Here is a 72,089-nt window from a genome sequence, read left to right on the forward strand (position 1 = left end):
TGGATCAAAAGACCTACCTATTGGGCCTATTGGGCTATGATTGGGTTGGAAACCCTAATTAGGGTTTAGAAAACCCTAATTTTGGATATATGGGCCTTGGACATATTGGGACCCACATTTGGGCCATTGGAATGGAATTGTGAATTACACCTAATCACACCATATGACTTATCTACTAGAGTGAATGGCTTAATGGATTAATTACTTAATGGGTTAAGTGAGAAACACTTAACCCTAATCGTCATTTTATGTGAAAACCCTAATTTCACTTGGGCTTTGTGTTGGGCCTTTCTATTTAGCTTTGGTGTTTGGGCCACTAATGGGCCATCTAAGAACAATCATATGGACTAGAATAATTGGATGGGTTTAGGGTAAGGCCCATATGAGGTTTTGAGCCCAATTTGGAAAATTGGGCCATTGATGGGCCATAATTTGGCCTTGATGATTATGAGATATTGGGCCATTCTAATGCCAAATGTTTGGAATGGACTAAATAGTTAAGCCTTAGAATAAGACCATGTAAGGGTTTGGGCCTAATTTAGAAAATTAGGCCACATGTTGGGCGTTGACTCATAGTTGAGTTTTGGGCATTTGGATTGGGCCTTGGTTTTGAATAAAGCTAACTTAGGGTAAAGTAGTTTTTACCCCAAGTATGTACTTATGGTTATGTGTTGGAACCCAATTATTAATTGGGTTTTGTTTTGATATTGATAGTTCGGGAAGCTGTCATCCTGCTTCCAGGGTTTCGTCTGCGGGACTTCAAAAGTGTGAGGGGAGTTTCCTTCCATTAGAAGTCGGTCTAAGGCCACAATGTCGGCCCACTAGTAGGAGTTGTTTGTTAGATAATTGTCTTTGTGATAATTGTCTAGTTAGCCACTATCTGATATGTTTTATGTGCTGGCATGATATGATGTTATGTGATAGTGGTAGTAGGGAGAATAGTCCCCGGTTACCGGTCGATAAGGCTGAAGGGGTAGTTTAGTACCCAGCTATGCTAGACAGATTATGATATATGTGATATGATATTGTGTGGTAGCAGTAAGGGGTGAAATAGTCCCCGATTACCGGTCGACAAGACTGAAGGGGTAGGTTGTGCACCCAAATATGCCTGACAGGGGTAGGTTGGGCACCCCGATATGCCTAACAGGGGTAGGTTGAGCACCTCGGTATGCTCAGTGGGGTAGGTCGGGCTCCCAGATATGCTTGACATGGGGTAGGTCGGGCACCCCGGTATGCCTGACAGTATGTGATTTGTATGGTATGTTGTAGGATGGGGGAGCTCACTAAACTTCGTGCTTACGATTTATAGTTTTGGTTTCAGGTACTTCGTTTTCAAAGGAAAGGAGCAGGCTCGATCGCAACACATCATACTATGATTTTTTGCTCATGAGATCTTTGGGATTTCACTCTGATATTATTTTGTGATAACTTGTTTTGATTATTGACACTTTGGACCTGACATGAGATAGTATTATGAATGTTTTTATACTGTTGGTTTATGAATTGTTAAACTAAAAACAAAATTGTTGGTATTGAATTTTGGGATGTTACAAGTTGGTATCAAAGCCTTGGTTTGAGGGATTCGGACATACTTTCGGGTGTTTCTGGACTCAAACTAAGGACATGGTATGAAAAATTTTCAAAAGTAAAATCATTATATAAAAAGAAGTTTGAACTTTGAAAAGAACAAGGTGTATGATGCGTGCAATCAACCGAGCTCGATCGCAACACATCACAATATGATTTTCTACACATGAGATCTTTGGGATTTCACTCTGATATTATTTTATGATAACTTGTTTTGATTATTGACACTTTGGACCTGACATGAGATCGTATTATGAATGTTTTTATACTGTTGGTTTATGAATTGTTAAACTAAAAACAAAATTTTTGGTATTGAATTTTGGGATGTTACAAGTTGGTATCAGAGCCTTGGTTTGAGGGATTCGGACATACTTCCGGGTGTGTCTGGACTCAAACTAAGGACATGGTATGAAAAATTTTCAAAAGTAAAATCATCTTATAAAAAGAAGTTTGAACTTTGAAAAGAACAAGGTGTGTGATGCGTGCAATCAACCGAGCTTAAGTTAGTTTTCCCCAAGATACCCATACATGTTATTGATGGGTTTTATGCATAAGAACTTTCCTATGTGCTCATACAAAACCTGATGCTTGGATCTAGGTTTCTCTTTTGTACATGCAATTCATCCAAGTCTCTCAAACCCTAGATCTATCATAATATGAACTGAATTAGGGTTTAGAAATTACCTTCGATTGTTATGTAGCAATAACAATCAATTCCTTCCTTTGATTGACTTCAGAAAGCTTAGTGCCTCAAATGTTGCACTTCTAATGGAGTCACAAACACCATGAGAAACAAAGATGAAGAGGGAGGAGAGAGGAGGCAGCCAAAACGTCTAGAAACCCTAAAGGAAGTCTTAGCCACGTTTTTGGGGCCATAGGGGTCATTTATATATGTAGGCTATTAGGTTTTGCAACTAGGAAACCCTAATCTGACTGCTTAAGCCCTAAGCAGCCCATGGACTCCTTTAGAATAACTCTTGGACGAATTCCCTCTAGGCTTCCCATAGAATTCGTCCAACCTATATTCCAAGGTGATCCATAGCCCAATTGTAGTTATCTTATAATTACAAATCTAGTTCCCTAGGTTTAATTAATCTCTTTTAGCCACAAAATTAATTCTTAATTAATGCTTGACTAATATTAATTAAACAATATGATTTCTCCTTTAATATATTATTCTTATAATATATTAATAAATCATAATTAAACCTTTCTCTTTCCATAATTCATCCTACAAGTTGCTATGGTGAAGGCAACCCAAAAGGACCATGATCATAATCGGGTCAAGTATATACCAAAATAGTTATGGACTTAGACACTAATCCAACAGTCTCCCACTTGGATAAGTCTAATAATTATTTTGCATAACTTCAGAACCTGATCAGAAATCATAGCTTTCAAAAGCCACTATCAACTCTGATCTTATCAGATACACGTGTCCTTTAGATAAGGGATCATATATTCCCCCATTCTACAAGATATTGTACATAGACACGAGACATGGATTTAAATCATTCTCTCTGTCCATGTATTGTTTCCCGACTTCTGATTTATGACAACTGACAACAGACTACAATTGAACACATCAACTTAGTCCCGGCTTGGCCAAGCGCTTAGGGTGTCATCACTAAATCATCGAGGGGCCCACAGATATTACTTTTATCCCACTTTGGGTAAAAGGAATGGATAAACTTCGACTCCAATGCTCGCTTGCTCTTACTCATCAAATCACACACAACAATAAGTTTTATAACACCAAGTTACTGGTGCGTTTACTTATTATCAATGTGCAACCAAATCATAATTAACACTTACACGTCTCGGTTTCAAGAATATACAATATTATCGTCTCACAATCACTCGTGATAAAAGCCATGAAGTGATTCAAGTGAGCGTATGTTTAATCCAATACTCTAATCTTATTAAAGCACTCATGAACTCTGCAACAAACTTGTGCTATGTCTAAACACTTTAGACAATCTACAGACAGATTCATGACAGTCTTCCTTCATACCTACTTCCAACGTATGACTGACTGTGGAGGTTCGAATAACCCAGTTATTCTGGAAGTCAAAACATGCAAATCGAAACATAATAATAATACTTAATCCTATATGGCCTCAAAACTTTTGAGTATAAATAAAAGACCTCTTATTTAGTCACCATATTGATTACTCATTATTGATTGCATAATGTTTTAGATAATCAACTTAACACTTCAATTATAACAATAGTTGTCCCATGCACCAAGCATGCAAACTATATTTCCTATGGTCCTTACTTTGTGAAATAGATCAATTGAAAACTTTTCCAATGATGCTCATTTCAGAATTCCTGATCCGTATCATAAGTGTAAGAATATCAAATTTCGACCACTATCAAAATATGCTAGATTCTAACATTTTACGCAATGATCCTTTCGTAAAGTCAATACATAAAGTCACCAAGACTCGGCCAATGAAATCACAAGGTTCTCTATTAGAAATTGTTACAAGACAATTCCATAGTTGTGAAGTCTCTCATTCAAAGTACATTCCTGTGAACATCCTTCTTGCATAAAAGTTTCTAATCTAGAAATAGATTCTTAATATCCAACTCCCATTATGGAAACATTTCCATATTTATCATATGACAGCTCATTCTAAATAGAATCTTATCTATTCATAATAATGTCGATATGGTCCATCCAGTACTATAATTCCAACTACGCACAAGCAACCAATCCTCAGCAAACTTTGAATCATCCTTTGATAGTTGTTAAATTATTTTAGTAAAAACTGATTCTAGTCCCTTTTCCCTCTTAATGCAATAGGCATTTGCAAAATTTTAGAATGGTCAAATATTATAGCATATGCAATCGATCCTATACCCGAAGCGTATGGGACACAATGCATAATGTCTTATATAAAGATATGATACTTTATCAATCTTCTGCCATAACATTTTATGTGCCACGTTCTCACAATTCGAACTATGAAGAGGGATGCCGTAATCATAATCGAATTTTGAGAATGCACTGTGTATCTTTTACTAAATTTATTAACATTTCTCGATCTAAGCTTTAGATTTTGAAACAAAGTATAATATTCTCTCCCTTAATTATAGCAAAACAACTTTTCATCTCCTACAACTTTGCAAAGTGAATCTTTGTTTTCTATAATTAATATTAATAACTTGCAATACTTACCATAATAATCATTCTCCCACTAACATGATGATTATTTTCTTACCAGCATAACACTTATGCTCCCACTAGCTTTGACATGTATTCAGAAAACAGTTGAACTTCCAGAAAACAATACTTATTGAATTCCACAGAATTCATATTTCTAATACTAGATGCTTCGATAATCCTTTAGCTAAGCTTCTTAAACTCATACACCTTTCCCTAGATAGCTTATATGTGCATCTAAACAATTTTAGAACAAGGTCCCAAAATGTTCAGACTAATTGCTAAATCTCACAATTTGAACCATGAAAAGGGATGCCGTAATCATAATCGAATTTGAGAATACAATTTTCACAATTTCTATCTTCTTAAAATCTCTCTTAGTGAAAGTATTTCCTCATAATCATTTTCATGAAGGAGGGAAAACTTATGACACTTAGAGTTTATGGTGTATGTGCTCCTATCCATGTGAATTCGTCAAAACCAAGGTTTGCGATAAATCCAAACTCATATGGACTCAACTTGTTCAATCTTGATTTCTCGCCTCATGGTAGCACGAATGCCCACCATTGCTTCCAAGTTGTCAAGAAGCTCACCCTTACCTATCAATGTACTTTCATTGATCAGGATGCCTTGCCTCTATGCAATCCAATTGAGAACTCATAGATCTCATATGAAAAGATGAATTAAAGTGGAATGGTACAGAGAACAAACTTGTCAACACGATAGGTTGTAAACCTCAAGTCGCGTGCTAGTGATGATTGATAAGGTTTATTCTCGATTTATTCTCGAAACTTTTTCAAGATCATGAAAACTCCCACTGACCTCTTGAAATATATGATTCTTTTGTCAAGAAACATTCATTGATAAAACAAATATTCAAGAGTTAGTGTACTTCTTATCAAGACAAAACACTTCAGATAATTGGTCTTAGTTGGTCTTTGTCTTATCCAAGACATCACAACTTACCAAATCCAAATGTGCAAGAATAAGAAAACTTTTCCCCAAACTCCACATTTGATGAGTGTTATAAACCTACTTAAGACGTGTCACTCAAGTCACAATCTTGGAGTATGACTCTAAGACTTGATTTTAGAATGCAATATGATTGACTTATTGATTTAACTATTTCCACAATTCTCGATTCCTCTTCTTAGACATACAAATGCATTAAGACTCAATTAGAGGATTAATTGAGAAATCGTTCTTAATAATTAAGACTTATCATAAAACACAATAAAAGGTACTCTCCCTTCTTCTTTGAATGGAGAAACTTTTATCTTTCTGCCAAATTGATTCTTCTTATTCATTCTGTCATTCATTGAAACCTTTTCAATCAACTCAGAATTACACTTAGTTTTATAAGTAAAACCATATTTACTAAATATTAGTAAATCATGATGAATTATTTTTATCTTTCTTTGTGGTGGACTTGACCAATGCACAACCAAGGGTACCTGATCTCCTACTCCTTCACTTGACTCTTAGTCAAGGAATTAGTCTCAATTTTCCAAATGTGAAAGTTTTTCATTCATCATACAATACAGGTTGCATGATTCCAAGTTTCTGTCCAATTGAAACTTGGGCAATGAGAAACTCTCCCTATTTGGTAAACGTTTGACTTTACCACAAATAGCAAAAAACCTAGAATCATATCCAATTCAACATTGCTAAAATTAGAAATACACAAACATCCATTTTCACACATGCCATTGCAAGGATAAATAAATAAGATAAAACTCAAGATTTATTTTATTGCAGAAAAACTTGTCCTTATAATGCAATTCAAATGAAATTATGCTATTACATATTTCTAAGCAATTTATTCTAACTCCAAGTAGTAGCTCAAGAATTCAATCTTCAAGCAATGCGATCGAAATCCATTTCTTCATGATCAGATTCAGCTCGCTCCTTCCCTTAAGCTCCCTCTCTTTTCTTCGATCCTACAAAACATCAAAATGTAATCTTATCAGATCATTTATTAAGAATCAAAAATAGGAACTTAAAAGAGTTAGATAGTGGGTTTTACCTAAAATAGAGCCATGCATCTTGACTCTCCCATCTCTTAGATCTCTCAGGTAGATTGGGCAGCTTCGTCTCTAATGCCCCTTCTCTTGGCAATAGAAGCAAATGGACTCCCTTGGCACAACACATCGTACAATCACAGACTTAGTCCTTTCTGGACTTCCAATGTTGCCAATTTCCATTGAAGTTTGGGAGTTTGATTCACCAGACAAATTTGCTTGACCAGCACGCCAAATCATTTCTGATTCAACAGCTATAAGCAAATAGGTGAGATCAATGAGGGTCACGTCGTGTTCCATCATATAGTAATCTCTTACAAACTCACTATATGATTCAGGAAGCGACTGAAGAACCCAGTCAACAGTCAACTCACCTAAAATCTCGACACCCAACATCCTTAACCTGTCAATGTGTGACTTCATCTCTAAGACGTGTGCACACACAAATTTCCCATCTTCGTGTTTACTTGCCAAAAGGGCTTGAGTGAGCTTGAACTTTTCAAGCCTTTGAACTTGTGGGTCAGGGAGAACAATTGGAGGAGGTGGAGGAAGTTAAGCATGATCTCTTGTTCCTCGATCATATCATGGAATATCATCTTCAAAAGATTCAGGAAGACCGTGATTATCAGAACCAGACATCTACAAAACGGGAGAAAATTCAAGTCATGTTGATTGAGTCCTTAATAAAACACCCAAATGAGTTATTAAGGCTAGGATACAATACCATACTCTACAACCTAGAAGAGGGATGTCGTAATCTAGTTGTAGAATATTTGAAGGTAGGTAAATGACGATTTACCAATTTCCACCATGAAAAACGAAAATGAATTTTAGGTTTTAAATGAATTAAACTCCTAGATCTTTTGAGATTCGTTGAACCTTTCAATGGTATATTTAATCTCGATTATGCCTTTCAAGTTTGCGACTGGGATGCCGAGGATCACAAACAAGGTGTGAATAACCATGCGAATCAACATGGTGTACTCAATGCTACTATCACCTAATCAATGTGCCGGTTAGCCACACACGCTCCATTTATCTATGATAAACATCAAGCCACCCTTCACTACCAATGTCAACCCCAAATTAGTGTGCTGGTTAACCAGGCACGCTCCACTAACGTTCAACGTTCGACAATGGTATGAAGTGTAATTCCATGGATTAGCATACAATTTCACATTTTGCCTAAAATAACTATGATTTGGGAATTTGTAAAAGTATTTAGTTAGTTTGTACTTCATTATACTTATAATGGAAGGTTTCGTCCTATCCTACCCATTTGGCTAACGACCCTCCACTAGTCAAGTGTGTGGTGGGTAAGAGTAGATACCCATTCAATCGCCATTTTATAGGCAATTTCCTTAAACACCCCTTATAGACCAATTTCGTGAATGAGGCCTACTAAGGGTAATACTGACTCTTTACTCATACACACACACACACACACACACACATATATATATATATATATAATATTAGACTTTTAATGTTACATATAGTATAAGGGTGTATTTTACACTTTTAAAATACTAGGTGGTGTAATTTAATAAATTATACTTTTAATTTACTTAAATGTAAACCAAAACTTTATGGAATTATTAACTCTCTTTTAATTATACATATAATTAACTTAATAAGACCATACGGGTGTAATTTGAACTTTTCAAATATACTAGGGTTTTAGAATTTGATATTTCAAAAATAAACTTTTAATCAAATTTTAAATTCCAAAACTTGAGGGCAAGTTTTGAACTTTTCAAAACATTATGGTTCAACTATTTAAATTTCAAAAACTAAACTAATAAGTTCAAATTTAAACTATGAAATCTAAAGGGTGTAATTTGAAACTTTTCAAATTTTATCAAGAACATTCTAGATCAATAATTCAAATAAGACAATTATCTAATTTTGAACTAGTCCAATTTCTTGCAAAATAATTTACCCAATAATTCAAATAATCAAATTTTATCATATAAGGAATTTATTATCTAATCAATTGGTAATTATATTTTGTTTTTGGCAAGGATAATGTCATAATAACAGTAAAAATCGAATTTTATCAGTTAAAACCAGATTAGGCAACTATCCTTCAGCAAAATAGCAAGAAATCCCGATATTCCCTCTGCCAGACTCTCCGACTCGCCGAGTTGGGCTGACTCGCCGAGTCAGGTCGAGAAGAGGCCAGAAAATCATTTTTTAGAAAATGAATATACTAGGCCTCACATACAATAGAAACCAATCAAGGCTCTGATACCACTGATGGGTTTTATACATAAGAACTTCCTATGTGCCCATACAAACCCTGATGCTTGGATCTAGGTTTCTCTATTGTACATGTAATTCATCCAAGTCTCTCAAACCCTATATCTATCCTAATATGAACTGAATTAGAGTTTAGAAATTACCTTCGATTGTTATGTAGCAATAACAATCAATTCCTTCCTTTGATTGACTTCAGAAAGCTTAGTGCCTCAAATGTTGCCCCTCTAATGGAGTCACAAACACCATGAGCAACAAAGATGAAGAGGGAGGAGAGAGCAGGCAACCAAAAACGCCTAGAAACCCTAAAGGGAGTCTTAGCCATATTTTTGGGGCCATAGGGGTCCTTTATATATGTAGGCTATTAGGGTTTGCAACTAGGAAACCCTAATCTGACTGCTTAAGCCCTAAGCAGCCCATGGACTCCTTTAGAATAACTCTTGGACGAATTCCCTCTGGGCTTCCCATAGAATTTTTCCAACCTATATTCCAAGGTGATCCATAGCCCAATTGTAGTTATCTTATAATTACAAATCCAGTTCCCTAGGTTTAATTAATCCCTTTTAGCCACAAAATTAATTCTTAATTAATTCTTGACTAATATTAATTAAACAATATGATTTCTCCTTTAATATATTATTCTTATAATATATTAATAAATCATAATTAAACCTTTCTCTTTCCATAATTCATCCTACAAGTTGCTATGGTGAAGGCAACCCAAAAGGACCATGCTCATAATCAGGTCAAGTATATACCAAAATAGTTATGGACTTAGACACTAATCCAACAGTTATGATATGTTATGTTATGATATGATTATGAGAACTGCATGCTAGATTAGGTCTAAGGATCTATGAAGGATGTCTTATATGCCTATTGTATTTGCATATAGACTTTCTTGCTAGTATTGATCAATCAGTGATTGGATAGCCTGTTTAGGTTATACCTGATTGTATGAGCCTTTGAATTGCATATACAGATTCCTGATTAGAGGATAGAATGGTTCGATTGGAATATGATGGTTAGATTTTCCATTGTCTGAATGATGCTTGCTCTGTACTTTGTGGGACTCTTAATAATGTGAGCTAGCTATTAAGTGAATATGCTAAGTCACTTGTGGCACAGACTGGATAATATTAGAGTGATAGATTTGAACCTATTGTGCAACTCTTGTTTGAGTTCAACCGCTCTAGGGATGGGTCTTTTACTCGAAGGATTAGCTGATCTCTATTGCATGTGGCTATATTCATGAGGTAGCTAGTTGACATTACTGGGAATCTTTCAGCAGCTGAGGACTTGGTGAGTTCGGGAACCTAGGAAAGTCTAGGATATTCTTCAGTGGGTTATTAGTGAGGTTTAGTGAGACTTGGGTGCATCGGTTGGAGGAACTAACTTAGAGGATTCGGGAGGATTGCTGAGGAAAGTATGGACAGGTGTGGAAGGTAGTATTGGTCCCGAACTACTGAAAGCATAGGTTCCATACTCAAATCGGTGAGAGTCTTAGAGAATCTGAGAAACTTCTGGGAGGAGTTTGTGACTCGGTTTAGGGACAGAGGATGTTCCAATTGTTGCAGCTTAGCCATTGGCAAGTGAGCTAGTGAGCGTGACATGGTGTCAGACCCTGGAGGATATGATTTCCAAGAGTTTGCAGATGCCAGAGCGATTTGGAGCACCCTGGGAAGAGAGGGTCGTGCCAGGTGCGTATAGTAGAGGGTCCCGGGGAGAGAACCATGACTTCTGATCATTGGGTGAAAGGCCAGCAGGGCCGAAGTCAGTGCAACACGTACAGGAAAGTGCACAGGGGAGTTTGTCGCTCCAAAGGTTTAGGATGCTACAGGTGTGACAGGGTTGATCATGTCAGCTGAAGGTGATCAATATTCCTCCAGATGTTGGGGGTATGACATCTTCTACTGCTACTAGATGGATGTTGGGAATACGTATCGCTTTCAAATTGTGAGTGAGTTCTGATAAGTCAAATCTCGGGTCGGTTTTCTGCTAGTGTATGGGTTATCACGGATCATATATGCCATCCTGCATGCCGAAAAGTCCTTCATGAACCCACAGAGGGAAGTATCTTGCGGAGTGGGTTCCGCATGTACCGTTATCATTCCGAATCTTTTTCGGGATCTGTGCAAGAGTATTATTTAGAGGATAGTCGGTCAAGGTTAGAGCGATAGTTCTACAATGAAGTCAACATTCAGTGGTTCTCTCAAGGTTCAGGTATGGTCGAAAATTGTCTATGGATAAAATTTGGAGTTCAAGGCACTATCGTTGCTAGGGAAGGACTGGTAGCATGAATATAGTGGAGTCAGTTGCGAGTGTTAGACACATGGGTGTTCGGTCAGTAGATGTTTACGAGAATTGCATTTATCGCATGGGTTGTGTTCAGTCATAGTTCAGTAGTGCTGCGAGATTGGGGGTGGAAACGAGGATTCATCAGCCAGAGTGAAGATTAAGGCCTTCGGTTGACAGCATGGGGAATGGATTGAGGTGTCGGATGGGCTATCTTATGGTTTGACTGGTAATTTATTATTAGCATTGGTAAGCTCAGATTGTCGGCAGTCGACTATTAGGCAGTCGACTTTTTGTAAAGTTTTCCAAATGTGAGTTCTGGTTGCGCGAGGTGCAATCTCTTGGGCACCTTAACAACCAGAAGGGTATTCTAGTCAATCCGACCAAGATAGAGGTCGTGATGCAGTGGGAGATTACAAGGTCTCCAACTGAGATTCAAAGTTTTCTAGGTCTAGCGGGTAATTACCGGAGATTTATACGGGACTTCTCCGAGATTGCGGCTCCTTTCACCCGGCTGACCAAGAATTCAGTGGCCTTTCGTTGGGGGACTGAGCAGTAGACAGCCTTCGAGACTCTTAGATAGCAGGTTTCGGGAACCATGTTAGAGCTCCAGTTAGGACTCAAGTTCAGTTGTGTGTTTGGTTGAGTGCGTGTTCGACCGGTATGGAAAGTGTTGTAAGACTGCGGGGGTAGCCGTAGCATTTACTAGCGATCAGGTATTATGGAAAGTGTTTTTGGATTAGGTGTCTAAGTTCATAACTATTTCATGAATGTACTTGACTCGATTGGCATGGTCCATTGGGTTACATGGCATTGCAACACTTGGATAGACAAAATGAGAGAAAGGACACTTAAGGTTTATTAATATATTATAAGTTCTAATATATTAATAATATTATTTAATTAGTATTGATCAAGAATTAATTTAGAATTAATTTGGTGATCAAAAGGAGACTAATTAAATATATGGGGTTGATTGTGTAAATCATCCATTCTTTTATAGTGGGCTAATGATCCATGGTTTATTGAATTGGGCTAAAACCCATATAGTGCTCCATGGATAGTCCATGGAGGTTATAAACCCATCGATCATGGAATATGAAAAGTCATGTCAATTAGGGTTTACATGTTGTAACCCTACTTGTGACACAACTATAAAAGGACCATGGGCTACCAAAATCGGTACTATGTGTAGAACAAGAGGGCTAGCCAATTTTGAGTGATAGTGTACTTCTCTCAAAGTTATTCCAAGATTTGTGGTGTTGTGTAAAACATTTGAGGCATCATATTTGAGGTGCTAGGCTCATAAGGTTCTTAAGGAATCCAAGAAATAAGAAAGGTATGTTCTCCTACTAGCTTTTATGTTTCAAAGTTTCCCATGCCATGCTAGTTAGGTTAAGAACCTTGGAAAAATCAAATTTTCATGTATCTTAGTAAAACATAGATCCAAGGTTTTTAGGGTTTCATGTACACCTTAGGAGTGTCAGAATGCTCAAAACCCTTTAGTGGTATCAGAGCCTAGGCTTGTTTTCTTGATACCTGATGCAAATTGTTGAAAAAACTCAAGATTTATGCATTCTGCTGAATGAACTCGCAGAGTCCATGGGGGGACTCGATGATTCCATGTGTTATTTCATCCTACTCGTCGAGTTCTTGCAATCGACGAGTAGGAGGCCCTGAATGCAGATTTTCAAGTTTTGCCGCTGGAAATGGACTAGAAACATTACCCTAAACTGTTTTGGTCTTATAAAACTTGTTTTAGATTGTGTAATGGTTATGCTAATACATTTACAATGGCTATTATCAAAATTTCAAGTTTATATGTGTTTATATGATTCTTGAAATGGTTGATATGAATGTTCATAAATTTATGAGTTTTAGTAAGATCATAGGAATTATTTGCAAATTGTTTGTTAGTTAATTTTTTATCATTATGTGTTTTAATGGAATCCATAATTTGTCTTCAAGTTATGGATTACCAAAAGTCACTCCTGTTAAAGTCCATTAATGAACACATCGGTTACAAAAAATGAAGAGTCTTCATTTTAATAAACTAATAACTCATAAGTTATGAAGTTGAAAAGTTTTGAATAGTTACAAAACTTGCCCTCGCGTTTTGGAACATATAAAGTCACTTTAGAAAACTTTAGTTCCAACCCCTAGAATTTTAAAAGTTAAAATTCAACCCTTATACTTTATAATATTATAAGTTAATAATAATAATAATAATAATAATAATATATATATATATATATATATATATATATATATATATATTTATTTATAAGATCAAGTTGTTTTACCGTTAGTAGGCCTCATTCATGAAGTCGGTCTATAATGGGGGTATAAGGTTGTTGCCTATAAAATGGCAACTTAATGGGTGTCTACTCTCACCCACTGCTTCCTTAATTGGTGGAGGGTCGTTAGCCGAACGGGTAGGACAATGATTTTAAATCCTCATTAAAAGTATGATGGTTAGTGGAGCGTGTGTGGTTAACCGACACACTAACCTAAACTTAACAAGGTAGGCAAAGGGTGGCTTAAGGTTTATCATAGATCAGTGGAGCGCGTGTGGTAAACCGACACATCGATTAGGTGATAAACATTAAGAGTACCAAGTAATTTGCATGGTTAATTCACACCTTGTTCTGTGATCCTCGGCATCCCGGTCACAAAACTTAAACGACACATTCGAGATTGAAACATGCCATTGAAAAGTTCATTGAATCTCAAAAGAATCTAGGAGTTTCAAAACCAATTAAAACCTAATAATTCATTTCATTTTTCATGCTGGAAATTGGTGAATCGTCATTCACCTACCTTCAAATGTTTTATAGCTTGGATTACAGCATCCCTCTTCTAAGTTATAAAATATTGTGTTGGGTCATAGCCTTAATATTACATTTGGGTGTCTTATTAAGGACTATCTTTATATCTAATCTAAACTTACACTTCTTTCTTTTCAGATGTCTTCCAACAATGTTGCTTCTGGCTCAAACCCTGCCAACTCCTTCTCTCTCATGAACCTTTGTGGGAGAGTCATCTTTGATGGTTCCAACTTTATGGATTGTATCTGAAACATCAGGATGGTCACTCGTTACGAGGACAAGGAATATGTCCTCGTCAAGGAGCTTAAGGAACTTGATGAGTCTTCTGCTACTCCTGAGGAGATCGCTGGATATCGAACTCATGAGAGAGATGCCACCAAAGCGGCATGTATCATGTTGGCCACGATGACAGTCGAGCTCCAAAAGTCCTATGAGGACTATACCCTTTTGAGATGCACCAGGACTTGATGGACCGCTACCATCAAAGTGCTCTTCAAGAGAGGTATGACATCATCTCCTCCATAATAACAACCAAGATGAAGGATGGTGAACCCATCACGGGCCACATGCAGAAAATGCAAAGGTATGTGGACCGTTTGCTGAAATTGAATGTGAAATTCCCCGAGGAGTTGGCAATTGACATCATTTTGCACTTCTTACCTTCTTGTTATGATCAATTTCGAATGACCTACCACATGAACAAGGAGGAAGTTACACTCAGAAAGCTTCAAGGACTTTTGAAGACCACGGAAAGTGGTCTTAAAGGTAAATCAGTTGTTACCACTCCTACTCCTACCGCAACCCTTGTCTTGGCAATCGGGCAAGGTAAAGGGAAGAATATGAAGAGCCCTTCGAAGGGTACCAAGGGAAAGTCCCTTGTTGGCTCCTCTTCGAGTGGAACCAAAAGAGGTTCTGTCACTCCTTCTGCCAACCCTAAAGAAGTGGAATGCTTCTATTGCAATGAAAAGCCGCATTGGAAGAGAAACTGCCCAAAGTATCTGCAAGATGTTAAGGATGGGAAAGTGAAACCCAACCATGCAGGTATTTAAACTATATTGTCTAATAATTCACCCTATTATAATTCTTGGGTCCTTGATACAGGTTGTGGTATTCACATATGTTCTGATTTGTAGGGACTAAGAAGAAGTGAGAATGTGGAGCATGGGAAGATAAACTTAATCATGGGGAATAGGAAAGCTTCACATGTCACAAGATTGGAGTTTATTCTTTATTGCTAAGTAGTGGGTTAACATTAGATTTGAATAAATGTTGTTACTTGTCTGAAATGGCGAGAAATATTATTTCCTTTCTTGGTTTGTACAAACGAGGTTTTACCTTTTCGTTTGATAATGAATGTGGTGGTATTAATTCTTTCTTTAATAATGTTCTTTATTTTAAAGCATTATCTTGTGGTGGTGTATATGAAACTGTGTCGGTTGTAGATAACCTTGGAAATAATGTGTTGTGTATAGATTATTCCACTAGCTTGGATAAAGCATCATCATGGCATTGTCGTCTTGGCCATGTAAGCAAGAAACACACAGGCTAACTCCAAAAGGATGGAGTATTGGAGTCATTTGACCTAAAGTCGGATGATAGTTTTGAATCTTGTTTGCTTGGGAAAATGAAAAAGTCACCCTTCATTGGTTCTTGTGCTAGGGGTGAGGGTTTGATGGATCTCATACATACTGATGTGTGTGGACCCTTCAGAACCACCACAAGGGATGCTAACCGCTTCTATGTGACTTTTACTGATTATTATAGTAGATATGGACATGTCTACTTAACCAAGCATAGTCAGAAACCTTTGAAAAGTTCAAAGAGTTTAAACAGGAAGTGGATAATCAGTTGGGAAGGAACATTAAGATGCTTCGATCCGATCGAGGTGGTGAGTATCTTAGTACATATTTCCTTGACTATCTTAAGGAATGTGGGATTGTCTCACAATTGACATCTCCCAGGACACCGCATTTGAATGGTGTGGTTAAGAGGCGTAATTGGACATTGTTGGACATGGTTCGTTCCATGATGAGTCGAACTTTGCTACCAATCTCATTTTGGGGATATACCTTAGAGACTGCCGCCCATATCCTTAATCTAGTCCCTACAAAGAAGGTTGCCAAAACAGCTCACGAAATGTGGACTGGAAAAGTTCCTAATCTAGATCACATCAAGATTTGGGGTTGCAAGGCTTTCATGAGGTGCGAGACTCACGATAATCTTGAACCTCGAAGTGAGAGGTGTATTTTCATCGGCTACCCACAGAAATCCTTTGGTTACCTCTTCTACAGATCCAGTGATAATGTGGTCTTTGTAGCAAGGCGAGGAGTCTTTTGCGAGAGAGAATTCATAAGCCACAGAAATAGCGGGAGGCAAATCGACCTTGAATAAATTCAAGAGTCAAGTGGTGAAGGAACCTCAAACCCTAGTAATCAACCCAAGGAGGAAACTCCTATTGATTCGACTGACGAGTTTGTACCTCTGCGGCGTTCCATGAGAGTTAGGAATGCACCTGAGCATTACTATGGTTTCCATATTACTGCAGAAGGTGATACACTTATTAGTGGTAGCACATTGGTAAGTCTGGATGAACCAAACAACTACACGGAAGCCATGGCAGGCCCTGAGGCTGCTAAATGGAAAGAGGCTATGGACAGCGAGATATAGTCCATGTATGACAATCAAGTTTGGAACTTGGTTGACAATGTAGCAGGTCGTAAGACAGTCGGGTGCAAATGAATCTTCAAGAAGAAGACCGACATGGATGGTAATGTAATTACTTATAAGGCGCGATTGGTTGCAAAGGGCTTTATCAAACTCCGGGAGTTGATTATGATGAGATCTTTTCACCGGTAGCAAAGATTAAGTCTATTAGGGTTATGTTAGCCATTGCTGCATTTCATGATAATGAAATATGGCAAATGGATGTCAAAACCGCTTTCCTTAATGGAAAGTTGGCTGAGGATGTTTACATGAATCAGCCAGAGGTTTTGTCAGTACAGAGTAACCTAATAGAGTGTGTAAGCTTGAGAAATCCATCTATGGATTAAAACAAGCACCTTGCAGATGGAATCTTTGTTTCGATGAGAAAGTCAAAGAGTTTGGCTTTTCGAGGAGCGAAGATGAGTCCTATGTATATGTCAAGTCTAGTGGGAGTATAGTTAGCTTTTGGTATTGTATGTGGATGACATACTACTCATAAGAAATGACATCCCAACTCTGCAAGAAGTGAAGTCCTAGCTTGGGAAGTGTTTCGCTATGAAGGACCTTGGTGAAGCTGCCTATATCCTAGGGATAAGGATTTTGAGAGACAGAAGTAAGAGACTAATTGGACTTAGTCAGAGTACCTGCTTGGATAAGGTGTTGAATAGGTTCAGCATGTAGAATTCCAAGAAAGGTGAGTTACCGATCCAGAGTAACGCCAGATTGAGTAAGACTCAAAGCCCGAGTATAGAGGTTGAGATAGTCGAGATGTCTAACAACCAAAATTATGACCCAAAAGTTTCTTTTTAAAATCATAATAAACCTTAAATCATCCCAAAATCATAAGGAATAACATGTATCAAGTGTAACAAAACATTATCCCAAATATTGTGACAAGACATGAAAAATATCAGAGTCTAAAAAATCCCAGGCTGAGTACTGTGGTGTGTGTGCCATGCGATCACTCTGAGCTCTTCCCCTTGCTACCGGAAGTACCTGAAACAAAAATTAAAAACTGTAAGCACGAAGCTTAGTGAGCTCCCCCAAACTACCACATACCATACAATAACACATATAAACATATTGGGCCTTACGCACTGCATCGGGCCCCGCCCGACATCGGACCGAAGTCCGGCATAACTTGGGCCCCGCCCAATGCATCGGTCCCCGCCCGGCATCAAACCGAAGTCCAGAATAACTTGGGCCCCGCTCACTGCATCGGGCCCCGCCCGGCATCGGACCGAAATCTGGAATAAGCTAAACATACATAGCATATAACATATATCACATGCATACACAAATCACGAAGACATCAAGCATTCATAACTACTTCTCGGGACCACCCCGGCATCGGACCACAGTCCGGAACTACTATCATCTAAACAGGTTAGCATTGTGGTCGTAGACCCGTTCCTACTGGAAGGAAACTCCCCTTGTGTGACTGAATGCTAAAATTTTGAGTGCGAAATATTCGGCTGCTGCTCCGGCGACTCTCCGGTTATAATTCCACAATGACACTTAGTCAAAAACTGATAACTATTCTTAAGGTAAATATGACCATTTTACCCCCGGCCAAAATCCACATTCTGGTCAAAGTCAACCTCCAGTTCACTTGACTCGCCGAGTTGGTCCATCAACTCGTCGAGTCCCCTATGCAGACAGCAAAAAAATTCGATTTTAAACACTATTTTGCATCAAGTATTAACAAACAAGTCTAGGCTCTGATACCACTGATGGGTTTTGAGCATTCTAACACTTCTAAGTGTACATGCAACCCTAGAAAACCTTGGATCTATGTTTGTCTAAAATACATGCAAAATATGATTTCCAATGTTCATGATCCTATCTAGCATACAAGGGGAACTTTTAATCTAAAAGATGGCTAGAATTACATACCTTGTAGTTGATTTGATTCCTTGAAAACCTTGAGAGCCTAGCACCCCAAGTGTGATGCCTCAAATGCTTCACACAACACCAAATGCTTTGGAATGTCTTTAAGAGAATATGTAACACTCTAAAAATCGGCCTAGCCCTCTTGCAACTTAGTGTAGCCGATTTTGGTAGAGAACATGTAGCTTATATAGTGTGTCACATCTAGGTTTACACCATGTAAACCTAATGTTTCATGACTCTTCATTTCCATGACCCATGGGTTTGTAACTCCAATGGAGCATCTTATGGGTTTAACTCAACTTGATAATCCATGAAGCCTTTTAGCCCACTATACAAGTTATGGATAATTTACATAATCAAACCATATATTTAATTAGTTATCTTTTGATCACTTAATTAATTCCAAATTAATTCTTGATCAATACTAATTAAATAATACTATTAATATATTAGAACTTATAATATATTAATAAACCACAAGTGTTATTTCTCTCATTTAGTATATCCAAATGCATGACTCCAGGCAACCCAAATGGACCATGTAGGTTCGGGTCAATTACATACCAGAAATAGTTATGGACTTAGACACCTTATCCAACAGTAATAAAGAAGGGCATGTTTCTAAAGACCGCCCGAAGAAAAACAAGGCAACAATGCCAGATACACAACCAAGGCCAAGGGCATTCCACATGAACCTCGATGAAGCAGAAAACAACGCTAGGAATGAAGACTTCATATCCGAAGATCGATTTATGCAGTAGTCATAGTATCTTATGATGTAGCCTGTTAGAGGCATAGTCTACGGTGAACTTGAACACCTATGTAATCGTTGGAATAATATAAAACCTTCGTTTTGTTATCTGGTGTGTTAAATTGTTATGTGATCTTCTTGTATGGTGACTTAAAAAACTACGAGACAATACTTGGGACGAGTATGAGTAGGTGTGAATGGTAGTAGAGGCCTATGCTACCGAAAGCACAGGACTCACGCTTGGATCAGGGAAAGTCACAAGGTTACCAAGAAGCTAGTAATTGATACCGTTTTATTCGAATATGTCGTTACCATCATTTCGGTAAAGACTAAGAAGATGATTGTTATTCCGACCCTAGTGGTCATATCAAATTGAGTCCGACTAAGATGAGTATGTTACGTGGTTCAGAGAACCAAGTTCGATGTAGCACCTAACTTAAGCTAGAGGATTGAAGTGAAAGATAATCGAATCGGTCAATAGAAGTATCACGCTAGTTAAAGAAGTTGATAGCTAGAAATGATACATGTTAAAATTTGATTATATTGCATTAGAACATGAAGGAAAGTATATTCCATTCCGGAATTTGACTCTAAGAGACTTGAGTCTGAGCATTACAACATACGATGAGAGTTCATTAAAACATGACCGATCGGTCTATCATGGAAATCAAATAAACTTATCTTAAGTTTGTTACGAAAAAGAAGGATTCTCTTATAAATATCGAGAATGTGACATGAAGGTCATGATTGAAAGTCTAACATGAGGTAAAGAGAAAGTACAAGATTGAGCACCGCCTGAAGTCATGAAGTCTTAGGTGTTGTTTGTTTTTCCGAAGTGAAACTGTCTGAAGTTTGTGGACCACTTCTGCAGACCTCTGCAGCAGAAGAGGTGGACCAAAGTGCTGCAGACTGTAATGAGAAGCATGTTTGTTTTTTTAACGTCTGCAAGCTGCTGCATATATTAAAAAATTTAAAATAAAGTAATTTAATAAACCAAAAATAGTTTTTTAATAACAAAAGTTTAATAATTGTAATCTTAAAACATTGAAATAAAATTCAAACAACCAAATTACTCTTACACTAACATTTTTAAATAAAATTCATACAAACAAACTTGAATAATTCTCATTCCATATTTTGCATCAGTTGTTCGGCAATTTCATCCCGTACATGTGTTCGAATCTCATCTTCATCATTATCAACGACCGCATTATTATTCCGAATTGAGACATTTGGTTCATCATATCGTGCAAAATACTCATCATGTAGTCTCTCTCTTCTTATAAAATTATGAAGCGCAAAACATGCTAGGGTAATGTTTCGTTGTGTAACCAACGAGAATGGTGCCATGAATCCTGTTCAATATAGCGAATTGTGCTTTCAAGACACCAAAAGCATGCTCAATGACATCCCGAAGTTTTGCGTGCGCGTGGTTAAATTTTTCTTTATTCGTTAATGCACGTCTTCGACGGAAATCTCCAAGCCAATACCTCACATTACGGTACGGTGCCATAAAACCTCGAATGTTTGCATAGGCGGCATCACAAAGATAATATTTATCTGTAAAAAGAAGCAAAAAAAAGTCATTTATTTTTCAAACTAAGATAAAACTATTTAAATAACCATAAATTTACCTGGTGGTGGAAGCGGGAATGGTGCATGTGGATTTTCTAATGCTTTTAATAAAATTCTAGAATTGTGTGCTATCCCTTCCCAACCGACCACAACAAACGTAAACATCATGTTGAAGTCACATATTGCCATTACGTTTTGGTAACAATCTCCTTTTCCCCTACTTCTATATAAATCCCGTTTGTTTGCAGGGACAACAGCATGTATCAAAGTGTCATCAAGTGCACCAAGTGCTCCCTTGAACACCCATCGTAGCCTCCTATTATGTCTTGGAATGTTTGGATTCGGATTAACAGAAGTTGGTACTATAATTTCATGTGCGAAAAGCAACATTTTGTCTAACACTTCATGAAAAAACTTATGAATTGTTTGCTTTGAGTGTTGAAATCTCCGCTTTATAATCACATAACGTTGGTTATGACCGATCATCATAAAAACATAGCCATCTTCTCCTCAACCGACACATGTTTTCTATCCTTTAACTCGTAGTTTACTCTAAAATGAGCACATAGCCGAACAAATAATTCACGGCACATGCGTAGCACTTCAAGACATTGTAGAGGATTACGGTGAAGTAACTCTAACGTAAATTCATGTCCCGTCATTTCCGAATCGTTGTCCCGCACTCGTTTGACACCTCACTTCCAAAAGTAGTGGACGTACAAGTACATAAGAATAAGGAGTAGTATCTTTTTATCGTGATCCATTACAAACCTATTAATCAACAAAACATATAATAACATAAGATAATAATATAACATAAGATTCAAGTACAAAAAAACATAACATAAATCTCAAGTACCAAAAAAACATGACATAACATTCAAGTACCAAATACTACAAATAACATTCAAGTAGAAAATAACCAAAAAACATAACTATATAGTTCCAAAACATGCAATTGAAACCTAAATAACTCAAACAAATAAACTTAACGAACAATCTTTCCATCCTTTAAAACTCCTAAACTTATAGTTGTCATCTCGATCCATCCTCTTAATATTTGTGGATCATTAGGCAAATTTACTCACATCTCTCTTATATTCATGGTCCCTCCAAAAATGTGATACGCAGCAAATCGTAGAGGGTCTACTGGGTCTAACTCGAGCAACTCAAGTTTCTCTAAACATTGGGGAGTTGTTGGCCCTTGAGTCAAATGGTGTAGAGCTTTTTGCATCTCCAGTGCTAAATCATCATCAGTAATAGACGCTTTAGGTGAGGCATAAGAAGGTGGATCAGGTGAGGCACTAAGAGCTCGAGGTCTAGGAGTTGAGGGTTTAGCCCTTTTGTTGGGGTTACCAGAAGGTGAATCAGCAGAAGGTGGAGGCTGAGTAAAATGCTCACTAGTATGACTGGAAAAGAAATCATCCTCATCTATGTTAATGGAAGGGGCGTCCATAGGCTGTAGTGGTGCACCATGGAAAGAAGATGATCCATGTCCTGATGGTGTTTCGGATGTGGCATAGCTGAGATTACCAAATGCACTGTTTCCATCAAAGAGTTCTGCACAAAGCTCTGGAAACGCTAATGGGACGGTTTTCTAAGAAGCGGCTTTCGGATGACCCTAAACGCAATCAATGTAACAAAAGTAATATAAGAATAAATGGCAACTATATAAAAAAATACATATAAATATGTGTGTCTGTGTGTGTAGATACCTTTTTAAAGTCCTCCCACTCCTCATTTGTTAAGTTCAAAGTATTTGTTTATGGATTGTAAAAGTTTCCAGTTTTGTTTTTAAGTATAACCATCCTGCGTATTTCGCTCTAAGGTTATCATAGGCGTTTTTTAATTGTCGTTGATTCAAATCCACGCCAAACTTTTCCTTAATGGTTGTTCCTAAATTGTGTCATGATTGTTTGTGTAAACTCAAACCTTTTCTACCCACGGTTTGCACTTCTTCAATACAAGTTTGCAAATTGCAATAAGTATTTTGTTTGCTCATTGGTCCATGTATGTTTATCTCCCGTTGCTAATAACAAAAAAAATATAGAATACATACTTTAGCTACAAAGATTAATCATATTTCAACATAATCAACATAAGTTTAGCATATTCAACAATAATACATCATGAATGAACAAAAAAAAAACTATATAAGCAAATATTATACAACCCAATCAACAAATAAGTTTAACGATTTAAGCACAAACTTGCATATAAGCGTAAACTTGATCTCCATTCAAGAAATACAAGTGATAACAATTCAGTAATTAAGTTTATGATTTCACCATATAAACTTGCATATAATTTTATAATTTCAGCATATAAGTATATGATTTCAGCAAGGATTATGAATTTACCCAACATTCATAACAATTCAACAAAGAAATTCATAAACCTAAATATAATTTTGAGCAAGTTTATATGCTGAATTTAACCATCTAATTTATGATCTCTATTTTTTCTTTATAGTTTATATCTTGCTTTTACTTTATGCAAATATTGAATATGCTTTCAATTTCAAGATCATGTAAAGACGTAAAGTAGTAAATTGCTTTCTAGACACTAGGCTAGGCTTAATAATTTGCATCTTATTTACATAGAAAATAATCAGACTATCATATTTATTGAATGAGTTTTTCATTTTGGTTAAGTTCCTGAACCACCGGCATAATCTTATATGGAGATTTAAGAATTGTTGAAAAAAAAAAGTTTGTATTTTATTTGTTGATCACCGATTCACTGTTGTCCTCTAAAAAATCAGCAATGGTACTCGATTGCATAAGAAATCAGAAAAAAAAAATACCTGATGTTGAAGATGATGGCAGCAAAGGTCATGATGTTGAAGACGATGGCGGCAGCAGCAGCGGCGACCGCGCGAGGGAGGGTGAACTGCCACCGGCGACCGGAGAGGGAGGGGCAGCGGCGGCTGGAGTCGGTCTTCAGATCGATGAGAAGGGTGCCGAGAAGAAGAAGAATGAACGAATGAAGAAGGTGTGGAACAACGTTTTTTTGTTTAGGGCGTAGGGTGTTTTTTTATTTAGATGAGGTTAGAAGTGGTTAGAAGAGCCAAGCCCAACAATGTGTGGGGAAGAAGACGGGAAGAGGTTTTTGAGCCCGAAGTCTGCAAAAAAAAAAAACAAACTGTTGCGAACTTAAAAGTGTTGTGTGTGTGTTGCACCACGCAGCACTAAGAGGTTAGAAGAGCTTTTTTTTTAAATAAACACAACCTTAGAGTTAGATACTCGTTCGAAGAAACATCAAAGTAACGGATATTACTTAGGATGAAGAGATAACGTATTGAGTCATCAAGTGAGCCCTGTTTCGTTGATGATTCCAGGACGTAATCATCCTAAGGGGGAGATAATTGTAACGCCCGTAGATTCGGGCTAGTCAATTTAGAGATAATAAGGGTCGAAAACAACTTTTCGACAAAAGATTATTTAGAATAAATAATCTTAACCAAGTTGTAGAACATGTCTCAAGGGTTCCATACATATAAAGAGTGTTGAAATCTTAACCAGGTTGTAGAATATGACGCAACACACGCACAACACTTTTAAGTTCGCGACAGTTTGTTTTTTTTGCAGGCTTGGCTCTTCTAACCACTTCTAACCTCATCTAAATAAAAAACACCCTACGCCCTAAACAAAAAAAAAACGCCGCTCCACACCTTCTTCGTTCGTTCGTTCTTCTTCTTCTCGGCACCCTTCTCATCGATCTGAAGACCGACTCCAGCCGCCGCTACCCCTCCCTTTCTGGTCGCCAGTGGGGGTTCACCCTCCCTCGCGCGGTCGCCGCTGCTGCTGCCGCCATCGTCTTCAACATCACGACCTTTGCTGCCATCATCTTCAACATCAGGTAATTTTTTTTTCTGATTTCTTATGCAATTGAGTACCACTACTGATTTTTTAGAGGACAACAGTGAATCGATGATCAACAAATAAAATACAAACTTTTTTTTTCAACATTTCTTAAATCTCCATATAAGATTATGCCGGTGGTTCAGGAACTTAACCAAAATGAAAAACTCATTCTATAAATATGATAGTCTGATTATTTTCTATGTAAATAGGATGCAAATTATTAAGCCTAGCCTAGTGTCTAGAAAGCAATTTACTACTTTACGTCTTTACATGATCTTGAAATTGAAAGCATATTCAATATTTGCATAAAGTAAAAGCAAGATATAAACTATAAAGAAAAAATAGAGATCATAAATTAGATGGTTAAATTCAGCATATAAACTTGCTCAAAATTATATTTAGGTTTATCAATTTTTGTGTTGAATTGTTATGAATGTTAGGTAAATTCATAATCCTTGCTTAAATCATATACTTATAAGCTGAAATCATAAACTTATATGCAAGTTTATATGGTGCTGGATTGTCAATCCCGTATAGATCTATACACAAGTATCACGCTCTCCCCACAAGAGCTTATGGTTTATAATACAGGACATTAAATGTGTACTTGAAGGTACGTGAAGTCGAATGTCTCACAAAAGTTTGTATCAGATAGATTTACGTATGAAAAGTCCATTTTTTTGTAAATGTAAGTATTTCCTTTCAATAGTATTTATAGAGTGTAAAATATCATGAATATCTCGTAAACTATACATATTATAGTTTTTCAAAAGTGTGTTTCATTTGAATGATAAACCTTGGTGTATTACCAACTTTGCATGTAAAGTATAATGTTTGTATTTTAACATTAGTTTATGATTTGTATTTTAACATAAGTTTTTCTTGTGTATCACTAGTATTTCTCCCCCTAAAGTATAATAAAAACGTGAAAATATAGGGGTATGAACTCACCTAGTAAGTGTGATGATTTGAAGAAAACAAGACTTTTCTTGGGCAGCACTTCGACTGGAAAGCGGTAAATGTTTCGGGAGTTTCGGACCTTCGGACCTTTTTCGGAGTTTGGATACATAACGGGGGCGTGGGGATAGTTTCGAGAGGCTCGAAAGTAAGAAAATTGGAGAGAAATGGTGTAAATTAGCAAAACAAGTCGGAACCCTCGCATCTTATTTATAGGGTGAAAAATTGGAGTTCACGTCATGAATTATGTTATGATCAATTCGTAGACTCGACATCTTATAGCCCGACTCTTGGTAAACGTCTATCACTGGTTCATGTCGTGAACCTCCTTTGACTCACGACGTGAATCTTGACAGATGTGGAAGTTCGTGCTCCGAACTTCATAAATTCATATCTCTCGTATACGAGCTCAGATTTTGACATTCTTTATATCCACGCATAGGTGAGAATTTAATCTACAACTTTCATTTAGACTTCGTTGGCAAATTTTGACTTTATTTTTAATTATATATTTTTAATAGTCTTGGACAGGAAAAGACCGTTAAAAATTCATAACTCTTTCATCTTATGTCCATTTTCGTCTGTCTTTTTACCGTTGTACTACTATTCTAGAGATCTTCAATTCTCGTTTAGGTTGTGTCAGCTAAATATCACTTGATCTCTATTTCGAGTTTTTAGCTGTCTACTGCTACTCCGAAACTTAGAAAAATCGCAACTCCTTCATACGAAGTCAGATTTGGACGATCTTTTTATGTACGTTCACGGTTTAATGATATCTACAACATTCATTTAAATACTTAAAGCTAAGAACTATTTTATTGAAATTTCACATTTTACACTTAATAGTGTTTTACCGGTTTTGATGTGGATTTTCGATTTGTCATAACTTCTTCGTTATAACTCGGATTTTTGTGTTCTTTAATTTTCTGAAAACCTTGTTACGATATCTACTACTTTATGTATCCCAACTGAGGCTTTTGAACATTACATTTCTGATGCTATTTTTATTTATTAATTAATTCAAAATAGATTACAATATTTGACTTAGGTCATAACATTGACTTGAAATATCGGGTTGTCACACTTGGTGCCTAAACCCTGGCGATCATGCAGACTTGGTACCTAAACCCTGGCGACTGTGCGGACTTAGTGCCTGTTGTATAAACCATGTCGACTATGCAGACTTAGTACCTAAATCCTGGAGACTATGCGGACTTAGTGCATCTTTTATAAATCCTGGCGACTATGCAGACTTAGTGCCTAAACCCCGGTGACGATGGACTTTGTGCCGATTCCTTAGGATGATCCTTAGGAATGAATGAACGAGGAATAGTTGATTCTTAGGGTAAATCCTTAAGAGTAAAGAAGACAACGGGGATGGGTAATTGGGTTAATTGTTTGATTATTAAACATAATAATTATATTACTGTGGGTTGAAAAACCTATGTACTCACCAGGTTTCCCAACCTGACCCACTCAAATGGTTTAGAGCTTTTTGCATCTCCGGTGCTAAATCATCAACAATAATAGAAGCTTTAGGTGAGGCATAAGAAGGTGGATCAGGTGAGGCACTAGGAGCTCGAGGTCTAGGAGTTGAGGGTTTAGCCCTTTTGTTGGGGTTACCAAAAGGTGAATCAGCAGAAGGTGGAGGCTGAGTAAAATGCTCACTAGTATGACTGGAAAAGAAATCATCCTCATCTATGTTAATAGAAGGGGCGTCCATAAGTTGTAGTGGTGCACCATGGAAAGAAGATGATCCATGTCCTGATGGTGTTTAGGATGTGGCATAGCTGAGTTTACCAGATGTACTGTTTCCATCAAAGAGTTCTGCACAAAGCTCTGGAAACACTAATGGGACGGTTTTCAAAGAAGCGGCTTTCTGATGACCCTAAACGCAATCAATGTAACAAAAGTAATATAAAAATAAACGATTTAGACAGATAGTCAAAATCACCATCATTCACCATAGTATTCTTCTCATTCCAGTCAATCACACCTGAAACCCCCTATCCATCGTTCCATCTCTAAGACAATTAACCTCAACACCAGGTATAACAACCTTATCAGGAACATTCAACCCTTTATCTTCCTCATTCAAAATCTTATCATTTCCAACATTAACATCAACAACAATTTGATCACCATTCATAGCCAACTCAGTAGAAGAATCCATATGATTAGCAATAGAAGGGCTAACAGTCGTCAACGGACTCTTCACAAGCTTTAAATCAGAATTAGGTTTGGACATCACAACCTCATCCATAGAAATTTCCCGGTTCTTAGAAAGATTAGCAGTATTACCTGATGGAATAGAGATTCCGTGAGTGAATGATCGAAGGCAACATCTTATTAAGTTCAAGTCACTTGAAATTGAAAATGAAACCTAGTATGGGTCTTTATATCTATTAGGTATTAATAGAATTTTATATGTTTTTTTAATGAATCCATAGTTTGGGTGAATTGTATTTTTGATGCTAAGAAATAAAAATCGAAATATGTTATATGTATGAATTGAAATACAAGTAAAATGCATACATCTTGTGTTTATGAATTTGTATCGGGGTGACAAGTGATTTTATACATGTTATTTCAGCGTATATAGACAAACACTTTGTTTTTACTATAAACTTTATATGATTTATTTGCTACCTGATTCAAAGACTACATTTTGGAGCACCATTTGAACAGTTGAAATTTTGACACTTGTCTAAAAAGCAACTACTGTAACAACACATGAAGTGTAACATTTATGATGTCTCATATTATTCTGTATATATTTCCACCAGAATAAATATGACGAATGATCAGCCACAACAAGAAGTAGAACCACAACCACAACCACAACAAGAACCACAGCCACAGCCACAACCGAGGAAAAAAAAAAAAAGAACAGCCACAAGACTAATCGACCATAAAGAGCCACAAGAAGTTGATTTCAACAATATTGGTCTGTATGTTAGGAAGAAACAAAGTAAGTTTGCTAACGAGTGTGGTGTTATTACGAGGTCAATGACTTCTGTTGAATATACGAGTTGGAAGAAAGTGCCAATTGCTCAAAAAGATATGCTATGATCGATAATTAAGGTTCGTTATCTACATAAGACTCATTACATGTACTTTTATCTAAGCAATATATGTTATTAATACTTAGTATCCTTATTCTAAAACAAAAACAGAAACGTTGGAATATTCCGAATGACAACCGTAAAAAAGATGTGCTTAGAACATTCAACAGCCAGTTGAGAGCCTTCAAGAAAAGGCTTAAAAAGAAATGTGATAACCAAAGAGATCCACTTGAGACCTACTCATATTTGGAAAGAAATACATTGCAGAGCTTTAGACAGAGAATATCATCAGAGGAGTTCCAAGTGTGTTGGACTTTAATTGCGCGTAATTATATTAGTTATTGTGTTGCATTGTTTTAACTGTGTTAATTAATTTCATTTGCAGAAGATAAGTGAGAAAGCAAGGGCAAGTTCAATGAATAATAAGAATCTTGCCCGTGTAGGACCACTTGGTTACAGGGGCAAGAAAGCTAAGTGGGAACAAGAGATGGCATCTGGTCAATTGACACCCCAATTGTATCAGATAAAAAGCGAGTGTTCACTACATTATGTTATGGGTAGATGGTCTAAAAATCAGTTGGGGTCGAACATAATACCACCTACCATACAACCCATACTGGACAAGCTTGTAAGCAAATTCTTTTAATCATTTATATCTAGGTAATTACTCTCACTGGTTTGATGTTTTCGTTAACAGGTTAATGTCCAGACTCTCTAAAGGAGATTTGGTCAGTCCAAGAGAGGACTTATTGACAAAGGTAATAGGACCGGAGCACCCAAGCCGTACCAGGGCTGTTGGTCATGATGTTGGATTGAGAAAAAGGATGCAAGGGACTGATAAAAAAAAGAGGAAAAAACATGAAACGAAACTATTGTTAAACTGCAGGCAACGATAAATCAGATGGGCTCCCAACTGGCAAAGCTACAAGCACACTTTTACTTACAGCATGGGTCTACGAACCATGCCCCAGATGATGTAAGCTTAGGGGTTCAACAAAATAATTATGGCTCGACTCCAACATTAGATGCTTTGGATGTGATAAAGGTAAATGAGTGTATTTATTTTCCAGTAACATCTAGTAAATGAGTGACTTATAGCAGGCTCAAATACTAGTTTTATTACAATATTTGTGTTAGAAAATGCAACATTGTAAAAATTGTGTTTGAGTTTACCTTAATATCATCATTTTGGTTGAATAATTGAGACAAAAGACTCTAGTTTTTTAACTAAAATGTTTTCTTAGAAGGGTTTGAACTATAATAGATATACTTAAAATGGTTAAAAATTCAAATATAGTTATTACATTATTATGCACTTTTTTGTTTATTATCCTTCAAAGATCTTTTATTTTTATTTTTGTTTTACTACATATGTACAGATGCCTACCCCTTATGAATTGGTGTTATCTTATGGGGAGTTGTACCAAAAATGTGTCAATGGATTGGTCTTTCCATATGGGAATGGATTAATACACACATTGCCTTTACGAGAAAATCACATAAAGGTTATGATAGACGACATCGATAATAGATATGAAAACTTTCCAAGAAAATCACCTGGAGGTTAGGTTATGATAGACGACATCGATAGTAGATATGAAAACTTTCCTCTACTGTCGATGTCGTCTATCATAACCATCAGGTGATTTTCTCAAAAAGTTTTCATATCTACTATCGATTTCGTCTATCATAACCTTTTTGGTGATTTTTTCGTAAAGGCAATGTGTGTATTAACCCATTCCCATATGGAAAGACCAATCCCTTGACACATTTTTGGTCCAACTCCCCATAAGGTAACACCAATTCACAAGAGCTAGGCATCTATATACATATAGTAAAACAAAAATAAAAATAAAAGATTTTTGAAGGATAATAAACAAAAAAAGTGCATAATAATGTAATAACTATATTTGAATTTTTAACCATTTTAAGTATACCTATTATAGTTCAAACCCTTCTAAGAAAACATTTTAGTTAAAAAAACTAAAGTCTTTTGTCTCAATTATGCAACCAAAATGATCATATTAAGGTAAACTTAAACAATTTTTACAATGTTGCATTTTGTAACACAAATACTGTAATAAAACTAGTATTTGAGTCTACTATAAGTCACTTATTTACTAGATGTTACTGGAAAATAAATACACTCATTTACCTTTATCGCAACCAAAACATCTGATGTTTAAGTCGAGCCATAATTATTTTGTTGAACCCCTAAGCTTACATCATCTCGAGCATGGTTCCTAGACCCATGCTGAAATGGGTCTTATGTAGATAACAAACCTTAATTGTCGATCATAACATATCTTTTTGCGCAATTGGCACTTTCTTCCAACTCATATATTCAACAGAAATCATCGACCTCGTAATAACACCACACTCGTTAGCAAACTTAATTTGTTTCTTCCCAACATACTGACCAATATTGTTGAAATCAACTTCTTGTGGCTCTTGATGGTCGATAAGTCTTGTGATTGTTCTTTTTTTCTTCGGTTGTAGCTGTGGCTGTGGCTGTGGTTCTGGTTCTTGTTGTGGCTGTGGTTGTGGTTCTACTTCTTGTTGTGGCTGATCATTCGTCATATTTATTCTGGGGGAAATATATACAGAATAATATGAGACATCATAAATGTTACACTTCATGTGTTGTTACAGTAGTTGCTTTTTAGACAAGTGTCAAAATTTCAACTGTTCAAATGGTGCTCCAAAATGCAGTCTTTGAATCAGTTAGCAAATAAATCATATAAAGTTTAGAGTAAAAATCAAAATGTTTGTCTATATAAGCTGAAATAACATGTATAAAATCACTTGTCACCCCGATACAAATTCATAAACACAAGATGTATGCATTTTACTTGTATTTCAATTCATACATATAACATATTTCGATTTTTATTTCTTAGCATCAAAAATACAATTCACCCAAACTATGGATTCATTAAAAAAACATATAAAATTCTATTAATACCTAAGAGATATAAAGACCCATACTAGGTTTCATTTTCAATTTCAAGTGACTTGAACTTAATAAGATGTTGCCTTCGATCATTCACTCACGGAATCTCTATTCCATCAAGTAATACTGCTAATCTTTCTAAGAACCGGGAAATTTCTATGGATGAGGTTGTGATGTCCAGACCTAATTCTGATTTAAATCGTGTGAAGAGTCCGTTGATGACTGTTAGCCCTTCTATTGCTAATCATATGGATTCTTCTACTGAGTTGGCTATGAATGGTGATCAAATTGTTGTTGATGTTAATGTTGGAAATGATAAGATGTTGAATGAGGAAGATAAAGGTTTGAATGTTCCTGATAAGGTTGTTATACCTGGTGTTGAGGTTAATTGTCTTAGAGATGGAACGATGGATAGGGGGTTTCAGGTGTGATTGACTGGAATGAGAAGAATACTATGGTGAATGATGGTGATTTTGACTATCTATCTAAATCTTCTAAATGGGATGATAGTGGTAATGTGGTGGTGGAATCAAATGCCGATTCTGATGTCGAATTGAGTAAGGAAGAAAGGGAGGTCAAGGATTGTGCCCCATTGGGAAAAATTTTTGATGAATATTTGATATTGCAGAAGGCTGCCACTATTATCAACATCATTAATCTGGAACCTTCTCTTCTAGGTGATGCTAATAAGGGAAGACAAGTTATGGATGCTTCTAATTATGAAGGTGAAAAAATTTCTATTGATCCTATAGATAAAGATATTGTTAGTAATAAATTGTCATATGATGGAGTTCTTAATGGTAGAACTCATAAAGGAAAGTTGCGAGTTAAGTATATCCCTTCAACTGATGGTTCTGATGAAGGGCCTGTGGTTCTGCCAATTGATAATTTGAAGAAGGCAAGTATTCCTTTCTTGCATACCTTGTATGGTTATTTGCTTGATAAGAAGATTGGGTTTCCTGTGATTAGGTCAGAAGTAAGGAAAATGTGGAAGAACATGGGTCTTGAGGATGTCTTCATGAATAGCAAAGGGGATCAGAATTTCTCTTCTGGAACCCAAAACTTGAACTGGAATAGTAGCAATAAAGGTTGGACTGCTGGAGATCAAAATAGGAAGTGGAACCGGGGGAGTGTTAGCCATTGGAATCAGCAAAAGAATCAGCAGTATGTTGCTACTAGTAATATTTCTAACAGTCTGGATATGCAGGGGCATAATGGGAAAGGAAGTGTGAATTCTGGTAGTTTAAAGAAAATAGAGAAGGGCAAGGGTAATAAGGACAATCATAAGGATAACATGAGTGGTAATTTTGTGAATGTGAATCGTTTTGCTGTTTTAAATGATATTACTAATGATTTTGTTGATAATTTAGCGAAGAGTATGAAGAGTCACCGGGTTATTTCTTCTAAGTCCGGTTCACGTCGGTTGGACTCTATTTCTCAGCTTGATCCAGGTCATATTAATGCCACTCCTACTGGGATTAATTATGTTATTAATTCCAAGGAAGATTACAATATGAAGAACCTGGTTGATGTTGCTTCTAATAAGTTTGTGGGGGGTGAGGGTAAGGATTGTTTGAACCAGGGTTGTGGTGAGAGCAGTTCAAAAAATTTTGATGTTGCGTGAAAATGGCTAAGTATTTGGATTTGGTTACGTTGGATTGGGTTTAGCTTTTGGTTTTTGGTTTCTGTGGGTTGTAAGCCAGAAAACACTCAAATATTGTTAGTTGTTATCAAAGAGACCCAATTTGTTTCGATCTAGTCCTTTAGGCATAACATCAAACACTTGGAAGGCATAATGAAATAACCCTTAACACTCACCATTTTCCAGCAATAAGAACTGCCCACATGACTTGAAACTTATCAACAATTGCAAATGAGATTGATTATGAAAAAATGAAACAACAATACGGGGTTAAGATTGAGAATAGAAGTGGGTTAAGTTTGAATCAAGAAAATAGTCTAGCTGAATGAACAAACAGTGAGTCGATTGTGATCAACTAAAATTGAGTGCGAAAGTTATTACTTGAAATAAACATACAGTGGATCGGAAATTCAAGTCACGTAAACGGATTCCAAAACTTGATACAAAAAATGAGTTTTAGTCGAAATCTTACAGCAATACGTAGCGTTTCTTCATTGAATATAGCAGCCAGAAAACTTCGATTTCATGTTGATTTAGAGAGTGAGTGTTTGCCATCGGTGGTTTTCAAAGTTGTAGAAGCAGATAGTAGCTTGGGAATCGTGTGAAGGGGCGGGATAATGAAAATTTATGGCGGGATAACAAAAATTGATATCGGTATTGTTTTATTTGGTAATATATTTTGCAAATTAATTTGTATGGAAATCGGTTAAAAAAAACATAATGATCAGTTATATCGTAAATTTAATTTGTATAGTTTAATTGCGCATCTTATCCCACCCAAAAAAAAAAATCAATAACCTTTATAGATTCAATTCATTATTTGTCAAAAAAAAAAATATAATCAAAACTTATATAGATGTTGGTTATTTAAAATAAACAATTTTTTTTATAAATAAACTATGCAGGTATAATTTATCAAAACAAATGTTGAATTTAGAAAAATGAGGTAAAAAAATATCAAAAGAAATTCAAGAAGGGTGAAAACCCTAAAATGAATACTACCACCGTTGCTCCACCATTTCCAGCTATACTCCTTTTCAATTTTCAGCTCATCTCTAGCGACCGTGTCTCCTTTCTTTGCAACTCTACTAATTTGACCTCTCATCTTCTTAAATGTTCAGGTTGTTTTATTGTTCTTGAGATCTTGAAATATGATGAATTAAAGAGCAATGTTGATAATTCGTCTTTGAAATTGAAATATGACAAGATAAGGGATAAAGTTTGGAAAGTGAATAAAAATGACAAAAAAAAAAAAAATGAAGATTATGATATTTTCAGTTTTTTCATATTAATCTTATAAATTACAATTCACTAGTATGTTAATACTAATGATAAAAAAAAATGAAATTTTTAATAAGTGAAATTTTAGAAAAATACTAATACTCACATTCTACTTTATGGATTGCACAAATTGAAAGTATGAACTTCCAAGCATTTGTTAATTAAATTAAACATTACATTTACTATTTACGTGTTATATTAAATTTGTTAAAATCATATGATTGCTAATTCATTTGTTTACATCTTTTTGACAAAATTTATAATTATTATGTTAATTTTTGTTTGTCTATATATGTTACAAATTGTTACACTTCAAACCAAGTAATCACTTTTTTCCCTTTAAATGAATTTATTTTGCAATAATGGACTCTTTTTGTATGATAGGCATACTTAAGAGTACACATAGCATAATGAGGTAGAATGATCGCGAAGGTGCACCGTGTATGCGGGGCGTACGAGAGGGTACGTGGGTCGTACATGGCAGATGGCCAAAACCCTAATCTTCGGACTTGTGACCTATTTAAACACCCTTAAGTCATTTGGACCTTACCCTAGTTAGCCTCCATCACTCTCAAGTGTCCCTAAAACCCTAAAATCCTTTGTGTGTGTTTCTCGAGTTTGTGAGTGCCTCAAATACCTCATTCTTGGTGTATTAGCAAAATGGAAGAAGTGGAAGCAAGCTTAAACAAGGGAAAGGTTGGATCTTGCATATAGAGCAGCTTAGGAAGCTTGGGTTGTGAAAACCTGAAGCCTTACAATACTTGATCTTCGGGTCATGACCCCGAATTATGAAATGGCCCGAAAAAAGGTGTTACAATTTTACTTAATCATGAAGCTAGTTTATTTAAAAAATAATAATATAAATATGAGAGTACATATGGCAAAAAACAATGCTACATCCTATTATACTAAAACTATTGATAAAGCAAGGTACCACATTCAAAGTCAAACTGAAACTGAAATATTGAAATGCATTAAATAAAATCTAAACAAACTTAGTTTGGAAATTTTGTTACATATATTTGGTATTTGATATTATAATGTATTCTGTTGTGATTTTGTCCTGTAAATAAAAGAAAATATGTTAATACAATGGTTGTACTAGATTACTACAAATTTATAATCATATTTGTTTGTTTTGTATCAAATAATTTGTTTATTACCTTTCAAAGTATATGGTTTTATGACACCCATAATCCTTCATTGTGATCTGACCTTAAGTAAGTAGTGTCGTCAACCTCATCATTTGAAGATGGAATGCCAATAGAAAATGGGGGTAGCTCGTCAAACTGATCGCACTCTTCCTCGTCTACAACATCATCAACACCAAGTATATGCCGTTTTCCATGCATGACGATGTGCTTTTTCGAGTCTTTTGAGTCCTTAACAAAGAATATTTGGCTAGCTTGTTTAGCTGGAATGAATGATTCTGATACATAACCGTTTGTGGAAAGGTCAACAATTGTAAACCCATCATTGTCAACTTTAACACCTCGTTGGTTGTCAACCCATTTGCACTTGAGCATAGGTATAATGATGGTATCATATTTTAATTCCCATATTTCTTGAATGATACCATAATATGACTCTTTAGCTATCCTTGACCTTGCATAATGATTATCTCCATATAATTATGTTGAGGCTATTAACGTTACTCCACTATTTTGAAGTGTATTTTTTTTATCTTGTTGATTACTATAGAATGTATAACCATTAATGTCGTACCCTTGGTACGTTGCCACAACATGTTCGGGACCATTTGCTAGATGTACCACAACTTGATCAACATTGTTCACGCTATAACTTGCTTTCACTTTGTCTTTTAACCACTGTGAGAATGTTTTGTTATGTTATGTACTCAATTATCTTTTGCTCTTACCACTATTCGACATTTCTATATATCTTTTGTGCTCGTTTACGTATGGAGCAATGATCGTCATATGTTGTAGGACTGTAAAATGTGCCAGATGCAGGTCTTCTTTATTTGGAGTTACCCGTTTCAATCCAATTGTCCCATATCCTACAAGTCTACCCTCGTGTTGAGATTTTGGTATGCCAATACTTGTAACACCTTGCAAATAGTCAGTACAATATTCAATTACCTCCTTTGTAGCGTATCCTTCAACAATACTACCCTCTGGTCGAAATCTATTCCCCGCATACCTTTTTAAGACACCCATATATCTCTGAAATGGATACATGTATCGTAGGTATACTAGCCCACAGTACTTTATCTCTCTAACTATATGAGATATTAGATGAACCGTGATATTAAAAAATGAAGGTGGGAAATACATCTTAAGCTGGCATAACGTCAAGATGATATCACTTTGCCATGAATCTAACACTTCAGGATCAATAACTTTTGAATGAATCATGTTGAAAAACAAACATAAATTTGTGATTGTGTGTCGAACGCGATCAGGTAATATTCCACGAATTGCAATAGGAATCATGTGGGCCATCAAAACATGACAATCATGAGACTTCATACCAAGAAGTTTTAGTTCACTCATTGACACAAACTTCTTAATGTTAGCAGAATAGTTGGATGGAACCTTCACACCATGCAAGCACTTGCATAAATTTGTTTTCTCAACCTTTTACATGGTATAACACGCTACTGGAAGATACGTGCGCTTTCCAGTATTCTTAATAGGAGCAAGCTCAAGTCGAATCCCCATTTCAACCATGTCATCTCGAACATTAACCCCATCTTTTGTTTTTCCCTTGATGTTTAACAATAAGGCTATCAAGCTTTCACAAACATTTTTTTCGATATGAATAATGTCAAGACAATGTTGAACCTAAAAGTGCTTCCAATATGGTAAATCCAAAAATATAGATCTTTTCTTCTAAATATTATTTTCTAGGGAGTTTACCTTTACATTTACCATTACATTTATGTTTTCGTTTCCCTTTACCTTTGCTTTTTCCGAATGTAATGTTTATATTTTCAACACGGGAAAATACAATTTCTCCTCGTAACGGTGTCCTTGCTATCGTGCTCTCGGTTTTACCATTAAACATTTTTTTTCTTACGATAATGATGATTATTTGGAAGATATCTTCGATGATCCATGTATACATTTTTCTTGCAATTTTTCAACCATACTGATTGTTGTGTCGTCTTCACATACTGGATATGCCTTTGACCCCTTTGTATTGTATCCAGATAAATTCCGAGATGCTGGGAAATCACTTATGGTGCAATAAATCGTGGCCCGAAGTTGGAAATTTTCCCTACTATATGCATCATACACTTCGACACCTAGACTCCACAACTTTTTCATGTCCTCGATTAATGGAGATAAATAAACATCAATGTCATTTCCCGGTTGCTTTGGACCTTGAATTAGCAGTGACATCATGATGTATCTTCTTCTCATACATAACCAAGGCGGAAGATTGTAGATGCAAAGGAGAACTTGCCATGTACTATGGTGGCTGCTCAAGCTTCCAAATGGATTAATGTCGTCATAACTAAGTCCAAACCTAATATTTCTCATATCCTGACCAAATTCTGCAAACTTAGAATTGATATTTCTCCATTGAGGAGAATCTGCAACATGCCTTATTTTGTCGTCTATTGTACGCTCCTCAGCATGCCATCACATCAACTTTGCATCTTTAGCATTTGCAAAATAACCATTTTAATCTTGGAATGATAGGCAAATACCATAAGACTTTAGCAAGCGGTCTAATCATTCTCATATTATTGTTTTCTTCTGTAGGATTTTTCCTTTTGTATCGTGATGTACCACATGTAATACAACTATGTAGATCTGCATATTCGTTTCGATACAACATACAATCATTTGGGCAAGCATGTATTCTTTCAATTTCCATTCCCATCAGACGTATCAATTTTTTCGCTTGGTATGTGGACACGGGTAGCTCGTTATCATCCGGAAGCATCTCATGCAAAATCTTTAGAAGATTTGTGAAACTTTTATCATTCCAACCGTTGTTTGCTTTTAAGTTAATCAATTTCAACACAACGGATAGTTTGGTAAATTTTGTACACCTAGTGTACAACGCTTTTTCTGATTCATCAAATAATTGTTGAAATTTTTCATAATCATCTTCAGCAACATTACACAATCATGTAACATTCCAAATAACTTATAACAGTTGTTATCATTTGTATCATCAATATCATCATTATACTCTAAAGCAGCTGCATTATGATCAACCAATATCTCACCATGTCATGACCAACACGTATAATCTCTCATAAACTCACGAATTATCAAATGCTCTTCTATTTGTCAGAATCAGTATACATACAACATTTCTGGAAATCTACACAAGGACACCATATGTAGATTTCTCCTTTATTCACTCGATTCTCCTCTGTAACTTTAAGAAAACCACTCAAACATGCCAAATATTCATCGCATGAACGTTTAATTACATACATCCAATAACTACAATCCATCTGTTATTACGCAAACTATATATTAGTAACATGCATGTAAGACAACTAATGCATCCAAAGACATATGTAACATAGCTAATACAATATTCCTATTAAAAAATAGGATCGAGTGCATGTCAGTAATAAAAATATATTATTTCCACATTCAATAAGTTAGATTAATATTCTTGTAATGTTCAAACGGACAATAAATCAAGTAGTATAACAAATTAGGTAATAAAATAAATTATTACTATCATTATCATTGGAGTTAATATGATGTTAAAAAAACACGATTAATCAATTAAAATGAATAAGATAATTAAACAACCTGTTTCTATTTATTATTTCGATTTAGTTTTAATAATAAAAAAAAATATTTACTCATATTTTTTGCATGTTAGACCTAATCATAATTAGCAAAAGTTGATAGAGAGATAAAAATACCTTTAGAAAATAGAATGCGAATAAATAAATAAAATACCCTTCAAAAATAGAATGCATATAAATAAAAAATAAAAAGTTTAGCCGGAATGCTTTCTTTGTTTTCCCGCCTAAAGTCTTCTCATCTACTGATTTTTTTTAGAAACGAAAAACGAATTAAGTGAAGCCTACTTGCAATATTTCAACGAGCACCCCGGGTTCGAGCTCCTTTGCAGGGCAAACCAAGCCCCCATAGGGATTCCCAGGGAGAAATTCCCCACATGTGGCACCACAAGAGGTAGTTTAAGGGAATAGAACTCCCAACCTCACGCCCCACATGGGTATAAAACCCGGTGTATCAACCCAACTAGGCTAGACATCACTTGCTCTCATCTACTAAATGTCATTCATAATATTAGGCATACGAAACAAACACATATTTCGTCTTCATCTCTCCTCCCCAACTTCAAAACCTCCCATAGTAATCATCTCATGTGGGATTTTTCACCAAACAGCCGATTCCCTGTTACTCTATATAATTAGAACTGAAGCTATTCATATTCACTACTTTTCCTCCTCAAACAAAACCAAAAGTGTGGGAAAGTTAGAGTGTGGGAGGGGATGCTGCCATTGCTGGAGAGCTCTCAACCTTGGGGCGAGAAATAGCAACTAAACCTCTCATAATCTCTCTTTATTTTTTGTTTCCTATCAACTGATTTATGTTTTGTTGTATGTATGTGTGTAAAATCAGTATCCCAACCGACCCAGACGAGTCAAAGATGATGCAAATTCAATGACTGAAGATGCACAGGCAATTCTCTCTCTCTTTCTCTCTATGTGTGTGTGTGTTTTTTTATTTTATAATTATTTGGCAGTGATATACAAATAGTAATATAAGTATGTTGTTTTTGTGTTGCAGAAAATGGTAAAGCTAATAAAAGCAAACATTTGGATTACGAATACATACCTAGACTTAAAAAAGAATAGTAAGTGTATTGTAGTTTACACTTTCCCACCATTCATGATGTGAGGTCTCAGTTTTTCTGCATACATAAACAAATTTTTATTTTTGTGTCCAAATATAAGTAAACACTAAACTTATGTTATCATATAATTGAATGGAGTTGCAAAGAACTGAAATCAATTATAAGTATGCACTTAACTAGGATTAGAGATACTTACAAATCAACTTCTATCTTTTTTTCACTTGATTTTCTGCATATGCTATTTGATGAACGAATACAACTTTGTTCATGTGGTGTCTCTGCTTTTTACGTGTGTGTAAATGGAAGAATAAATAGCAACTGATTAGATAATCATATGAATCAGTAACAATTATCTTTTTGTTTTTTATGAATATCTATAACTTTAAAATTTAAAGTTTATTCATGAATCATGAATTCATGATCGGTTAATCTTTTGAGTGTATCTTATCTATTTTTTTGTAGAGTGCATAAATTTAAAAAGTGATAAGAACATGATTAAATAAAAAGCAAACATAGGTCTCATATGTCCAAAAAACCTTTTTTTTGTTTAGTACCCGACATAGAGAGCACATAAAGATGTTGATGAAAAAACTTGATTTTGACACATCGATGGTAATCTTCTTACACTATTGAATGTAACACCTACAAGTAAAATAGTAACTACTTGATTTATTTGTTTTCTTTATACTAAAGCAATCTTAAGTTGTTAATTTGTTCTACCTAAAATGGGTCTGATGTGGATGTTGATGTTGTAAGCTAGTTAGAACATCCAAAAGCCATCAGGTTATTCTATTCTCTTTTGTGTAATTTGTCATTCACTTTATTAAAGTTAATTTTTTACTATAAATTTCTGAAATTTGACCTATTTTTTTATTTTTGTGCTTCCGTGGATCCGTATATGTGAATTTTGGTATTATTTGTATTTTTATCATGAAATTGAAAGATATGCAAGTAATTTTGTTAGCATCATAGCTTTTTATTTTGACTAAATGTTGCTAAATGTGTATATTTTATAGGGTATTGTTGCATATTACTTGCTATTGGACTATAGATTTCGTAACAATTATCTTTGAGCCGAGTTTCAAAATCCTATTGAGGGGTACAAACATTTAAATTCAAATGAGACTTTTGTTTCAATTTAGCACATCATATACATTATCATGAAGGAACAAATATGAGAAACCAAGCTGAAGGAAATTGGCTTTTGGGCTTCACGTTATTTTTTCCATTTTCTTAATTGTTTTTTTAATGTATATTTATTTCCTTTTTCTTTTGTAGTAATGGGTCAAATTTCAATTTTGACAAACCTCATCGATGTGTTTCCTAAAACCAAGCTGAAACTTTGCAATGGTCTAAGTCGTTCACAACTTCTGACTTTGTTCAACTTTTATGTAAGTTTTCAAAAATTAAACATTAACCAACTTGAATGTGAAAATCTGGGGCTGAACACAGACCTCAACGATTAAAAAAAATTGAATTAAACATATGATTAAATTAACAACAAACACTAGAAGTCTACGATAAGAGTAGAGATACATACTCAGACTTAATGAAGAAGAATACGTCTGATGTATCATACGATTTTCATCTCTTCATACAAGCTTTATTGATTCTCTGCACATAATTTCACTTGGTTTTCTGTGCATGCTAATTGATGAATAAATACAACTTTTTCATATGGTCTCTGTTTTTTTGTGTGCGTGAACGGAAGAAAAAACACCAATTAAATAGATAATCATTGGAATTAGTGGTAATTATCTTTCAATCCATGTTTTTATCAATATCTTTTTAGCTTTAAAATTTAAAGTTTTATTCATGATCACTTAAGTATTTGAGTAATGGATATATTATCTGTTTATTTTTTATTTTTTTCACAGTGAATGATTTTCAACTTGATAAGGAAGAAAATATAGTTGTATTTATTTATTTACTTAAGTGTGCAAACATCATCTATCTGGTGTTCTTTGGAGCTACTGGCATACTTTCTTGATCTTCTATGGTTCTATTTGTGCTCCTTGTTAATTTCTTTCTAATGGGGTGTTTGGGGTAGCTTTTTAAACTAAAAAGTCATTTTTAGAAAAGAACCTTTTGATTCATGTCTTTTTTCAAAAGATAGTTTTAAAATGTATTTGTTTAAACTTTTGAGGGGGGTAAAGAGAAAAAAGGCAAAAGTTGCTAAAATACTTTTTAACCCCTTCCTTTTTCTTCTTTTCAAAAAGACAATTTAAAATATCTTTTCAAATTACCAAACAACTTTTTAAACTTTTGACTTTTTGGAGAAGCTAAAAGTCTCAAAAGTCATTTAAAAAGCAAAGCCAAAGACCCTCTAAATGTTGGTGGGGGGTTTTTTGGTTTACTAACCATTTTGCCCCTGCTTGGTGTTTTTCATTGTGGTGCTTGTTGACTGAAGTTTTCAGCCTCTATTCATCCATTTGCTTATGTTCTCTTCTGTTATGCTCTCTAGGTTGCTAGTGGGATACATCTTTGCTATTTGGACCTTTTTACCCTTATGGGGTGTTTTCTTATTGCTTTTAGTTCTTTGTTTTTTTAGCTTAGCTTTTGTTTCTTTGGCTCTTCTTGTTGCTTAATATTGTACTTTGTTCCAACTTCCTTCTTGTGTGTTGCTTAATAAATTCATATTTGTTCAAAACAAAAACAAGTCATTAAGCCACATTTACATTTTCTAAATGAAGTAAAAACACCTGGTTGTTGAAAACGGGTCATATGGCTTTCTAGTATGACTTGTTTTGAAAATTTGTATAAGACAGATGGTGTGTAAAAGTCTAATATATATGAAAAAGGAGTACTAAATGTGCAAAAACTTGATGAAAAAAAGTTTGAATATAAAGTTGTTCTCCAGGGAAAGAGAATAAGGCTCGGTTTTATTTTAAGAAACAGGTCATATAATTGTAAGGTTAAAAGACACGGTTCAATGAATAAAAACCGGCTTATTTAATTTTAGTATATGTCCCACTTCTTAATTTAAACCGGGTCATATTACAATCTCTCTTATAGAACCCGTTTTTTTCATAATATATCCCGTTTTTTACAAAAACCGGGTCCTAATTAGGGACTCTTATTACGCTTTTTGTAGTAGTGGTAGTGTTTGATTTTAAATAGGTTTTATTTAAAAAAAACAAACAACCAATAGTTTTGTAGTCAAAAAATAAACAACCTAATAACATTTCTCTCACTTCTCACTAAGTCCATAAAGACCCATAGTTAGCGACTTAACTAACAAGTATTAAAGGAATGGTTTAATATTACTTGGCGGCCTTTTGGCGAGAGGGGTGGCGAGACCACTTCCTCTAGCCTTATAGAAAACCCCCAGAGAGATTACATGCACCTTGAGTAAAAAGTTGTCATAATAGATGTTTCTACTTTCATTTGATTGTTTCATAGTTGACCCACACGCTTTATTTTGCGAGAAAATTCGAGAAATAACCAAAAAGACGGGGGGGGGGGGGGGGGGGGTGGTTTGAAGAAAATAACGAAGAAAAAACATATTTCAGAAAATGACCAAAGGATCCGCAGAGCACCCTCTGCGGATCCTCTACAGCTCTGCGGAATCTTTGTTTTTTGATTTTTTTTTAATTTTTTTTTCGTTTTTTCGTTTTTTCGTTTTTTCGCATTCATTTTCGTTTATTAATATTAACTTTTTTTAAATACATTAATACCTTATGTGATTATTTAAAAAAATTGACAAACAAAGGTTAAAAATAATGAACTTAGGATCCGCAGAGCACTGCTGATCTATTAAAGGCTCTGCGGATCCTCTACAGCTCTACGGAATCTTTGTTTTTTGATTTTTAAATTTTTTTCGTTTTTTTTTTGCGTTCATTTTCGTTTATTAATATTAATTTTTTTTAAATACACTAATACCTTATGTGATTATGTAAAAAAAATTGACAAAAAAAGGTTAAAAATAATGAACCTAGGATCCGCAAAGCACCCTCTGCGGATCCATTAAAGGCTCTGCGGATCCTCTTGTAACAGCCCAAAATACGACCCAAAAAAATTTGTTTAATCATTACTAAAATCATTAGATCAATGCCATAAAATAAAACCCATACGTCAATGTATCCAAAACCAAAACAAAGTATCACAAGAAAAATGTATCAATACTGTATCGAATTATGTAAATGAAAAGCTAATCAACTCCCAGGACAAAAACCTGAAGATGTGGTGTGTGCGATGCTATCATCCCGAGCTTTTCCCTTTACTTGCGGAAGTACCTGAAACCAAAACTGAAACTGTAAGCACAAAGCTTAGTGAGCTCCCCCAAACTACCACATACCATACAATAACATATAAACACATACCGGGCCTTAACCACTGCATCGAACCGAAGTCCGTAACTAACCAGGGCCCTGCCCACTGCATCGGACCGAAGCCCGGAAACTGCATCGGACCGAAGTCCGGAACTAACTGGGACCTTGTCCCCTGCATCGGACTGGAGTCCGGAACTGACTGGGACCTTGTCCCCTGAATCGGAGCGAAGTCTGGAAACTGACTGAGCATAACATAGCATAGCATAAACATATCAACTGGCATAAGCACGTATATTGCATACTGCATCAGACCGAAATCCGGAACACATAATACAAAACATACTTGAATGACAAAGACATCAAGCAATCTAACTACTGCATCGGACCGAGGTCCGGAACTACTGCTAACTAAACGGTCCGACACTGTGGCCGTAGACCCGTTCCTAATGGAAGCAAGACTCACCTCGTAGTCTAGCTGCGGAATGAACTGCTCCGGAATCTGTCTGCTGCGTCTCCGGTTTCACCCCGGCTACAATTTCCATAAGTACACTCAATTAAATACTATAACCATATTGAGGGTAAAATGACTATTTTACCCCTAGTCAAAGTCAACCCTCTGGTCTAAGTCAACATACAATTGACCTGACTCATCGAGTTGGGCCGCCAACTCGTCGAGTCCTTATTCTTATGTTAGGGATAAATGTTGTAATAGTCGAAGAGTCAGTTTGTTTGTTACGAAGAGTCTTTAGTCTTCGTATGTAGGGGTCTTTGTATGTATAGTTATTTTTCTAAGGCATTATAAAGTCGAGGCTTAACGTTTAGTCCTTAGAAGATTGTTATGCTTTTGTTCACCTATAAATAGGGGTCTATACTAGTGATCTTTAGATCGCTTTTACACAGATTTACAGTTTAGTCATTGTATTCTGTAAACTGAAAAGCATAATACGAGCTGAAAAAAGATTCTATTTACTCCAGTGTTCATTGTTTCAATCATTTACTCAATTCATACTTGGATTACATTCAAACTCGATTTCAAATCTCTTCAATTGGTATCAGAGCAGGAATCCTTTCTGTGATTTGATTTTCATACGTTCAAAAAGGTTTTTGAGTCTATTGTTTGATTCAAAAAGTTTCCGTTCTTTTTGTGTGTGAAAAATTCTTCTACATCCAGGTCTAGGATTTGATTCTACAAAAGTTTTTGTGAATCGAGTGTTTGTTTTGTGATTCTAATCTGAATCATAAAATTTGATTTCAAATTCTCCAAGTTTTCATCAAAATCTTAAGTTTTCTTTTCGTACAACAATGACGTTATTCAATCTTAACTCCATGACATCATTTTCTCATCTGCTTGGATCATCCACAAAGATTCCGATGCTAATTCCGAAATATTACGATCAGTGGGCAAATCGTATGCAAGACTACTTGAATGGATTGGATGAGGAACTATGGAATTGCATTTCAGGGGAAATCAATCCACCTGCAACAGTTCAGCCAATTGGTTCATCTTCAAACAATTTAGAGGTTAATAATCAATCTAATCGTCTGAAACAGCTGGAGAAAAGGTGTATGAGGGAATTAAGAGGTGCTTTGCCTCCTGTTGTGTACAACTATGTCAGGACTTGCACAATAGCTAAAGAAATCTGGAACAACCTCAAAGATAAATTTCAAGGCAGTGAGAAGACGAAGATCACTTCTGTGAAACAACGTCTAGTGGAACTCAAGGATTTCAAACAGAAGGAGTCTGAATCCATTGAAGTATACTATGATCGGTTCAACGAATTAATCTACCGTTGCAATTGTTATGGTATCATAAGGTCATCAATGGAGTTCAACTTGCATTTGTGATGGGACTTCGAAAGGAATGGAGGAGTGTAAGTATGATGGTGAAAAACCAGCAGAGCTTTGACACTTCGACTTTAAATGACTTGTATAATCAACTGAAATCTCATGAAAATGAGGTTAATGAAATAGTTGAGGAAGCAATGGCGAGTCTTGGTGGTCCATTGGATCTAATTTTGAAGGTTTCAGAAAAAGAGAGTGAAAAATCGAAGTCTGATGAAGAAGAAGGATTTCTGATGAATTCTGATGATGAAGCTGTGGCTTTTTACTCAAACAATCGAGTAAAGAAATTTTTTAAGAAACCTTTTAATACAAAGAACAAGTCATCAGATTCGAAGGGAAGTTTTGATAACAAAAGTGGAATGGTTGAGAAGGTGAAGGAAGAAAAGAAGGATTCGAAGAGTGGAGTGGAGAACATGGAAAAGAAGTTAAAGGGTGACACTAGGATTGATTGCCACTATTGCAATGGTGCTAATTACTTGGCACAGGATTGTATGTTGAGAAAGAAGGAGGAAAAGAAAAACAAAACAAAGGATGAAGCCTATTATACTAAGAAGCTAGAGAAATTAAAGTCTAGAGCAAAGAATTTGTCTTTGGTGGCTCATGGAGAAAATGAATCAAATGGAACATATCAAATATGGTCTTTGGGCTCTGATGATGAAGAGATGAGGAATCCATCACATGGAGACATGTTTGCAAAACTTGAGGAGGTTTCGGATGAAGAGCAAACTTATGAAGTGCGTGGGCAGTGCTTCGTATCTAAGTCTACTGATAAGTTGCCTATGACAACAAAGATACGTAACATCCTTGAATCTTTTAATATTCCAGTTTCTGCATACAATTATGAATTAGTATCTTTTGATGAAACTGTTACTTACTTTGATTCACTTGTCGTATCTGCTAGCAATGAGGCGAAAAAGTTAAATGATCAATTACTAGAGACAAGAAAGAAGCTAGATTCGAAAGTCACTAGGATTGATTATCTAGAATTGCAAGTTTCAAATATTATGGCAGATAGGGAGAATTTAGCTAGAGAAATAAATTTGTTACTGGCACAGCGTAATATTTTTTGTAATTCTGCAAAAAGACTCTATGGAAAATTAACTGAATTGCATCATTCTAGTGAGATTAGTAAGGAACAACATAGAAAGTTACTACCATTTTTAGCTTATGAAAGAGTTAAGGTAGATAATGTTTCATATGATTGCGAAAAAGAAATAGCTGATTTTAACAAAGTTCCAGATGATAGGTTTAGATATGGAATTGTTAAAGTCGAAGAGTGTCTTGATGCCGATGACTTAGTAAAAAATTGTTAATGAGACCTTCACCAAATCTGAACAAATTCGAATTTTGAAAAAGACTGAGAATTCTACATCTAATTCTCAATATAATTTTGCTGATATTGAAGATAATTCTGATAATATTAGTGAAATTAGTGATTTAGAGGATGTAGATTGTTCCCAGTTGTCTGTAATAAATGTTACAAACTCTTTTAAAGGGAAAGAAAAATGTGAGGAATTATTGGTGAAAATTGACACTGATCAACTCTCAACTTCGAAAGTTTGTGATATGGATTTTGTGGACATACGAGATAGTCAAACAGATGATAGTGACAATGAGGAAGAAACAAAACATTCGATGACAAAGAAAAGTCTGAAAGAGGTTGAAATTCCTCGAGTTGTTGTCGATCAGGTTTATATGGATTCACAAGAGTTTGAGAAAATTCATAAAGAAAAAGGTGCTCATTATCTTGAATCAAATACCGTGGTTTATCCAATCTTCAAATGTACTAATGATATTGTGTTCCCAAACCAAGTCTTCGTAACAACAGGCAATGTTGAAAATATAAGGCCTGAATTCAAAAAATTGGTGGAGGAGGACAATAAGAAAACTTCTGATGAAGGTTTCTTCGCAAATCAAAGCACAGTTGAAAACAATCTAACAAAGAATTCATATACATTTCAACGTCAAAAACCAAAACAAACATGGGTTGAAAAATCAAAAGTTGAAAAGAAGTTGGTTAATACAACTGAAAATGTGCTAACAAGGAAAGCATTTGTTAAACCAGTAATTAAAGAAGTTAACAAAGCGATAAAATTGAATTCAAAGGAGTTTAAAGAACAAGTTGAAAAATTTTCAAAAGAAAATAAAATCTCAAAAAGACAAGCAAGAACAACAATTTTTTGGAACCATTGAGTCATTAAATATGAGATCAATAAATTTTTCAAAAGAAAAGAAAGTTCTTAATAACACAAATCAAGGTATGTCTAAAGGAAAATCAAATAGGCAAATTTTTGAAAAGAAAAATGCTTCATTTTAAAATAATTAAACTCGTTTTAGAAAAGATTTTCAAAAACCTAAACAATTTTCTAAAAGAAATAAGCAAACAACATTTTCTAAAGAACCAATAACAACACTTCCAAGAAAAAGTTTTCAGAAAATGGTTGAAAAACAATTTTCAAATTCACAAATAAATTTGTCTTATCATTAATCATATCTTTCAAAACCAAAAGTGGATTATGTTCCATTTTCAACAAATTGTTCCAATCTTACGAAGAAACAAGCTGAAAAAGCTTCAAATGCGAAGGGTATAACAACTAAAAGACATATTGATCATTGGTTGGAAGGAAAGGGAAAAATGTATCAATCAAGTAAGTTTTCGAAAGAACAGATACATGAAGCATATGAAAAGTATGCAAATCCTTCTATGAATGGCAGTTCATCATCCAAGGAATCCAATATTTCAGTCAAAGCTTGGAAACCGGTCACAAAAGCGAAGACTGTCATATCACAAACTCAAAATGAGAAGGGTACAGTCAGTGAAATTTTGAAAACAGTAAAATCTCATATATCTGACCCTTTGAATGAAGAAGTTAACTTTGTTGACAGTATCAAAACTAGAGTTTGTGATTGGGTTAATGGTTATACTTTACAATTGAAAAAGAAATCTAATATAAATGGACCCAAAAAGTCTTTGGTACCTAAATTTTTTCAATAATCGCAGGTACTTTGTGACGAGCAATATGACAACAAATGGTATATCGATAGCGGTTGCTCACGTCACATGACTGGGAAGAAGGAAAACTTGCGTGATTTTCGAAGCTTAGAGAATGGTGGAGTGGTTAAATTTGGAAATAACCATAAATGCAAAGTCAAGGGTTATGGAAAGATAACAAATGGAAAATTCACTGTCAATCGAGTTGCATTTGTAGAAGGCTTACAACATAACTTGATAAGTGTTTCACAACTTGTTGTGGGCACTGGCAATCAAGTTCTTTTCAATGAAGAAGGAAGTGTCATTTCGAATGTTGAGACAAACGAAGTTTTACTCAAGTCAAAACGGAAAGGTGATATGTTTACATTGGATATCAATGCAATTGTAGGCAAACCTGCTGTGTGTCTACTTTCGAAGGCTGCTGTCGATGTAAGCTGGTTATGGCACAAGAGGCTATCACATCTCAATTTTCGAAACATCAACAAACTTGTGGTACAAGATCTGGTAAGAGGATTACCCATTCTTAAATATAATAATGACAGTTTGTGTGCAGCTTGCGAAGTAGGAAAACAACACAAACAAGGTCATTCAATAACAGTAGATGCAAAGATTGTTGAACCACTGGAACTTTTGCATATTGATTTATGTGGTCCTTCAACAATTGCTACTCTTAACAAGAAAAGGTACATTCTAATTATTGTGGATGATTTTTCAAGATTTACGTGGGTTTACTTTCTCAGGTTAAAATCTGAAGTCTCACAAGTGATGATTGATTTTATAAAGAAAATGGAAATTTCGTTGAAGAAGCCAGTTCGAAAAATTAAAAGTGATCATGGAACTGAGTTCAAAAATCGTGTTTTGGATTCATTTCTGGTAGAGAAAGACATTTTGCATAATTTCTCATCTCCAAATACACCGCAACAAAATGGTGTAGTTGAACGAAGAAATCGATCATTATGAGAACAATATTGGCATATTCGAATTTACCTCAACATCTTTGGGTTGAAGTTGTGTCAACTGCCTGCTTTACTCAAAATAGATCATTCATTCATAGACAACCTAATGTCAAATTCTTCCATGTTTTTGGATGCAGGTGTTTCATAATGAATCTCAAGGATAATCTTTCGAAGTTTCAAACAAAAGCTGATGAAAGAATTTTCTTGGGATATTCACACAACTCTGTAGCTTATAGAGTGTTAAACAAACGAACTCGCAAAGTGGAAGAAACATTCAATTTGACATTTGATGATTATTATCTTAAGAAAACTGATCATCAATTTGCAAATTATCCTATTTTGCAAAACTCTCAAAATGAGAACGAACCCATAGAAATGGATGATATTGATTATGAATGGATTTTTGGTGTTTCAGATCACGCAATTGACGTAGAAAGAAATGCACCAGATAATCAACAATCAGAATATTCGAAGTTTGATGATGCATCAATGTCGTTGTCGCATGCGAACCCAAATGAAATACCTGATGGTCGAGTGGAGGGGGAGCACTTGGATTCGAACACTTTGGTTGAGTGGGAGCATTCGTACGAAGAAGATAATATGTCTACCAATGTTGATGTTGAGGGGGAGCCAATACTCGAGGGGGAACCAATACTCAAAGGGGAGTATTTTGATGATGCCGAGGATAAATGTTCAATAAATGGATCAGAAAATGATGATATGTTCGAAAATGAACCTTTGGACTTTGATCCTGCTTATCCGCCTATGGAAAAATGGACAAAAAATCATCCAAAAGAACAAATAATTGGAAATCCTCAAGCGGGTGTATTGACAAGGGCTCAACTTCATGCGAGAAATGAGGTACTCAATACTCACCAAGAGATATGCATGTTTAATATCTTTATTTCCAAAATTGAACCAAAGACATTTAAGGTTGCACTGGAACACTCTGATTGGGTTGTTGCTATGCAAGCTGAATTGTCTGAATTCGAAATAAACAAGGTTTGGAGATTAATTCCTAAACCTGTCGATGTTTCAATTGTTGGACTTAAATGGATTTTCAAAAACAAAACTGACAAAGATGGATATATTATTCGAAATAAGGCCAGACTTGTTGTTAAAGGATATTCTCAACAGGAAGGAATTGATTATGAAGAAACATTTGCCCCTGTCGCAAGACTCGAGGCTGTTCGTATTTTTCTGGCTTATGCAGCTCATAAAGATTTCGACGTTTATAAAATGGATGTAAAATGTGCATTCCTAAACAGCAAACTTGAAGAAACGGTTTATGAACAACCACCAGGTTTTATAAATAACAAACATCCTGATCATGTTTACATTTTAGATAAAGCTGTATGTGGGTTAAAACAAGCACCAAGAGCATGGTATGCAACTTTAAAATCATTTTTGAAACAATCAAAATTTAAACAAGGATCAGTTGATCCCACATTATTTCGAAAGAAAGTTGGGAGTCACCTGATGCTTGTTCAAATTTATGTTGATGATATAATATTTGGATCTATTAACCCTGCTTTGTCTAAAGAATTCGAAGAATTGATGAAAAGCAAATTCGAAATGAGTATGATGGGAAAAATTAATAATTTTTTGGGTTTAAATATTCGTCAAAACAGAGAAGGAATCTTCATTAATCAGGAGAAATATATGAAGAATCTGCTTGAAAATTTTGGAATGACGAATAGCACAAGGTTACGAGTACCAATGGCAACGGGCATAAAGCTAACTCCTTCGTTAGACAAATCTGTTGTTGATTTAACTCTATATAGAAGCATGATAGGGTCATTATTATACTTAACTGCCAGTCGACCTGATATTATGTTTTCTGTTTGTAACTGTGCTAGGTATCAATCGAATCCACGTGAACCACATCTAACGGTGGTGAAGAATATTTTACGATATTTGAAAGGCCCTACTTCGTTAGGTTTGTGGTACCCTTCGAAAACAGGGTTCTTTATTCAAGCTTATTCAGATGCTGATCTGGGAGGATGTAGTCTTGATCGAAAAAGAACAACTGGTGGATGTCAATTACTAGATGGAAAATTGGTCAGTTGGCAATCGAAGAAGCAAACATGGGTTTCGATTTCTACTGCCGAGGCTGAATATGTTGTTGCTGCTGCGTGTACATCACAAATTATTTGGATTCAAAGTAAATTATGTGATTATGCTATAAATATGAAAAAGATTCCTTTATATTGTGATTCACAAAGTGCAATAACAATTTGTCATAATCATGTGCAGCGTTCGAAGACTAAGCACATTGCTCTCGGATATCATTTCATAAAAGATCATGTGGAAGAAGGAAATATCGAAGTTCATTTTGTGAAAACAACGGAACAACTGGCAGATATTTTCACAAAGGCATTGGATGAAAAATCATTTCTTCATATTTTAGAAGGATTGGGAATGATTGATGGAAATTCAATTTCATGCGACAAAAGCGAAGAGTGATGGGTCAGAATGTTTCAGTGCGCTGAAGGACAGTTAGCTTAAAAAGTGTTCCTCATTCAGAGGTTACTGTTCATGGTCAACTCTTCGAATGCTTCGCATTCGTATGTTTTGTTCTTTGAAGAAGCTCTTATTCAGAGGTTATTGTTCAAAGTCAACTCTTCGAATGCTTCGTATTCGTATGTTTGATGGGAAGCATGCAAAGCAAAAGTTTTTATGACGATAACATTAGATGACTTCTTGTCTGGCATTTCTAGGGGAGGTACATTACTTTTATTCAATTTTCATAACTAGTTAAGCTGTCCCTAGAAGCATGTTGTTGTATGTATACCAAAAGCCTCAACAAGACTCAATGTGCGAAAACTAAAAGCCTTAATGAATCTTTCATACGGAGGGTTTTTCCCAATCAGGCTTAAATTCACATTAGTCGACTGAGCTACCTTACTCTTCTCATTGGAGTTAAGAGTTTTCTGTTTTGTCCATTATAACAGAGGTACACTTCGCTTCTTAACCAATCTTTTTATACCAAACAATTCTTTCAATCTAAATTTTCGAAGAGATTTGTCCTTGAGGTCTTTGATCAAACCAATCAAAACCTAGACAAATCACAAGTCTGTGTTTATGATCTAACATCATGAGACCGTGATGGAAGAGAAACCCCAAAATCCAACCAATAAAGGAATTGACGGGGAACTTTATTCCAGAACTTACAAAACATTTGTTTCAGTACCAACCTTTTTATACTCCAAATCGTATTCATTCTTTTTGAGTGGTCTTGATCAAACATTCGAAGCCTACAATGTTTGTACCTAACAAGATCCAACATAACATTTTTTCATGAGTATGATTTCCGTGTGAGTATACTTCGAAAATCCTTGTTACTTTGAATATTATTCAAAACCAATTTGTCACTAACTACACTGGTCAAACAAATAATTTTAGTTACACTTACTCACCTTAAGTTTAGGTTGATATGTAACGAAATTTTCAAAGCCACCCATTAGCCTTATAAAAGAAACCCTTTGAAACTTCTCTACAAGTTGTCGATTGCAATTCACTAGAAACCAAGCAAGTTGTTGATTATCTCTCTTGACAATTTTCGAAGTAATCTTTTGGAACACATCACACACGAAATCCTTGAGGTTTTGAGTAATACCAACTCAGGCTGATGATTTCGAAATTCTCGCATATGACTTCGCTTTTTAACCCAAAAATGAAAGAGCCTTACTTCTATTCAGAAGGGTTCTGACGGTTACACTTCTCTTGGGGCAAACAAAACAGTCTGTCGTTTGGTGATGTATGGTATACGATACGATTTTTTAGGCGTGCTGACAGTTACGTTTGTTACTTTTTGATGAGTGCCTATTTTTTTTGGAAGTTGAGGTCCGTATTTCAAGGTGCCACGTCAGCAAGCATTTAATGCATCCCGCTTGAAATTCAAAATTCTAGGGTTACATATAAAAAGGGAATTCAGGGATTCTTATCACTTTATGCGATCAAATACTCTCATACTTACAAATTCTCTCTGCAATCAATATTCTTTAAACTCCTAACAATGGCGACTCCAGTGCAAGAACCTATTCCGTCATCACCAACAACTGAAGAAGTTGTTTCTGTTCCAATTTTGAAGATCCATGGTTCGAATTATCAAGTGGAGTCGGATTTATCCAAGTATCTGGATGAACTAAAGATGTTGGTGGTTGCTTTGAAAAATTCAGTTCTTTCAAAAGCAATGTTTGATTCTTTTCCGGTTCCGATGTCTTGGTTGTCCAAGGCTGGATCAACAGCATCTTACAACAAAGTTACTGAAAGTGTGGAGTTTACCATGGTGAATGAAACAAGAATACGGGTGTCAAAGAGATTGTTTTGCAAGATTTTGGGGATTCCAAACACTTCTCCGAATGTGGAATTCACCTATCCACAGATTGTTTTTATGTTCAACGAGATGGGTCATCAACCCCCATTGACGAGAATAAGTGATTTCAAGAAATCCAGCTTACCCACGGTATGGAATTTTTTGTTTGGGATTTTTCTTCGTTGTCTTACGGGAATAACAATGGGTCTTGACAAGGGGAGAATGGAAGTCTATGCTATGGTGGCTGGGCTTTATTATGATTTGCAAGTTGATTATTCTGAACAGTTATGGACGGAGTTCTTAACGAGCATTACGAAGACCAATGTCAGGCAGGGGATTTCATGTGCCAGATATTGGAGTCTTATTCTTCAGTACATTTACACTAAGGAGAGGATTGAAGTTCCTGAGTTCGAAGAAAAAGCTTCTTTTCATATGTATGGATGTCCGAAGGAGGTTGTTGATGATCCTGAAATCTTTACGTCTATTGCTCGCATTCCGGATGCGATGCTCAAAAGGGTGGATCCTACAAATAACGTGTTGTTGTCTTATCTTCAAACAATAGACATAACCGTTGTCAATGGTATTTTGTACGAAGCTGAGAAGAAAAAGTCCAAGAAAACTAAGAAGACAGAGGTTGGGTCTTCGAAACACATAGAGAAGGTAGAGAAAAAGAAGAAGTCTCCTAAGCCAAAGCCTGCTACAGTCGAAGAAGTTATTCCACAGCTTGATTCGACTATTTCTGTAACTGTTGCTGATACACCAATTTTCGAAGAGTCTCAGGAGAAGGAGACTATTTCATCCAAGTCAGGGGTTTTTCGCCGACTCAAATTCAAGCAAAAATCTTCATCCTAGGTTGTTAGAAAAACCCAAGTAACACATCAGGGTGTTATAGCCCGAGAAGTTCCAGCCCCTGTTTCTCCATCTTCAAAGAAACGAAGGGCTGAGGATCTTGCAAAATTCATACAGAAGAACCAACGGACTGATGAAGGGCTTGAGGCAAATCTTCAAGAAGAAAATTCACCCAATGATAACATGGTCTTAATCACCCCTGTGGATTCGAAGGGTGGTGAACATGCGAAGACTAGTCCTCCTGTGAATTATTCGAAGCCTGGTGATTCAAGGCTTGTTGTTCAACAAGCAATTGTTGATCAAGATATTGTTGTCTCTTTACCCCAAGTTACTTCAACCACTGATTCTGCAACTTTCCAGTCAATTATGGATCAACCGTTCACTAAGATTTTTTCTACTCAATCTACTGATCCACCAAACCCATCCTCACCTGTTGATGAAACAATGGCCACTGATGCTGGTACTGATAATGAAGGCTTCGGAGGAACATTCGAAGATCTTCACTTTGATAACTCTGAAGAAGATTTTCCTGACCATATGCTTATGACGATGAAGCAATTCAAGATTTTGAATTCTAAATTGAATTCAATCTTGCAATCACAAGCAGATGTTGGTGGTAGTGGGGTTACAAGCTTGGAGGTGGATTCTTTGATGAAATTAATGGAAGGTCGGGTCTTTTCGAAGGTATCTAGGTTAATTCAAGATTCAGAAAGTAGAGTGCTTGAAAAAGTGGAAAATCATGATATTACTACTGAAAATCGAATCAATTCTCAGAGAGCAGATTTTGTGAGAGAACTGAAAGATTTGAAGGTGGTTACGAAGGAGCGTCATGTGCTCTTCGTACAAGAAGTAAAGAAGGTAAGGGAGGATGTCAACCTACAAATTCGAGAACTTAGAGAAGATATGCAAAAGGAAGTTCTAATCGACAACAGGATTATGCTTCGGCTAATCAGAAGATTGATATCATCTGTGATGCAGTCACCAGATATGTCAAACTTTTCAAAAACATGCATCCAACATTGGCAACTCTTTCTGCCAAAGTGGAACAAAACTTTGGAGAGTTGGTCAATTTGTTGAAGGAATTAAAGGAACTATCTTTGAAGTTTGTTTCTCCGATAATTTCACAAGAATTCCTTTCCCAGAAGTTTATTCAGTTCGAAGCCATTTTACACAATCAACTTGCTCCATTGATTCGAATTTCCAGCCTTTTACCTATTGTATCAGATGCCCCACCTGTTTTCACAGGGGTGCAAGGGGGAGAGAAGATAGAACAAACGAAGGTTGGGGAACAAGTGAAAACTTGCGAAGGGATGCAAATAACCACAGAAGATGCGAAGGTGGTTGATAAGGTGTTTCCTTCGAAAGTAGCGGCAAAGCCAATTGTTGTTTCTGCTGTGATCACAACAGCTCCAATTTCAAAGCCAATCACGAAGGGTGTTGTTATTGGAAACCAAATTGATGTATCTTCGTCAGCGAAAGTTGATGCTTCAAATATAAAGGATAAGGGGAAGGGTATTGCTGTTGAGAAGACTAATAAAGAAAAGAAAGGTGAGGTTGCAGCTGAAGTAGAAAGAATGAGACAGGCGCAAAGTATCATGAGACAGAGAGCTTTGGATGGTTCGAAGGTTGACAAGGGTGATCCGTCAAAGTTATATAATTACAAAACCATTGAATCCAGGGTTCTGTTTGACCATATGTATTCTTTTGAGAAGATTCCGAAGAAGGGCTACATGGTGACAAACTCTGATTTATGTCAACTTGATTTCCCAATCAACAAGATGATGTTCGTAATGCCACAGTTTAAAGCTGAGGCAAAATCACTTGAAACAGAAGAGGGAAAGAAGATGAAGATTCGATTCCATGCAGTATTGGGAAAAGCACCAGAAGAGATTTGGTCTTTGGAGAAGATACGAAAGGTGATATCTATTAAAAGGGATGCCATTTTCCAAGGGAAGTTTGAAAATATCAAATACACTGTTGCAAGAGCAAGTGGGAAACTTCAAGAATTTACTATTGCAGACTTTCCTTTGATGAATACATATGATCTCATCAATACTGCCTTGATGCTCAAAGACAAATCGTTTTCGTATCTCCAAGACACTTAGCCTGATGTTTTTAGCCTAGGATGCAAGCACATAAAAATATTCTTGGAAAATTATTTATAATGCTTCTCTCAAACTGATGTAGAACTAGCAATAGTTAAAGGAATCAATATAACTGCACCAATGGCTCCAACAAAGAAGCAAACTGAGCTGAATAAATACGAAGATGGTGAAATCTGCTTAAAACCATTGGGGATAGTTTTTGCTGGGAAAGATAAAGCTAGAAGAGCAAAGAGATTTTTGTTTCAAACTTGCAAAGTGGAGAGGTACAACAACTCTCAATATATGAACTTAAATGTTCGTATGAACCACTGCAAGAGAAACTCAGAAGGACATAAGAAAGAGATAAAGAAGGTTATCTCTTGGTACACGGAGATCCGAAGAGTGCTGATGTATGCCGTTCAATCACTGACTTCTTGAAGACTTCGACCTTGATTCCAAAGGGGGAGATTGTTAGGGATAAATGTTGTAATAGTGGAAGAGTCAGTTTGTTTGTTATGAAGAGTCTTTAGTCTTTGTATGTAGGGGTCTTCGTATGTATAGTTATTTTTCTAAGGCATTATAAAGTCGAGGCTTAACGTTTAGTCCTTAGAATAATGTTATGCTTTTGTTCACCTATAAATAGGGGTCTGTACAAGTGATCTATGGATCTCTTTTACACAGATTTACAGTTTAGTCATTGTATTCTGTAAACTGAAAAGCATAACACGAGCTGAAAAAAGATTCTATTTACTCTAGTGTTCATCGTTTCAATCATTTACTCAATTCATACTTGGATTACATTCAAACTCGATTTCAAATCTCTTCATCTTATCTCTCAATCTTGCCCGCCACTACTCGTCGAGTTTGGCATAGACTCGACGTGTTCCTCTTCGATACCAACCTTCAATCAATCTGCATCTGACTCACCGAGTTGTATGAACAACTCGTCGAGTCCTCCTTCATCAGATGAACACTCTGGCTGTGACTCACCGAGTCTGTTCTTGAGATACGAAGATTATCTTAGACTAGCCGAGTCAGGGCATTGACTCGCTGAGTCCCTCCATGAATGAGTCTGATCTCCGACTCACTGAGTCTGTCTACAACCCACTGGTTCCACTCAGCATCACTCACAAAGAGAAACATATGGGACTCGCAACTCGACTCGCGCGAGTCCGAAGAACGACTCGTCGAGTCGGTTGCATGCAACTTCAATACAGTCGATTCTGCTCGAATCCAGTGCATCCAACTTATAGATCTGGGTTCCTAAGGCTCGATTAACACGTAAAGTTTCCAACTTTACGTGTGCATAAGCATCCATAAAGGTTTAAAGGCTCAAAATGCACTAAAAGGGGTATATCTAGGGTCCTCATGCAAAATGGTTTCATAAAGGCAATAGATCTGAGCTTCTAGAGCTCTAATCTTGGTAGATCCGAAGGCTATTCGACACCACATGTTCTCGATAACACTATTAAGCCAAAATGGCAAAACAAGCTACTTATGAGATCTACTTGAAGAAGAATAAGGGTTTGGGGCTAATACCTCAATGTAGACTGTGATACCATCAAGAACTCAGATCTACTTGCTTTTTCCTTGATTCCTCCTCTTCTCTTCTCTTCTTCTAATTCACCAATGAATCACAACTTCACAAAGTGAGGGATATCACACCAAAATGATAAGGGAGGCTAGGCTTTTCTTGTGAGTCTTTTCTGTGGGAGAGGGGGCTAATAGATGCCCAAAAAGTTGTTTAAATAGGGTACAAACCCGCGGATTTAGGGTTTCTTCCAGACTGGCGGACTCGCCGAGTCCCAAATATGGACTCGTCGAGTCGCCTAACTACACGTGTTCGGGAACCTTTCTCTACTCAACGAGTTGGGCTACTAACTCGCCGAGTTCCTCTAAGGAAAAAAATGACTAGAACATAATTAAATAGCATACCAGAATTGGGGCGTTACAACTCTCCCCACTTGACTCAGACTTCGTCCTCGAAGTCTGCTGCTGCTGCATCTGGAAACAACTCTGGGTAGTGCTCCCTCATCTCCTCCTCTGCCTCCCACGTCCACTCAGACCCCTTCCGGTGCTGCCACTGCACCTTCACCAACTGAACCGCCTTGTTTCTCAAGGTCTTCGTCTTCCGATCCAAGATCGCTACGGGTCTCTCAATATAATTCAGACTGCTATCAACCTGAATTCCTCCAAGGGTACGACTATTGATTCGTCCACCAAACACTTCCGCAACTGAGAAACATGGAAAGTGTTGTGAATCTGACTGAGTCCCATCGGTAGATCCAATCGATAAGCAACCCGACCCACCCGGGCCAAAACCCTAAAAGGACAAAATGAACATGTGGCCTAGCTTGCCCCTTTTCCGAAACCTGATGACACCCTTCCAAGGTGACACATTCAGGGGGACCATGTCGCCTACCTGAAACTCCAAGTCTGATCGCCTCCTGTCGGCGTAACTCTTCTGTCGACTATGCGCAGTCTGGAGTCTACTACGAACCTGCTGGATCAACTCTGTCGTCTTGAGCACCACTTCGGTGCTCCTAATGACATGCTGACTAATCTCGCCCCAACAAATCAAGGTCCTACACTTTTTCCCGTAGAGCATCTCGAAGGGAGGGTGGTCAATACTCGCATGATAACTGTTGTTATATGAAAATTCCGCTAACGGAAGATGCGTATCCCAACTGCCACCGAAATTTAAGACACATGCCCGGAGCATGTCCTCAAGAGTCTGAATCATCCTCTCGCTCTGCCCATCCGTCTGAGGGTGGAAAGCGGTGTTGAAATGGAGACGAGTACCCATCTCGTCATGAAACCGCTTCCAGAATCTGGAAGTAAAACGGACATCTCGATCTGACACCACTGAAACATGCATTCCATGCCGTGCCACGACCTCTCGCACATAAAGATCGGCTAGCTTCTCAGCCGATATGCTCTCCTGGATCGGTATAAAATGAGCACTCTTCATCAACCGATCCACTATAACCCAAATCGAATCCACTCCACGTGCGGTCCTGGGGAGCTTAGTGACAAAATCCATGGTAACATCTTCCCATTTCTACACTGGAATGTCTAACGGCTGCATCTTGCTATGAGACCTCTGGTGTTCCACCTTAACCTTCCTGCAGGTCAGGCACCTCTCCACATACCAGGCCACATCCCGCTTCATGCAGGGCCACCAATAGTCGGGTTGAAGATCCCTATACATCTTCGTTACCCTTGGGTGGATGGAAAATCGAGATTTATGAGCCTCGTCCATCAGCACCTGACATACTCCACCCCAGTACGGTACCCAAACTCTCCCATGAAGGGTCAACAATCCTCTACTATCATAGTCGAAGGAAGCTACTCGGCCCACAATCCTCTCACACTTCTGCCTCTCCTCCTTGAGGCCCGCGACCTGAGCCTCTCTGATCTGCTCTAACAATGGACTAATTACTGTCATCCTCAAACATATGTCCCTGATTGGGTCCGCTACCGCCTTGTGGCTTAGGGCGTCGACCACTACGTTGGCCTTCCCTGGGTGATAAAGGATCTCACAATCATAATCCTTTACCACATCTAACCACCGTCGCTGTCTCATGTTAAGATTCGGCTTATCCATGAGATACCTCAGACTCTTATGCTCTGTGTAGATGGTACAATGGACCCCATAAAGGTAATGCCTCCAAATCTTGAGAGCAAACACCACTGCCCCCAACTCTAAATCATGTGTAGGGTAGTTAGCCTCATGAGGCTTCAACTGTCTCGAGGCGTAAGCTATCACACGACCTCGCTGCATCAACACTGCTCCTATGCCTATTATCGAAACATCACAGTAAACTATAAAATCCTCTACTCCCTCTGGCAGGGTAAGGATCGGTGCCTCGCACAATCTTTGCCTGAGGGTCTCAAATGTTGCCTGCTGCTCAGGCCCCCAGTGAAACACCACCGACTTCATAGTTAGTCGAGTGAGTGGTAAAGTTATCTTGGAGAAATCCTTGATGTATCTCATGTAGTACCCTGCCAACCCTAGGAAGCTCCGAATCTCAGATGGAGATCTCGGGACCTCTCACTGCATCATGGCCTCTATCTTGGCCAGATCTACCAAAATACCCTTCTGGTTGACGAGGTGCCCAAGGAACTGCACCTCGCGCAACCAGAACTCGCACTTGGAGAACTTCGCGAAAAATCTCTCCCTCCTCAGAATCTCTAGCACCTCCCTCAGGTGCTCCTCATGCTGCTCCTAATTCTTGGAATAGACCAAGATGTCGCCAATGAATACTATCACCGACCGATCCAACAACGGCTGACAAACGCGATTCTTGAGATCCATGAACACGACTGGAGCGTTGGTGAGCCCTAACGACATCACCACGAACTCATAATGACCATACCGGGTCCTAAAAGCAGTCTTCTGCACATCCTCATCCCTGACTTGCATCTAATGATACACGGAGCGTAAATCGATCTTGGAAAACCAAGATGCTCCCTACAGTTGATCAAACAAATCATCTATCCTCGGGAGTGGGTAACGGTTCTTCACCGTTACCTTATTCAACTCCCGATAATCTATATACATACGGTGCGACCCATCCTTCTTCTTCACGAACAAAATCGATGCTCCCCAGGGCTAACTGCTCGGCCTGATAAAACCCATGTCTAGCAGCTCATGCAGTTGTGTAGACAACTCCTGCATCTCTGGGGGAGCCAGCCGATACGGTGCCTTGGCTATCAGAGCCGCACCAAGGACCAGGTGAATCCTAAACTCGACCTGTCTCTCAGGAGGTATTCCAGGAAAATCCTCTGGAAATACATCCGGGTAGTCTCGCACTACCGGAACATCGTCAACCGTCGCCTTGCCCTTTTCCCGGGCATCTAAAACATAATTAATATAACCGGTGCAACCCTGCTGGAAATAGCACCTCGCTCTCGCTGCTGAACACAGAACTAGTCCACGATGTGGCCTCTCGTCCTGAATCACTAACTCTCCCCCACTGGGGGTGCGAACCCTCACTAAGTGCAGCTCACAATCTATCACCGCCCCATTGGGGCTCAGCCAATCCATGCCTACTATGACTTTATTCCCTCGCAGGGTAATAGGGACCAAGTCCACTGAAAACTGCTCATTGAATAACTGTAGGGAATATCCTATATGCACTCTCACGACCCTGACGGTCCTGTCATCTGCTATCTTAACCTCAAGTGGACAATCCAGCTCCCCAGAGCTCTACTAAACCTCTTGCTAAGCACAAGTGAAACAAACGATCGGGTAGCCCCCGAATCAAACAATATTGTAGCTGAAATGTCGTTCACTGAGAATGACCCTATACAAAACATATAACCATAAGTAACAATCAATAATAAAAGCAGAGATAAGGGAAAAATTACATACCCGTCACCACATCAGGAGTCGCTCGCGCCTCCTCTGCTGTCAGCTGAAAAGCCCTACTCTTCGCCACTGGCGTCTCTCCTCAGCCCTGACGGCCGTCTGTAACCCTCAAAGTAGCTGGAGCAGGTGCTGACACCTTTCCTCCAGCAACTAAACTTGGATACTGAGACTTTTTATGTCCCCTCTGATTGCACTGGAAGCAAATCAGAGTTGTTGCCGCGATGGCGGTAGTAGTGGCTGTACAATCTCTGCTCATATGCCCAGTCCGACCACACTTGTAGCAGCCGGAACTCCCTGCCTTGCACGCCCTGTCATGCAATCTCCCACACTTTCCACACCGGCCATGGCTCTGCTGACTCTTGGATCTGTGATCTGAAACCTTGGGCTTTTTGCCCGAACTCCCTGGACCCGAAGCCGCCTCCTGCTTCCTTTTTCTCTCCATCTCAAGGTCAATCTCTCTCTCTCTCTCTCTCTCTCTCGCCCTAGCAATCATGTCATCCAACATTTTACAGTTGGATCGGCTCACAAACTAGCGGATATCACTCTGCAGCATCTCATGATAACGAGCCTTCTTCATTTCCTCATCAGTTGCGTACTGAGGAATGCGAAGTGCCCTCTCCCTGAACTTGGCGGTGATTTCCGCCACTGTCTCTGTCATCTGGGTGAGGTCCTAAAACTCCCTGGCTAACTGCTGCACCTCAATAACTGGTGCGAACTCAGCCCTAAACCTGGTAGTAAAGTCAGCCCAGGTCATGGCATCCAAAGCTGCGTCATCCCCGATGACATGCCCGACCTCCTCCCACCAATCCCGTGCCCTATCCTTTAGAAGACAAGACGCCAATCTGACCTTGTCCCCCTCGGGACATCTGTGACATCCCCGTTTTCACGGCTAGAAAAGATTGATTTTGTTTATGCTTTATAAAAATCAGAGTACTTCTTTTCATAAAAATGTTGCGGAATTTGTTCCCAGAAAAATACGATAAATACGTTATCAAAACATTTTCGAAGAAACGTATTTTATTCATTTTAAAACGTTTGGGATGTCATCGTTAATACAGGAACATAAGCAGAAACGAAACTTACATTTATTTACACTAGTGATCTACATCTCTTTAATCTCTCAGTGTAATGTCACTTCATATCGACACCTGTGATATAAATAAACTGAGTGGGTCAGGTTGGGAAACCTAGTGAGTAGATAGGGTTTTCAACCAACAATAATATAATTATTATGTTTAAACAATTAAACAATCAACCCAATTACCCATCCCCATTATCTTCTTTATTCTTAAGGATCTACCCTAAGAATCAGCTATTCCTCGTTCATTTATTCCTAAGGAGTATCCTAAGGAATGGGTACTAATTCCATTGTTGTAAATGACACACTTGTCAAGCACAATCTGCTAGTTCTGTGCCTAGGGCGCAACTACCAAAATTGTGACATTCCCTATGGGGCGCAACTTCTGGAATAGTCCTTTAGGCGCATCTGCCGGGGTTATGAGGTTCTCGATTAGGCGCTTCTGCCGGTAGAGTCCTTTAGGCGCATCTGTCGCGTTTTATTGACAATTTCGTTTTCGAGAATCCACTAGAGATACATATCAATGGGGTTTTTTTAGTACACCGGTGAACACGTCGTTCACAACACCTATAGGTTGCGAGCCTGCTAGTGTCCCACTGGACTATCTAGAATAGTCTGTGGTTGTCATCCATACTCTGCTGAATGACGAGGCCATCATTTGGGAAAAGGGCTTCTCACATCGTCCACCTCTCACCCTCACCTCACGATCTATTTCACCTCTCAACTCATCATCATATTTCATCTATTACATCTACCCATGTCTTATCCCAACATTTTCGTTGATATAAAATACATATACACTTTAAATCATTTAAAACATGTATAAAATCGTTCACCCAGCATAGATAGCAAGTATTCAGATAATATGCACACATAGCACGTTATTTATATAAAATACTTCATATCTATGTGTAAGCTGAAAGTAACTATGCACTCACCTGATTAGGTGGTGACTCGGTACTTGAACAACACTTCGTTATCTCGAAACAAATTTTCCTTGATCAAAACCTAGTACTAATACCACTAGAGTTTAGTTTTAACATTAACCGCGACTAATTAATAGTTTGGCTATTATTATTATTATATAAGCGTTAAATAACACTTAATAAAACTCATAATAATAGCCCAAATAATTATTTTAAGGACCTAATAACATTACTATAATTATTTAAAAGTTATATTAAAAATTGCGTAGTCGTAGCTTACTTACATCGGATTTTAAAGAAAACCGGGCTTTGCTCGAAGCAGCGTTTCTGAAACCGAAAGACCCTTTTTCTCGGGACTCCGGGAGCATCGGGGCTTCCTTAGGGTGCTAGGGGATCACCTAGGCTTAGGGGAGGGTTAAAACCCTTAGAGAGAGAAAGAAAATGGTGTGAAAAACCCAGAGACCCTCGTAGGTATTTATAGTCGTGAAGCCTCTCGGTTACGCTGGGCGTCTAGCAGTCTACGCGGGGCGTAGGCTTCGGATAAGACCACCAGCTCGGATCCAGCTGGCTCGCACGTGCCTACTCTCGGAAGTGGATCAGATCAGTACGCTGGGCGTACTCAATTTCGGATGCGGGACGTAGCGAAGGGCGACATGTCCTTCATCCGAAGCAAGCCGTGATCAGCAAGCGACGATTAGGATTGAGCCACGTCATCGATCAAGCAACAGATTTCGTAAATTGCATTCTCGACTTCTAAAAATCATAACTTTTGCGTACGAGCTTCGTTTTCGACATTCTTTATATCTACATGAAGGTGGGAACGTACTCTACAACTTTCGATTAGACTCCATCGGCTAATTTTTACTCTATTTTAAAAGTTATATTATTAACAGGCCGGGATAGAATTGGTCCGTTAAATCCTCATAACTTCTTCATCCGACGTCCATTTTTGCACATCTTTTTTCTCGTTATGCTACTCTTAACGAGATCTTCGATTCTCATTTAGGTCGTGTCGGCTAAAAATCGCTCGATCTAATATTCGGATTTCGGGTTGTACACCGCTAATCCGAAACTTCAAAAAAATCATAACTTCTTTATACGAAGTCAGATTTGGGCGTTCTTTTTATCGATGTTCTTAGTTTAACATACTCGACGATTTTTGTTTAGATCGCTAAGTCTAAGGTGCTGTTTGTTTTTTCTGAGGCAAAATGTCTGCAGTTTGCGGACCACATCTGTAGACCTCTGCAGTAGAAGAGGTGGACCAAACGTCTGCAGTCTGAAAAAAGAAGACTGTTTGTTTTTTTAACATCTGCGGGCTATTAAAATAAACTGAAATCTAAATAAACTGATTTTTCAAAACTTCAAAGTGAATTTTTTATATATTTTTACGACTTTATTATAAATATATAACGAATCTAGATCAACTTTTATGTATTATTATATAAAAAATAAAAATAAAAATGGTATTAATTCATATACATATTTGATAAAAACCAACAACTTTGATTGCAAAGTTATAACTAAAAATTATAATTAGTGATCAAAGAATTTGATACATAAATAGATGGAAATAAACTTCGATTTTTTCAAATAAATCTATTAAAAACGTACGATAAATATTTTCTCTAGAAATTGATGATACTCTATTAAATAAAGTTTTACAAAATTTTGGCAAAAAAATATAAAAATATATTATGATTTTTTTTCATATTTATATAAACAACTTCAACGACTATTATTATAATAAATTTTTATTTATAAATTTGTTAAAAATATCATGTTTGTATCGTCAAATGTTTTTTTTTAAGTTTTGTAATTTTTTTTTCATATTGTTTATCATTAATAAAGTTGGAAAAAATATAAATAAAAAAAACTTAAAAAAAATAAAGATATATATGTTTTTTTAAGCTAGAAGATGTCTGAAGATGTTAGAAGATTCTGGTCCACATCTGCGCCAAGAAGAGGGCGCGCAGACATTTTTAGGTTTGCAGTCTTCAAAAAAACAAACAATCTGTGAAGACTAATGTCTGCGCGTGGTCTGCGCGGCGCAGACAGAAGACGTCTCGCAGATCTGCAGATAAAAAACAAACACTACCTAAATCTCGCTCTATCATAAATTCAGTATTTATGCTTCTCGGTATCGTGTCGGTTCCATCGCGAAACTTTGACGGGTCATAACTTCTTCGTTATAACTCGGATTTCAACACTAATTATATGTACGGAAACCTTGTAACATATAATACAACTTGGTTGAGATTATTTATTCTTAATAATCTTTTGTCGAAAAGTCGTTTTCGACCCCTATTGCCTTTAAATTGACTAGCCCGGATCTACGGGCGTTACAATTATCTCCCCCTTCTGATGATTTCATCCCGGAATCATCAACGAAACAAGATTGTATAATGACTCTAGACGTTATTGTTGGATAAGGTGTCTAAGTCCATAACTATTTCTGGTAAATACTTGACCCGACCCGACATGGTCCATTTGGGTTGCATGGCACCATGCAATTGGATAAACTAAATGAGAGAAATAACACATATGGTTTATTAATATATTATAAGTTCTAATATATTAATAATATTATTTAATTAGTTTTGATCAAGAATTAATTTAGAATTAATTAAGTGATCAAAAGGATAACTAATTAAATATATGGGTAGATTATGTAAATCTTCCATATCTTATATAGTGGGCTAAAAGGCTCCATGGATTATCAAGTTGGGTTTCACCCATAGGATGCTCCATGGAGTTAACCCATGGATTGATAAATGAAAAGTCATGTTACATTAGGGTTTTACCTAATGCAACACACTATATAAGGACCATGTCTCTCCCCAAAATCGGCTACACTAGTGATACACTAGAGAAATAAGAGGGCTTGGCCGATTTTGAGTGTGTTAGAGTATTCTCTCAAGTTTATACTTTGCATTTGGTGTTGTGTGTAGCATTTGAGGCATCACACTTGAGGTGCTAGGCTCACAAGGTTTCAAGGAACACTTACAACAACAAGGTATGTAATTCTATCTATTATTCAATTTAGAATTGTTCCCCATGTATGCTAGATAGGGTCATAGCCTTGGAAATCAACTTTGCATGATAATTAGAAAAACATAGATCCAAGGTTATTAGGGTTGCATGTACACTTAGGAAGTGTTAGGATGCTCAAAACCCATCAATGGTATCAGAGCCTAGGCTTGCTTGTTTGATTTTTGTGCAAAGTGCTTGAAAAATCAAGTTTTCTGTTTTCTGCCCGTATGAACTCACCGAGTCCATGGGGGGACTCGACGAGTCCATGACCAAATGCAAGCTACTCGTCGAGTCAGTTCATGCACTCGACGAGTAGAGGCTGTAGTTTTCAGAATTTCGGTTCTTGTTGCTGGAAATGGACTAGGAATATTACCCTAAACTGTCTTGGTGTTTTAAGACTTGATTTAGTTGGTGTAATGTTCATGTTAATCCATTTACAACAACAAGTTATCAAAATTACAAGTTTTTAAGTGTAATTTTTGATTCATGAAAGTGTTCATATTTATGTTCTTGATCTTATGATGTTTAGATGATCATAGGAATTATTTGTAACCTACGTGGTAGTTTAATTCTTGATCATAATGTGTTTTAATGGATTCCATAATTTGTCCTCAAGTTATGGACAACCAAGAGTCTCACTTGAATTAAAACCATTATTACTTTATTTAACTCATAAGTTACAAGAAATGAAAAGTTTTGAAATTTTACAAAACTTGCCCTCAAGTTTTGGAACAAGTAAAGTCATATTAAAAACTTTAGTTCCAACCCTTAGAATTCTAAACGTTAAAATTCAATCCTTATACTTATAATATTATAAGTTAAATATATATATATATATATATATATATATATATATATAAAAGATTAAAGTCGCCATACCGCTAGTACGCCCCATTCACGAAGCCGGTCTATAAGGCGGGTATAAGGTTGTTGCTTATAAAATGGCAACTTAATGGGTGTCCACTCTCACCCACCGCTTGCTTGACCGGTGGAGGGTCGTTAGCCGAACAGGTAAGACAAGGACTTATAAATTCTCATTAAAAGTATGATGAATATTATAAAGTAACTAAATGTTTTATTAAATTCCCAATCTTAGTTACTTTAGGAAAAATGTGAATAAGGTGCTAATCCATGAAATTACACTTTACACTTTGTCTAAGTTGTTAGTGGAGCATGTGTGGTTAACCAGCACACTAACTTGGACTTAAAAACGTAGGTAAAGGGTGACTTAATATTTATCATAGTATCGATGGAGCGTGTGTGTTTAACCGGCACATCGATTGAGGGGTAATTTATTAAGGATACCAAGTAATTTGCATGGTTACTTCACACCTCGTTTTGTGATCCTCGGCATCCCAGTCACAAAACTTGGAGGGCACACTCGAGATTGAAACATGCCTTTGAAAAGTTCATTGAATCTCAAAAGAATCTAGGAGTTTCTAAGAACCAAATTAAATATTTTAATATTTCAACTTTGGTGGAAATTGGTGAATCGTCATTCACCTACCTTTCAAATATGTTATTACTTAGATTACCGCATACCTCTTCTAAGTATAATATATTGTGATTGGGTCCTAGCCTTAATACTACATTTGGGTGTTTTATTAAGGACTATCTCTATTTCTAAACTAAACTTTTCTCACTACTAGAAAAACAGCCTTTTACGACACTCATTGCGCGTCGTAAATGGCTCTAACGACGCGCAAATGCGCGTCAAGGAAGGCCCTGTCATAAAGAGAGACGACGCGCTTTTACGACGCTCATTTACGACGCGCAGTTACGACACGCAATGCGTATCAAGGAAGGCCCTGTCATAAAGGAAGACAACACGCATTCGCATGTCGTAACCTTACGACGCGCGTGTTAATGACACGCAATGTGTATCAAGAAAGCCCCTGTCAAGAAAGGCCATGTCATAAATGAAGATGACACACATTTTTGCGTATCATAATTTTAAATGTTTAAAAAAATATATTTTTTTATAGATTTACTAATTTTCAAATTAAATTTGCATTTAATGCATCATAATAGAAAATAAAATATCATATACAAAATATATAATCCATTTCATAAAATTTAATGTCATAGAAAAATAGAATCCATTGCATAATATTTTATTACAAATTTAACATTTTTTTGTTTTCGTACTTTGACAATTTGTGCTGCTGCTGATTCCGGAGCCAATCCACGACTGCATTCCAGAGCTGATTCAGTGGAAAGAGCATCCCAGCCTCCATCACTTGAAATTACAAGCCGCCCACAAGCAGAAGATAGCTGAAGATCATGAATAAATAAAAGTTGTTAATAAAAAGAGGAATAAATTGAGTTTAATTACTAAACACCAACATTCAAACCAATTAATGAAAGTTAAAGCATCTAAATAATATAGCATGGGATGCAAATATATCATGCATCGTACAAACAATGAAGATTTTTAGTTTCTGGAAGATTATTGACATCATTGGGATTAAGAGTTTTCTTTGCTTATCCACTGCACCTCATATGTTTCCATCACATTTGAAGGATTATAATGCTACATAGCTCTATTAAAGATGTTGCAATATCTCTCTATTGTTATGCATGAAATCAAGACATATGATCTTCTAATACTAGAAAACAAGAGCTATTCGGAATAATAAAGCTACATACCTGAGTTTGCAAGAGGTATCGCAAGGTGCTGCCGACTCAAAACCAAGCAACCTTAGGCACTTATCAAGGATTGAACTAAGGATGCACATCTGATAGAAAAAAAGATAAAATTATAATTAAAAGGATTAATAAAAGCTATTCGGAATAATAAAAAAAAGTCAAACCTTTAGTGCCTTCCAAGTGGTTGATTTGAGACTGCAATTTTTTGCATCCAATGTTGTCATGACCTTCATACATGGGGCCCAATGCAGAAACAACATCGTGTAGACGAAGGGAATTGGAGAGTTGACTAGTCAAACAATCATCCATGAGTTCTTTCACTAAGCCCACGTCTTTGCTGCATTAATTTAGATTGGAAGTTGATGAGGTGAACAAAGTTATGTTAAAGATTTGACATTAAAATAGAAAACTTGGGAAGAATTTATCACATGTGGAAAGGTCTCAAATAACTATTCAAATCTAAACTTTCAGATGCATATATAAACTTTAAGTTACAAAAAGGGTCCATGTGCTTTCTGATTTTATAGTGTTTAGTCTAAATTTGAAAACTTTTTCAACTTCAGTCCTTATATTTCAAGCTCTCATATTGATTTTGGTTCTTAAAACCTTGAAATAAGGACCAAAATTGATATGAAAACTTGAGATAAGGACCGAAACTGAAAAAGAATTTAATTTTGGACTAAACGTGGTCAAAACAGGAGGCATAGGGACCATTTTTTTAATTTATAATAAAATCAAATTACTGGTTATCTCTGGGAGATTTATGCGAAGATGATTGAGCTAGGATATGTTTTTAGGGATTCAAAAGTGCATAACAAACAAGAAACTTACAAAGTTATTGCAAACATCGCATTTTGGGTGAGGATGTTCTTTATAGCATGATTTGTGGAACGGACGGTTGTCAGACATGGAAAACTACATAGATGATAAAGGGTAAAAAGGTAAAATTTTGAAATTAAAACTTTCAAGAAACAAGAAATGTTGTGATTTTCATGGACTTCTGAATCCAAATCCGATATCTTTTTTTGTCTTTAAATTATAAA

General features: G+C 36.6%; 1 long non-coding RNA gene across 1 annotated transcript; it reads right to left on the reverse strand.

Moving 5' to 3' along the window:
* Positions 1-27,211: 27,211 nt before the first annotated feature.
* Positions 27,212-34,279, reverse strand: LOC145031236 (uncharacterized). The gene is made up of 3 exons (XR_013676905.1): positions 34,040-34,279; positions 28,557-31,559; positions 27,212-28,208 (listed from the first exon to the last, which is right to left on the reverse strand). It is a non-coding gene; the product is annotated as an uncharacterized LOC145031236 (long non-coding RNA).
* Between the last annotated feature and the right edge of the window lie 37,810 nt (positions 34,280-72,089).

The sequence above is a fragment of the Lactuca saligna genome, chromosome 2, assembly GCF_052625555.1.
Source record: "Lactuca saligna cultivar CGN05327 chromosome 2, ASM5262555v1, whole genome shotgun sequence".
NCBI lineage: Eukaryota > Viridiplantae > Streptophyta > Magnoliopsida > Asterales > Asteraceae > Lactuca > Lactuca saligna.